General features: G+C 45.6%; 1 protein-coding gene and 3 non-coding genes across 4 annotated transcripts; 1 reads left to right on the top strand and 3 right to left on the bottom strand.

The window, feature by feature from the left end:
• The first annotated feature begins 10,096 nt into the window (after positions 1 to 10,096).
• On the top strand, positions 10,097 to 10,169 carry TRNAR-CCG (transfer RNA arginine (anticodon CCG)). Its single transcript has one exon. It is a non-coding gene; the product is annotated as a tRNA-Arg (tRNA).
• Positions 10,170 to 24,454: 14,285 nt separating this feature from the next.
• Positions 24,455 to 24,559, bottom strand: TRNAL-CAA (transfer RNA leucine (anticodon CAA)). The gene is made up of 2 exons: positions 24,522 to 24,559; positions 24,455 to 24,499 (listed from the first exon to the last, which is right to left on the bottom strand). It is a non-coding gene; the product is annotated as a tRNA-Leu (tRNA).
• Positions 24,560 to 26,337: 1,778 nt separating this feature from the next.
• On the bottom strand, positions 26,338 to 51,406 carry TRIM27 (tripartite motif containing 27). The gene is made up of 8 exons (XM_012440374.3): positions 50,674 to 51,406; positions 49,060 to 49,155; positions 46,062 to 46,292; positions 37,494 to 37,516; positions 35,106 to 35,221; positions 34,943 to 34,975; positions 33,407 to 33,433; positions 26,338 to 30,778 (listed from the first exon to the last, which is right to left on the bottom strand). Exons 1-8 carry the CDS (start codon positions 51,118 to 51,120, stop codon positions 30,183 to 30,185), a joined length of 1,569 nt encoding a protein of 522 aa, XP_012295797.1. The 5' UTR covers positions 51,121 to 51,406; the 3' UTR covers positions 26,338 to 30,182.
• LOC135269345 (small nucleolar RNA SNORA11) lies at positions 45,277 to 45,405 on the bottom strand. Its single transcript, XR_010337647.1, has one exon. It is a non-coding gene; the product is annotated as a small nucleolar RNA SNORA11 (small nucleolar RNA).
• Positions 51,407 to 62,066: the final 10,660 nt, after the last annotated feature.

The following is a 62,066-nucleotide window of genomic DNA, read 5'->3' on the forward strand; positions in this document are numbered from 1 at the left end:
AGCTATACATATAGTTAAGATTAATAAAAACAAATAATATAATTACCCAGTTTTTGGTGAATCAGTGACTCAGTTCTAGTGGTGATGGGTATATCAAGGAATAAATGTTTGCAAAACAACAATTGTAGGGAGCAATTCCTACCACCACACCGTTCAAAAACAAGAAGACAGCGGCTGAGTGCTTTAGAACCACATCATTGATTGTCGTGCATTTGTAGGATTATGGTATGCTTCCTGAATTTTGGTTTTACAGCAACTTATATTCATTCATGCATTTTTCAGCCTGCTTACTCTGGTTCAAGGTCCTGGGTGGCTGAAGCCTAATTCCACTGCTCAGAGTGTTAGGTGGGAACTCACCCTGGACAGGTGGCCATTCCGTCATAGGACTGATTCTCACTCACCCAACACACACGCACGCACACACACACACACACACATGCAGTCCCTCCCCTCCCACCTCAGACTGACTATGTAGATATGCCAAGGAACCTAATGTGAACATTTTTGATATGTGGGAGGAAACCCACACAGACAGCAGCTTCCAGGAGAAATAGATTTTTTTTCTCATCAACGTTATAACAAAATGATGTTAAATGAAACAACGTTATTTACGGATCTGGTGTACACAGATTTTCCTGTTTCTTTTGGTATTCATTTCCGAAGGCGCCTGTGTCACATAAAACTCAGTTTAATAGATGTGTACGCTTTTCTCCTGTTAATCTGTCTTCTGTTATGAGGACTCAGCCATGAACCTAGCACTGGGTGGGAAAAGAGGTTTTTCTCCCCTAGACCTTCCTGTATGTGCTTTTGGGACAACACTGCAGGAGTCCCCAAAGGTGAACTTTTACCTGGGGGAGTTGAATAAAAACACGTATTCCCAGGCCTTACCCAAGAGACTGAGATGCTGAGTGCTCTCAGAGTCTCCAGAAAAGGGCCCAGGAATCTTCATGGGGTGACAGATGTCGCAGCAAGATGGTCCTCACATCCGTGCAATCTTGTGTTATTTAATCTTTCCCAGTTGAATTTGATAATCAGGCAAGTGTGAGAACCACTGGGCCTGAAAATCTAGCCACAGCAACAGAAACTGAAACTAGGATCTGGGGAAAGTTAACTAGGAGAGGAGAAAGATTAGAAAGTACTAAAAGAAAAACTTGGGACTGTAACATTCCCTGCAAACTGGGATGGTCCTGGAAGACCAAAGGCGGTCCAGCTTTAATAAGCAGGTGAGCTTAGTAGCACTTAGAGACAGGGTGCTCCTGGGTGCAGCAGGACAGCTCTAGAGATCCATGCCACCTCCTCTCTTTAAACTGTTTTTAAGTTAATTTTCTGGATTTTTGCCTTCTGTGTTCGAGCAATGAGACTGTTTTTCTTCGTAGGTTCTCAGATGCTCTCTGAGATGTGTGCGTTCTTAAGGACACCTGCTCCTCTGCTGGGCATCCTGGCCTTGGCTGACCACTGGGCCTTGAGGGTTTAGGCACTAGACATACACTCTTAAGTAAGCTGGTGGAGGATGTATCACACTGCAATCCACCCTGTTCTCCAGCTCTCACATTCTTTCTGCCGATCCTGTACAGGAGTCCCTGAGTAGGGTGCCGGGAAAGAACGACATGCGCCTGTAACGTACAGCCGTGGCTTGTGCGTACAGACCACATCTACTGTATACGTAGCAGCGCAGAAAGCAGAAGCTAACTACAGTTATAATGTCTATAAGCAAAACATAATTGCCATGACTAGGGAAGCTGTGTAACCAATTTGAGAATGAGTAAAAGAAACCTAATTAGGTTGTATCATGGATCTGAGTTGACAAATGGTTTAAAGTATCTGTGACATGACTCTCATCATCAGGGAAATAGGCGCAACAGGTGGCACCTTGAAAGGCACATTTTGGGTCTTTGACACGTTGGTGATTGAGCCTCGAGGTGGAGGCTATGCCTAGTGAGCCCGGGTTGCATCATCTGTGCTGTTGTAGGAGTCACTCCAGTTCTGTCAGGAGAAAGGCAGAGGATTTCAAGGCATATCATTATTATCCGATAGGGAGAGGCATCTGATGGTTGTTGACTGCTTCTGGAGTTGCGGCTCAGTCTAGAAAGACATTACCAGCTACCATGAGTGGCAGGAACAACCTTTGAGCATCAACAGTGGTGTTTAGCAGGAAACCTCTGGGCATACTCACGCCCTGTAACGTTATTATCATTGTGTTTTCTCCCACTGGCACTGGCACTGTTAGGGATGCCACTGTGGGCTTGAGGCCAGAGTAACATGGCTTCTGCTCCCAGGAGCAGCTGTAATAGTCAACTGATAAGTTTCCAGCCTTGCCCATGCTCCCCACACTATAATTACTCCAGCAGGTACGGGTGCTGCCGTGTGTGGATATAGTAAGTCTCTCGGAACTCTACCAAGGAGCACAGCTGGCAGCACTGCCTCTATGGCAGTTATCATGGCACCCTCCAGTGTGTAAGACTGCTCCAGTACGGAGGCGGATTCCAGCTCAGCTTCAGGTCCCTGTAGCCATCGCTGCTTGGCAGATCCACTGGTGTGCTCAGGAGCCTGTCTCACCGCCTGCCTCAGGAGCAAGGCTCAGTGTCTTAGAGGTGACCCTGAGACTTTGTGGAACGTGTCATACAGGCCTTGCCAACCATTTATAGGGAGTGATGCCATGTGTGCTAGTGGGTGACTTGTTTAAAGTCCGTATGGCTTTAGGGAGATTCTTAGTCCGGGAACTTAAATAGTCATCTGGAAACTCTGCACACATCTGGGTCTTTAACAGCCATTCTTTCTATAGCAGTCTGATTTTTAAAACCTTCTTTTATCCCCATCCCCTTTTTTCTCTGTTTCAAAAGAGTTTCATTGTTTACATTTTAGTAAGAACTGGCTGTATTGCATAAGAAAAGTAAAGTCTCCAAGTGGCTTTGAATTAGCAAGTTTTATTTCAACACCAGTAGCTTAATAATGGCATATTCAAAATAAGCAGAAACAAAAAAATAAGAGAGAAATTGAGAGCTTTAGGAGAGTCTACTTAACTCTATAGTCGCAGTTTAACCATTAGAGATCTGAATTTCTTTGTTGTAATTTGCCCATCCGTTTAAAAATGTGCACAAGGAAGACCATAATGGGTAACCAGCTGGAGTCCTAGAAAAGCCGACACGCCTTTGAACTTCTGCAGCGTTTCTCCCCTTTCTCCCTTTCCTGCTCTAAGGATTTCTCAGGGGCCAGCCTTATTGCAACAAAGGCACATTTGCTATCCTGGTCCTACTTTCGTATCTTAGCTTCTTGCAATATGCGCTTAGCCCTCACCACGTTTTCTGAGCATGCTTATTTGCGCAGCAGTCCACGAAGGTTGAGCGGTCCGGCAATTCCATCGCACCTGCGTGTTGCCGGCCGCCCCAGGATTCCCCATGCAGATGCCCTTTCCTGACTCATCGTTTGGTCCCTCGGATTCTGTTCGTGATGCCACTTGTTATAAGCCAAACTTGGGACTGTAGCGTCCTCTAAATTGGGAAGGAGCCAAGAGACCAAAGAACGACTCAGAGAAGTCCAGCTTGACAGGTAGAGGAGGTTATTAGGACTTACACGCAGGGTACTCCTGGGTAGCAGCAGGACAGCTCTAGGGAGAAGTCCAGCTTGACAGGTAGAGGAGGTTATTAGGACTTACACGCAGGGTACTCCTGGATAGCAGCAGGACAGCTCTAGGGAGAAGTCCAGCTTGACAGATAGATGAGGTTATTAGGACTTACACGCAGGGTACTCCTGGGTAGCAGCAGGACAGCTCTAGGGAGAAGTCCAGCTTGACAGGTAGACGAGGTTATTAGGACTTACACGCAGGGTACTCCTGGATAGCAGCAGGACAGCTCTAGGGAGAAGTCCAGCTTGACAGGTAGACGAGGTTATTAGGACTTACACACAGGGTACTCCTGGGTAGCAGCAGGACAGCTCTAGAGGTTCATGCTGCCTCCTGTCTTTAAACGGCTTATTTATTTATTTATTTATTTGGCCAAGTCTCACTCTGTGTCCCAGGTTGGAGTATAGTGCTGCCATCTTGGCTCACTGCAACCTCTGCCTCCCAGTTCAAGTGATTCTCGTGCCTCAGCCCCCCAAGTACGTGGGATTACAGGCACGTGCCACCCCGTCCTGCTAATTTTTTGTATTTTTAGTAGAGATGGGATTTCACCATGTTGGCCAGGCTGGTCGAACTCCTGGGCTCAAGCGATCCACCCACCTTGGCCTCTCAGAGTGCTGGGATTACAAGCGTGTGTCACCGCACCCAGGCTCTAAACTGCTAAGTGTTAAGTTTATTTTCTGGCTGTTTGTCTACAGTGTTTGAGTGATGTTTTTCTTGGTATGTTTGCAGATACTCTCCCAGATGTTTGGGTTCTCAGGGACACGTGCTCCTTATCTGGGCACCATGCCTTTGGCTCACCACCTGGCTTTCAGGATTCAGGCAGTGGATATACTTCCTTAAGTAATCTGGTGGGAGATCCATCACACTACAGAAGAAAAAGAGGAAACTAGTGAGCAGCAGACAGAAGAAGTGAGAGGCAGTGTGCTGGGGAGTGGAGCCTCAAGGATGCTTAGGATTTGGATGCTCTGATATGGGTGCATCCCAGATCCCTGCTGCATCTGTGCCTCCTCCAGGTGCTTCAGAAGAACGAAGGCTCCCGGCCGGGTGCGGTGGCTCACGCCTGTAATCCCAGCACTTGGGGAGGCCGAGGTGGTGGATCGTGAGGTTAGGAGATAGAGACCATCCTGGCCAACATGGTGAAACTGTCTCTACTAAAAGTACAAAAAAAAAAAGCTGGGCCTGGTGGTGTGCGCTTGTAATCCCAGCTACTCCAGAGGCTGAGGCAGGAGAATCGCTTGAACCCAGGAGGCGGAGGTTGCTGTGAGCTGAGATTGCACCACTGCACTCCAGCCTGGGCAGCAAAGTGAGACTCCATCTCAAAAAAAAAAAAAAAAAATAAGAAGAAAAGAAAATAACAAAGGCCCCTTCCTCTAAAGAAGTGAGGAGACAGATGGTGCCAGTCCTTCGAGTTCAGTTGTTCACAAAGCTTAGGTGCATCAGAATCATCTGGATGGCCTGTTGAAACATATTTTGGGAACATCCATTGGGAATTTCCGATTCAGTGGGACTGAGGTAGGGCCCATGAATTTGCAGTTCTAACAGGTTTCCAGATCATACTGATGGTGATCCATGGGCCAAATTCCAGAACCTCTCACAAGAGACCCGGCTTGTCTTGCCTGAGACTTTTGTGACCCACTGAGTCTCTGGATGGGCTCAGCATGTGCTCAGAAGTATCTCCTAAATGGTATGTTTGAAGTTCGTTAGTCACATGCAGCTGCTCTTTGAAACTGTCACAAGGAAGCCATCCCATCTGGTTGTCAGGGAGCCGTGTTAGTGCTCACAGAAGAGGCAGCCCTGCTTAGGCCTGGGCAGCTCCAGTTGCAATAGGAAACACCAACTTAGCTTGCTGGCTTGTTTTGCCTGCTCATTTTTAGCATGTCTAGTTGAGAATTCAAAACAACAACAAAAAAAATGGAAAGTTTATTTTCACAGACAGACCACAGACAGATGTGTATACTTCACAACGTTCTCAAAGCAGCAGCAAAAACAACAGCGAAGTTTCTGAGTTTAGGCATCGAAGGAGCCTTTTGCTCCCAAGAGCTGAAGTTCAAGTTCTGATCCCTGTGCACCCAAACTCATCTTTTTCCTCCGAGTAGAAAGCTATCAAAACCCAGCTTTTTCCTGAGCACGCTCTTTATAGCATCTGCAACTGGCTCTTCTTACTCACACACTGCTACTGGATAAAAAGGAGTCCTGGCTGGGCGCGGTGGCTCACACCTGTAATCCCAGCTCTTTGGGAGGCTGAGGCAGGTGGATCACGAGGTCAGGAGTTGGAGACCAGCCTGGCCAACATGGTGAAACCCCATCTCCACTAAAATTACGAAAATTAGCTGGGCATGGTGTGGCAGGTGCCTGTAATCACAACTACTAGGGAGGCTGAGGCAGGAGAACCTGGGAGGCGGAGGTTGCAGTGAACTGAGATTGCACCACTGCACTCCAGCCTCAGAGACAAGAGGGAAACTCCCATCTCAAAAAAAAAGTCTCAAGAGCAGACCTGTGAAAAAGCTAAAGTTTTCATACAATTGGAGAGCTAATGATTCAACATTTTGTTAATCATTGACCTTGTTCTCTGTTCTATTCTAACGAAGGCATAACAAATGTCTCCTGCAATTGGTCATAGGAACAATGCTTAAGGTCTAAACTAGCAGAGACTTCAGTGATTACAAAAAAAAAAAGAAAGAAAGAACCTATTTGAACTGGAGAAAGAAGGTGGATGCCACAGGATTCTGATTAAAAGCAAGAAAGGTGGAGAGTGTCCTCAGGAGACACACACACACTCTCACACACACTCGTGCACACACATACACACTCACACTTACACACACACACACAGGTAGTGTGAGTGATGTGGATGTTGCCTTTCACCAAACTATTAAGTACAGGAGAAGAAGCAGGAATTATGCTTATTTGTTTGTTTTTATTTGTGGGAAGTAGGATGGTATCCAGAAGAGGATGAAGCTGTATGGTTTTGGACAAGAATTTAAAATACCCCGGGGTGCCAGGCGGGGTGGCTCACGTCTGTAATCCCAGCACTTGGGGAGGCCGAGGTGGGCGGATCACCTGAGGTCAGGAGTTCAAGATCTGCCTGACCAACATGGAGTAAACCCCATCTCTACTAAAAATACAAAATTAGCCAGATGTGGTGGTGCATTCCTGTAATCCCATCTACTCAGGAGGCTGAAGCAGAAGAATCACTTGAACCTGGGAGGTGGAGGTTGCAGTGAGCCAAGATTGTGCCACTGCACACCAGCCTGGCAACAAGAGGAAAACTCTGTTAAAAAAAAAAAAAAAAAAAAAAAGGCAAAACCCTAATACACCAATCTTCTGAAATTTCATTATTTTCATTTTTTTCCCTTTAAAGACAGACCAGATTCTGCAGAAGACACAGGGTCCAAAGCACAAGTGGAAAAGAGTGGGGATGGAGCCAAAGTTGGGACAAAAAAGGGGGCAGAAATAACAGAAGGAAAATGGAGCCAGTCAGAAATTGCCCTTCTCGAAGCAGAGGAAACTGTAGAGAATAGTTCTGAATGACAGCCCGGTAAAAGAGACAGAAATAGAGTGAGAAGCAGGTTAGGAGGCTTAGCATTTTCAGCTTAGCAAGGTGAGATTTAAAAGGAGAGAGAGAAAAAAAACAAATCTCCACAAACTAAGTCCTTATTTTTATTTTAGAATTAGAGCCCTATGAGAAAGCTGACAATTGTATTTTAACTCACAAAGATCTCAAACCCTGGCCGGGCGTGGTGGCTCACGCCTATAATCCTAGCACTTTGGGAGGCCAAGACGGGTGGATCCCGAGGTCAAGAGTTCGAGACCATCCTGGTCAACATGGTGAAACCCTGTCTCTACCAAAAATACAAAAATTAGCTGGGCATGGTGGCGCACGCCTGTGGTCCCAGCTACTCGGGAGGCTGAGGCAGGAGAATTGCTTGAACCCAGGAGACAGAGGTTGCGGTGAGCCGAGATCGTGCCATTGCACTCCAGCCTGGGTAACAAAAGTGAAACTCCGTCTCAAAAAAAAAAAAAAAAAAACAATCTCAAACCCTAATGTTGTCACTATGCAGGATCTAAACCTTTGAGCTCTCTGTGGCCTCTCTGGAGGAAGGATTAGGACCATGAGGCACGGTGTCGGCCACATCTGTCCTTGTGCAGTTTCAGAAGAGGTCCCAAGTCCCAGGTGACCTTATTCCCATTCATTAAAAAGCTGAGCTGCATATATTCTTTCAACAGCAACTGTTCCAAGGCTGATGATGAAGATGAGAAAATATCTTCCAGTAGCTCAATTCTTTTTCAGTTTCAATACTTTCAATATATCTAGTTTCGATAATTGTATATAACTTCAGATACTGTGCTTTAATTGAAAATGTTCACCAAACTTTGAAAATGGGGACGGGGAGTTCAATTTATTGGAGTTCCATGTATGTTTATTGCATTAAACACATTTAGAATGTGTCTTGTACAGGTTCCAATTTCCAGTTATTTGAAAGGATTGAGAACTTTAGGACAATCTGAGTGGAGAATCTGCCATGAAAATATAGACTTACACAGTTGGGATCATATTGCATATCGTTTTGTTGTTTGCTTTATTCTCAACATTGTATTCTGAGCATCTTCCCATGTTATTAAAAATTCTTTTAGCAAAGAGAATCCTCTTCAGTTTCTACATTTGCCCTTGTACTTGTTCATCATGGTGATGTTACGTTTTGTTAATCGTTGCTGCATAGACAGGGCATGGTGGCTCACTCTTGTAATCCCAGCACTTTGAAGGGCCAAGACAGATGGGTCGCTTGAGTCCAAGAGTTTGAGACCAGCCTGGGCAAAATGGCTAGACCTCTGGCTCTACAAATACAAAAAAAAATTAACTGGGCGTGGTGGCGAGTGCCTGTAGTCCCAGCTACTCTAGAGCCTGAGGTGGGAGAATCCCTTAAACCTGGGAGGTCGAGGCTGCAGTGAGCTGTTATAGTGTCACTGCACTCCAGCCTGGGTGACAGAGTGAGACTCTGTCTCAAAAATAATAATAATAATAGGTTGGGCATGGTGGCTCACACCGGTAAGCCCAGCACTTTGGGAGGCCAAGGCAGGTGGATCACTTGAGGTCAGGAGTTTGAGACCAGCCTGGCCAACATGGTGAAACTCCGTCTTTACTAAAAATACAAAAATTAGCTGGGCATGGTGGCGCACGCCTGTAATTCCAGCTACTTGGGAGGTTGAGGCAGAAGAATCTCTTGAACCCGGGAGGCGGAGGTTCTAGTGAGCCGAGATCGCGCCACTGCATTCCACCCTGGGTAGCAGAGGGAGACTCTCTCTCACAAACAAAACAACAACAACAAAATAATAATAATAGCTGCATCTTTAGGCAATGTTCGCAGCTTTTACAGTAAACCTTAAGCTACCTTTCTAAAATGCAGTGGGACATTCTGTTGCTTTTATGCTCTACAACAGTTTATGTAATCCTGTATTGGAATGACAAGAAGCACGCAATATGATTCCAAATCTTGTCCTTGTGCTAGCTCATTTCCCTGCCTCTCTGTGGTCTCTTCCTCATCAACGTCCCTGGGCTCCTGAGCAAAGCCTAAAGTAGACACTCGAATATTCAGAGATAATTTGAGCTTGGTCTTAACCCGAAAGAAAATACTACAGAAGAAAACAATAGGAAATCAACAGAAGTTGATGGGAAAGATTCTCTTTGTTGAAAAGAGTGTAGGGTTCAGGAGGGGAGAAATTTTGCTTTGATTTCCTTGTGTTAGAATAAGGTCATTTTCAAGGAACCAGAATCATGCCGTGTAATGGACAGATCGGTCTTTCTGCTCTTTTCAGGGCTGGACGTTTCACATCTTTCCTACCCCATCCACACTTTTGGTGACTGCGGGTTTCCCCAACACCCTATTGCTCTGTGGATTAGCCCACAGTCAGCTAGTGACATGTTCTTTTCAAGACCAAATCAAACTTGAGAAGTCTCCAAGTCAAGCATGGACGTCACCAAGCGCCATGAAAATAAACAGCATATGTGAACTGCATAACCCGCTTTGTTCTGGCCAACCCTGCACTCCCAGCAGAACCTTCTTCCACGCTTCCAGGGCTCACTGCCCGCCTCCAGCGTCGCCATCACCCCTTTCACAGCCCCCACTCCCCGAAAGCAGCTTCTGTGCGCTCTCAGCCCCCTCTTGTTTTCCCTGTGGGCTGCAGTATCCGTTCAGGGCTGAAAATCTCCGCATCCCACTTCTCCGAGTCAGTCATCGTCCATTTCTCACATTGATGACCCATCTAACTGTTCGTCCTCTCTCAGTTTCTGACAACTGTGTATTCGTTTTTGCAAGTTTTCGAGGGTACTGTAAATAGTTTTTAGCTGTTAGTGATTTTTAACTTCAAACGAGGAACTTTTTACTAAGCTGCACCTTTGAAGTCAGCGCTTAAAAAGCCCCCTTCCCCACCATGTTACATTCTCTTTGTGTATTATGTAATAAGCCCTCTCTCGCAGTCGGCCGCGTGGCCTAATGGATAAGGCGTCTGATTCCGGATCAGAAGATTGAGGGTTCGAGTCCCTTCGTGGTCGTCGATTTTCATTCTGCTGTGAAAGATGTTTATTGATCCGAAGCGTTTTCCCTCTTCTTGCTGCAGTCCGGCTGCCAATTAACTACTAAAGGTAGAAGTCTTAGTTAACGAGTATATATGGCGTGCCTGCCATGTGACAAGCGCTTTATAAAATAACAAAGCAGAAACAGCACTTGGCCTCAAGGAGCTTATTTTCTGTTGGACCTGACAGTTGAAATCAAGCAAACGCTGGGGAAGAAAACAAAATAAAAAAAAACCTCAAAACTTGTTTCAACCCCTGTGAAAGAAGTAGGAGGCTAAAATAAAAAATAAGGATTGGGGATTCTTTAGGAAGCATTCATCTTCCTGGAGGTTCTGAAGAAATGCTATTTAGCAGAAGAATGGGTATTTTTCAGGCAGAAGGAATAGCATTTGTTAATTCACTGAGAATCTGAAATCACTTAGTATTTTTCAAAGTTCAGGTTGCTGAACTCTTGTGTGTATGTGTTTGGAGCTGGGGATGGGTGGGGGGGGAAGGAGCGGAAATCACTACAGGAAAAAAACAACGAAAAGGGATAAAGTGAGTTAAATTTCTGGGAACAAGATCTCTCACAGATATTCTCTATGGCTGAGACTCTGAACACGGTTTAAAATCAGTGTTCTCCAGATTTCCACTAGTTACCAAAAAAGGTAACTGTCATCACCTCACAACTCGTCATCACTTAAAGAAGCCTAAAGGCAGAAAACACCAAAAGCTTTAATCCCAACGGAGCCGCCCTCTAGTGCAGCCTCTATTAGGGCAGTCATGATAGGTTCAGTTTTTGCAAGAGGGTCAATAAATGGATCTGAACGTTACTACAGAGAAAGCACAGTGAGAGCAGGATAAAGCAAATTACATCATTGTTAAGTGCGCTCCAGTCCCCTCTTGAGGAAAAAGAAGCTAAAACCGATTCTCAAGAACATTTGTTTCTGTGAGAATATGTGGTAACTGAATAAGGATTCTTTAAAAAGAAACAATGCAATTCCCAGCTTTAACATCAATGCCAGTTAACATTTACTGAACGCATACACTGTGGGTGCACTATTCCAACTATAAGAAATGTATTAACAGTCTTGTTTTACAGATGAAAAACCGACCCCTCAAAGGGTGTAATGCATTGCACCACACAACTAATAAGGAGTAAAGCTGGAAACTTAACCAAAATATGTTATTTCTGGAGCACAAGTCTTAATGTTTAAAACAAATTTTTGTTGTTTAATGGCTTGATACCGTGTGGTAAAACATATGTAACATAAAATGTCACTTTAACCATTTTTAAGTGTCAAATTTCGTGACATTCATTACTTTCATAGGATTGCACAACCATCACCACAATCTACTTCCAAATTTTTTCATCATCTCAAACAAGAACTCTGTAATCATTAAGCAATAATTCCCAGTTTTCCCCATTCCCTAGCCATTGATCACCTCTAATCTACCATCTGTCTCTTTGGGGTTTTTGGTTGGTCTGTTTGGTTTTTTGCGTTTTATTTTACAGATGTTTCTGTTGTGCAGCTTGGAGTACAGTGGCACTATCTTGACTCATTGCAACCTCCACCTCCCGGGTTCAAGCGATTCTACTGCCTCAGCCTCCCGAGTAGCTGGGATTACAGGCACATGTCACCATGCACAGCTAATTTTTTGTAGTTTTAGTAGAGATGGGGTTTCACCATGTTAGCCAGGTTAGTCTCGATCTCCTGACCTTGTGATCTGGGCCCCCTTAGACTCCCAAAGTGCTGGTATTACAAGGGTGAGCCACCGGCCACTGTTTTTGTATTTTAAAGAGACAGGATATCATTCTCACTGCAGTCTAGAACTCCTGGGCTCTAAGAATCCTCCTGCCCCAGCCTGCCAGGTATCTAACATTATAGTCATGTGTGACGACAGATGGCTAATTTTCAATTTTTTGTTGAGATTTGAGGGTCAGCGTGGTCTCACCATGTTACCCAAGCTGGTTTTGAACTCCTGGTCTCAGGCAATCCTCCTGCCTTGACCTCCCAAAGTGCTTGTGTTATAGGCATGAGCCACAGCACCTCACTTTTTCTGTCTTTTTGAAATCACCTATTCTAGATACTTCACATAAGTGGAGTTAAACAGTCCTTGTCCCTTTGTATCTGGCCTATTTCATCACCAAGCAAAATGTTTTCAAGATTCATCCACCTCACAGCATATATCAGCATATATCCTATATTGTATGTATAGTCATTTTGTTTATTTTTGTAGTTTTTATTTTTTTCTGTTTTGATACCTATTCTGCTTATGTATTTTTGTTTGTTTTATTTGTTATTTTGCTTATCTGCTCATCTGTTGATGGCTGGATTCCCCTTTTAGCTATTATCAATAATGCTGCAATGAACATTGGATTACAAGTATCTGTTTGAGTCTCTGCTTTCAATTCTTTATACACCTATGAGTAGAGTTGCTGAGTCATATGCTAAATCCGTGTTTAGCTTTTTGAGGAACCACCAGACTGGTTTCCACAGCGGCTTTATCATTTTACATTCTCACCAACAATGCAGGAAAAGTTCCAACTGATCCACATCCTCACCAGCACTTTGCATTTGCCATTTTCCTAATTTTGCCATCCAAGAAAGTACGAAACAGTACCCCATGTTGGTTTTGATTTGCATTTCCCTAGTGAATAAAGATACTGAGTATTTTCTGTGTGCTTCTTGGCTATTTATGTATTTTCTTTGGAGAGGTGTCCATTGGAGTTCTTTGTGCATTTTTTAAATTGGGTTGTCTTTTTGTTTGTGAGTTGTATTAAGGTTTCGTTTGTGTGTGTGTGTGTGCGTGCGCGTTTTGGCATATTCTGGATGTTAGACCCTCATCAAATATGTGATTTGTAAATATTTTCACCAATTCTATATACTCTCTTTTCACTGTCTGGATAATATCCTTTGATGAACAAAACTTTTTAATTTTGATGAAATACCATTTATCATCTATTTCTTTGTGTGTGTTTTTTTTTGAGATGAAACTCACTCTCGCCCAAGCTGGAATGCAGTAGCAGGATCTGAGCTCACTGCAACCTCCGCCTCCAGGTTCAAGCGATTCTCCTGCCTCAGCCTTCTGAGTAGCTGGGACCGCAGCTGTGCACCACCGCGCTGCCTGAAGCGCTGGGATTACAAGCGTGAGCCACTGCACCTGGCCTAATTCTTTGTTCCATTGCCTGGGCTTTTGGTGTCATATAAAATAACCAACTGCCAAAGTCAAGGATATGAGGATTTATCTCTACGTTCCTTCTAAGAGTTTTCTTCTAATGGTGGTAGCTCTTATATTTATATTGTATACTATACTGTTTATAATGTCTGAACCCCACCCATAATAATAAAAGTGCCATACACTGCTCATTGTGAGAACCATAAATGTCCCCAAATTAGATACCAGTAGGCAGCAATGCGCTGGCTAAAGGCTACTGCATATCAGTACGGATAAAGAATTAGCACAGATAAAGTTTATTCAGTGCCCAAATAAAGTCTCTTAAGGCTCAAGTGTTTTACTCCACAGTTTCCGTTTAATTAAAAGCTGATTCCTTTTGTGAAGACAGCTTCATATTTTATATCTCAGAGTTCCCTTTTAAAAGAAGAAGCGTGTGTTAGTTTCCACAGTAAGTGAAGCTAGGCCACGTCACAAATAAACTGGGAACAATACTTGACTGTATCTCACAGGCAAAGGAAACCTTGAGAAGTTTCACAATGCATCATAGTTTTAGACAGAACACAATAATTACATTGTTAGTACACTGTACTTAAATAATTGACGTTACTTTTCTTCTTCATTTAAGAGCCTAACTTAGCAATAGTCCCACTTGGTCAGGCCTGTGTTCCCCCCAGTCTATTACTGTATGATTCTAAAACTGTCGGAGGAAGCGATGCCTTCCTACATATCAACTCATGAATTACATATACACCTTCAAAACATCAGAGACTGCCATTTTAACCATCTCATCATTATTTCTACATAAGTTTAAAATAGCTCTATTTTCACTTTATGCCACTTCTTATAACTGAATTTCAGTAAATATACTATATAAGTCCAGGATTTCTAATCCTATTTATTTTAACTCATTTCAATACACATTATGGAATACAAGTGCTGACCACAATGCCAGCTGCATGCATACAGAGACGAGGAAGAACCATCTGGTTGCCTTTCTCTCAATTCACGCTAACTTCACTAGATCTTCATGACAGTCTGGGAATACAACTACACATAGTGGTACAGGCTTTAAACAAGAACAAGAAAATAATTTCTTTCTTTCTTTCTTTTTTTTTTTGAGGCGGACTTTCGCTCTTGTTACCCAGGCTGGAGTGCAATGGCAGGATCTCGGCTCACCGCAATCTCCGCCTCCTGGGTTCAAGTAATTCTCCTGCCTCAGCCTCCCGAGTAGCTGGGACCACAGGCGTGCGCCACCATGCCCAGCTAATTTTTGTATTTTTTAGTAGAGACGGGGTTTCACCTTGTTGACCAGGATGGTCTCGATCTCTTGACCTCGTGATCCACCCGCCTTGGCCTCCCAAAGCGCTGGGATTATAGGCGTGAGCCACCGTGACCGGCCCGAAAACAATTTATTTCTTTATTCATTTTTATTTTAGTTTTAGTTTTAGTTTTTTTTTTGAGGCAGGGTCTCACTGTCTTACCCAGGCTGGAGTGCAATGGTATGAACATGGCTCACTGCAACCTCTACCTTCTGGGTTCAAGTGATCCTCCCACCTCAGCCTTCCAATCAGGTGCCACCACGCCTGGGTAATTTATTTTTTGCAGAGAAAACGTTGCCCAGGCTGGTCTCAAACTCTTGCACTCAAGGGATCCTCTTGCCTCAGCCTCCCTATGAGCCACTGCACCCGGCCGACAACTGATTTCTTAATACCTTTCAACTGATACCCAGTATTTTATAAGTCTTTTTGGATATAGTGAGCATCTTTTCTTGAAACAGAGAACAGGGAATCACAAATATTACAAAGCTCTATTTTCAGAAAGTCTCAGGAGTGAGTGACCATTTTGCCTGCCTTCTGAATATCAAAGTTTTCAAATATCTACAGGCTCAGACAAAACACTCTTCATTTCCCACCTAAGAGTCGGGAACTTAGAACTGGTCACTGGGTGAGACTGACTCCTTCCTTAAGGAGGATGATGACTGAAAACACATTTATTTCTGCCAAATCAACGCTACTTTTTCAGTACGTTTTGGAACTCTGAAGTCATGCTTACATTTCCAAACCCATACTCAGGCCAGGAATGGTGGCTCATACCTGTAATCGCAGCATTTTGGGAGCATTATCTGAGCCCAGGAGTTTGAGATCAAGCTAGGCAACATCATGAGATCCCATTTCTTAAAAAAGAAAAATACAAAAAATTAGCCGGGCATGGTGTGTGACTGTAGTCATAGCTACTCAGGAGGCTGAGGTGGGAGGACTGCTTGAGCCCAAGACTTTAAGGCTGCAGTGACTGTGCTACTGCACTCCAGCCTGGGTAACAGAGCAAGATTCCGTCTCACAAATAATAAATAAACCTACACTCAGCTTCCGAAACGAAACAACAAAAAATTATTCAAATTTCACTGCTGAAGGAGCAACATAATTATCTAAATAAGAGCAGTAAGTTCTATTTCCCTTTCCTTCAACAGATTTGTAAATTTAGCTGTAAATGAAAGATTTGAACACATACAAATTCACACTAAACTCTATAGTTTCAGTTCTTCCTATCTTGTTGGCTGTGTGACCTTAGGCAAGTCACATAACTTTGTGCTTTTGTGTCTTTGCCTACAAAACATGGACAACAGTTGCAAGCTCAAAGGGTTATGAAAGCACACAAAACTGTGCCTGACACACTGCAAGCATTATTTAGTGTTAGCTGCTATTGTTACCATTCTCACATGTCAGTAGCCCAACATGTTGCTTATCTTAAACTGAAAAAGATTAAGAAATATGACTTGCTATTTCTACAAATTCTCTCTTGGTTATCAGAATGTCATGTAAGTGGCTTTGTAGCAGGTCTTGTGTATAGTAGTTTCTTGCTATATACCTGGTATAAAGATGACTAAGCTGCCTCTTGAAAGTTACAACCTAGAGATATCCTTCAGTTACAAGGCAGTGTGGTAATACTATAAGCATGAAGCATAAGAGCTGTGGGAGTGCAAAGAAGGAAATTATCTAACTGCCTAAGAGAATCAAACAGAAAGCTTTGTGGAGGACAGGTACAGAATATAGAATACATGACTTCTGTAGATAAAACTTTCCAGTATTGGAATATAAAAAAAAATTTTGGTTCAGAAAACTTATTTAGAATACATTGAGTAAGTGGGTAGTGCTATGTCCCCTATGCTCCTTAAAACCCAGGATCACTACTTTGGGAGGCTGTTGGGCCAATCACTCGAGGTCAGGAGTTCGAGACCAGCCTTGTCAACATGGTGAAACCCTGTCTCTACCAAAAAATACAAAAATTAGCTGGGTATGGTGGTGCACACCTATAGTCCCAGGTACTTGGGTGTGGAGATCCCCCACCAGCGTAGAGACCCCTCTGTGTCTCCGCCATGACGGGGTATGAGCCCAGACACATTCTCCCTCCACTGGGTGCAGTCGAGTGAGGTGGCTACAGGAGGACGTGGGAAATGTTAAGCTTGCAGAGAGTCACTCTCAGTTCACTGCTCCTAAGGCATGACTGAGGTAATGCCAGATTATTGTTTTTCTCTTGAAGCCACTGTTCTGGGCTAGTTCTATGACTCTGTTTACCCGTAATCACTGTTCTATGACTCTGTTTACCCGTAGTCATAGAAGCTTGAGATCATTCACGTCACTAGAAAATTGCTACCTTCCTGATTTATTGCTTGCCCTACCTGTCTTGACGTTATTTTCTGTAACAATGGATAAGAGGATAATAATATTTTCTGACCTTTAGGTAAACCTGCATGTTGCCCCTTCCCTTGGTTACTTTGTACCTCCCTTGGTTACTTTGTAACTTTCTGTTTTCCCCTGATAATGATTCTGTAAGAATGTAAGAAGACTGACTTCAGTCACTGTATGTAAAACCATATATAAACTCTTGGGCACAAGAATAAATCGCTGATCTGAGCACAACTCATTTCAGACCTCCAGACCCATTTCTCTATCTCTCTTTTCTTCCGCGCACTCTCTCTTCCAGGTATTAGGACCCTCTTGCTGGTCAAGAGATCCCTGGCAGACGTGCCAATCTCATGGCCAATGACACTTGGGAGGCTGAGGCAGGAGAATCTCTTGAATCTTTTAGGCAGTGGTTGCAGTGAGCCAAGATCGCACCACTGCACTCCAGCCTGGGCGATAGAGTGAGAATCTGTCAAAAGAAAAAAAAAAGAGGCCGGGCGCGGTGGCTCATGCCTGTAATCCCAGCACTTTGGGAGGCCGAGGCGGGTGGATCATGAGGTCAAGAGATCGAGACCATCCTGGTTAACACGGTGAAACCCCGTCTCTACTAAAAATACAAAAAAATAAAAAAATTAGCTGGGCATGGTGGTGCGTGTCTGTAATCCCAGCTACTAGGGAGGCTGAGGCAGGAGAATTGCCTGAACCCAGGAGGCGGAGGTTGCGGTGAGCCGAGATCGCGCCATTGCACTCCAGCCTGGGTAACAAGAGTGGAAAAAAAAAAGAAAGAAAAAAAGAAGAAAAGAGAAAAGAAAGAAAGAAGAAACGCAATTGAATTCATTAAACTGCAGTTGAGCATTGCTGGTGAGGGGCTAGAGACCAGCCCAAGCTGGTCTTAAACTTCTGACCGCATGTAATCCTCCCTCCTCAGCCTCACCGAGGGGCTGGAGACCAGCCCGAGCTGGTCTTGAACTTCTGACCGCATGTAATCCTCCCTCCTCAGCCTCACCCAAATGCTTGGATTATGGTTGTAAACCACCGTGCCTAGCAGGACAGTCAAGAAAATTGAAACTGGAAAGCACCTTGGTCTTTTACCCCAAATCTACCCAATTTTATACAGCGGCAGTGCTGTTTCTCCTCTAGCCCTATAATAGAATTCTGCAGGAGAATTATTTCAGGAAGTTTGCCTTTTGTTGTATTAGAGAGCTAAGTAACATTGGGAGGTTGGGATGGCTTTGGAAGCTTCTGGAAATACAGAGGGGCTTAACAGACATTAACTCCATCTCACCTCACAGATAAATGCCATTTTACTTTGAAAAGCAGCAAGTGGCGGCGGGGGGTCAAAAAATAAGAAATTCCATCAGTTTTGTGAAAGCTTTTAGAGAATAATAAACTCTGTTCCATGAAAGAATTAGAAATGTGAGCAATGCAGGGAGAAGGGTAAATCCAGACACGCAGGATGGATTCCAGATGAGAAACCGTATCTTCCATAGTGAATTTTGAAAGGAATTTATAATCTCCTGTTACATAATTTGCAGTTTACTTTGTTTTCTTGTTAGAGAAAGTGGTTTTGTGGAGGCAAAGTGTGCAGAGAGCACGTAGGATTCCAGAGTTCTGCTGACACCGCTCCAAAGCCACATACTCGAGGGCAGGTTTGGTGGGAGGAAAAGCGACTATTAATCCGAAAGCCAGCAAACTGAGAAGACGGCAAACTAGCGTTCTCAAGTACCACCTTACATTTTAAAATGTACCATAGGATTTTAAACTTGACATTTGGTATGGGAGGCATGAGGGAGTGGTGCAGGATGCCAGGTCTGTGTTTCTTGTTCCCGTGGCTGTCTTGGATGGCTGCCTGTCCAGAGGCCTGGTTGTCTGAATCTTGACTTTGGCCAGATGCTGTGGATAACTGCTGGAGACTCTGGCTAAGTGGGAGTATTCCACAACGTGGGCTTGAGGAAGGAGACCCAGGCATCTGGGATTCCCTCCCTCCTCTGTCATCCACAGCGCATCTCAATAGAAGAGAGAGCAGGCCAGCTGGCGCCTCCTGAATCTCCTTCCTGTAGGTGGCAGGCTTGGTCTTGGGGAAACTCTCCGGAAGACACTGTTTGTACTTAAAACAAGGTCAAACCCGAAACCTTTTCACATGTGAGTCCTAAAACTGTAAACCGGAACCCTTTCATATGTGATTCCTGAAACTGTAAACAGAGACCTTTTCACATGTGAGTCCTAAAGCTGTAAACCAGAACCTTTTCATATGTGATTCCTGAAGCTATAAACCTAAGATTCTTCCACGTGTAACATCTAAAGTATAAGCCTATATAAAGGCAGAACCCTCCTTTGTTGGACGAGCTGAATTTGGACAGAAGATTTCGTCAGCTCTGGGCTGCAATAAACTATTTCCTTCTGTATTCGATGTTCCGGAGATCCATTTCCCGGGGCCTTTCCTGCTACAGCCTAAAGTGCCTGCTTTGTTTCAAGATTAGCTTCTGGGGTTTCTTAAACTGAAACATAATTAGATAAGCATGCATTGTTGAAGGGCAGTGTCTAGAAAGGGAAAGAATGGAGAGGTGAGGGGGAGAAAAGTAAGAAAAAAGAAGTGGGTGATTTTTAAAACTGAGAAATCTGGTTGTAAGAGGAGAGAGAATAAAGAGGAAGCAAAGTGAGAAACGAACAGGAAGCTCTCACAGAAAACATTACAAGGGTCATTAATTTTGAGGCTACCATAAACGATTAACTCAAATAACCATAAATGATTAAATGAAATAAAAATTCTATTCATTTCCCCTCTTTTCTCTCGTTTTCTTTCTTGTCATCATTACCTTGAAGTTAATGAAAATAATAATACCCAGGCCAGGCGCAGTGGCTCACGCCTGTAATCCCAGCACTTTGGGAGGCCGAGGTGGGCGGATCATGAGGTCAAGTAATCGAGCCCATCCTGACCAACATGGTGAAACCTGGTATCTACTAAAAATACAAAAAAATTAGCTGGGCATGGTGGCGCGCGCCCGTAATCCCAGCTACTCAGGAGGCTGAGGCAGGAGAATTGCTTGAACCCAGGAGGTGGAGGTTGCAGTGAGCCGAGGTCGCATCACTGCACTCCAGCCTGGCGCCTGGCGCGTGGTGCCGAAGTGAGGCTGCCTCAAAAAAAAAAAAAAAAAAGAATACTTGAAAAACTTATATAAAAGCACTTGTATATAACAATGTAAATGTCATAGAATTTCTCAATAAATGACCATTACTATTTCAAACCAAAAAAGGACGCTGATTGGCTAAAGAATTAGTTCATATTGGAGGGTACTTGCTGAGATGCAGTGAGATTGATGTCTACAGTCTCCACTTTTTGACAGACTTGTCAAAAGATATAATGACAACAAATTCAGTTAAAAATCGAACTGGCTTTTGTTTGAGATTTATGAATGGGGCATGAATCCATTATACAGAAGAGAATGAAGGTTGCCACTGGGCAGTAGCAGAACAGGAGGTTTTGTAAGGTGGGAAAGGAAGCAGAACAATAGTGAGGGAAAGCTGATTCGTGAACATCCGTTTGCTTTTCTGGTGAGAGTTGTATGCGAAGCCCCGGTACACCACACCAAACCAATAGAATCACTCATGGTAAATGCCACATAATCAAACTTTGAGGAAGCAGATAGATCCCCTAACAGACCAACGTTCCCTGAAAACAAGAGATGCCTGTCAACCTGAGTGAGGTTAACAAGAAAGTCCCCTCTGCTTTAACTGTTATAAGAAAAGGAACTTGAAGTGACTTGATGTTAACCAGTCAGCATTCCCCACCCCCGCCCGCCCTTGTTCTGTCTCCTTGTTCCCACCTGACAAAATCCATTGTTCTGCTATTGCCCAGTGGGAGCTTTCATTCGGTTTTGTAGAATGGAGGCTGACTGAATTCATGAATCACAAATAAAGGCCAGTTAGATCTGTAACTCAATTTGTTTTAATTTTGTGTGTTGACAGGCACTACACCAAACATAGCTTGAGCAAGTAGAAATGTATAGCCAGGGGTCAGTGTGGGAGTCGCGGATGGAAAATCACTAAGAGGAAACACCAGGAGTTAAGGGGAGTTCTGGCTAAACCAGCCTAACAGGCTTCTTGCTGAAGACCCACCAGGGTGATCAGACATCACCTGGCAATGGTGGAGGATGAGGAACCTCATCAGAGATGAGGATGATCAGATCTCAAGGATATGGGTTCTTGCTAAACTGACTTAGCAGGGTTCTTCACTAAATGGATTTTACGAGGCAGTGCACAGCTGGGTCTAGGAGAAGGTTCAGAAGCCTGACTAAAGTTTGGCCAAGCAAATAATTTATCAGTTAAAACAGACGGGACTTTGTTAATCTGACTCAGGTTGACTGGAATCTCCTCTTTTTAGAAAAAACTGGTCTGTTTGGGGAATCTGTTTCCCTAAAGTGTCAGTTTGATTTTATGGCATTTGGCATGAGTGACTATTTTGGTTTGGTTTGCTGTGTTGGGGCAAAAGTCCGTCTCAAAAAAAAAAAAATTCTATGAAATTGTATTGGTGAACAGTGGGAGGATGGGTTCAGTTTTGAAGGTAATAATCACATCAATCTCTCATAGGAATTGTGTCAGGAAAAAGTGTAAACAAGTTTCAAATAGGGGAAAAAAAGATTCCTGGGTACTTTGTCAAGGGCATTTTTCATTGATTTTGTGTTATCTTACAACTCTTCAAATTACAGAAAATTGAGAATAGTCCAAATGATTTTCATCCATAGAAATACAAATGGACTATGTTCAGTGGAATGCAATTGATCATTGCTCTGAATATTGACAAGTTTTTAAAAAATCTATTGGGTTGGGTGTGGTGGCTCACATAATCGCAGCACTTTGGGAGGTTGAAGCGGATGGCTCACTTTAGGCCAGAAGTTCGAGACCAGCCTAGCCAACATGGGGAAACCCTGTCTCTACTAAAAATACAAATAAATAAATAAATAAATAATCTGGGCATGGTGGCACACCCCTGTAATCGTAGCTACTCAGGAGGCTGAGGCAAGAGAATTGCTTGAAACTGGGAGGCGGAGGTTGCGGCTAGCTGGGATCGTGCCCTGAATTCCAGCCTGGGCAAAAGAGCATGACTCTGTCTCAAAAATAATAATAAACAGAATAGACTCTTTAAGTCTAATAAGAAAAATTTCCAATCTATTTTCTCTGAAGCCTGCTACCTGGAGGTTTTATGGGTGTGATAAAAGCTTGGTCTTCACAACCCTTTATCACACTACTTTCTGTTGATAAAAACTGTTTCAACCAATTGCCAATCAGAAAGTCGTAATCTATCAGTGCTTGGAAGCACCCCCCCTTTCAGTTGTTTTGCATTTCCAGACCAACCCAATGTACATCTTACATGTATTGACTGATGTCTCATGTCTCCTTGAAATGTATAAAGCCAAGTTGTAGCCAAAACGCCGTGGGCACATATTCTCAGGATTTCCTGAGGGCTGTGTCACAGGCCATTGTTCATTTACATTTGGCTCAGAATAAGTCTTTTCAAATATTTTACAGAGTTTGACTCTTTTCATTGACAACATTAACACCACCCAAAAGAGAAATGTGAGCCAAAGAAGGTAAAAACTCTTATTAACACTTACTTGATCATTCCTCTTCCTATGGGGAAAAGCAAAGGATAGGTGGGAAACATGCTGAAGTATCTTCTTGATTATTCCAAGAGGCATCTGTAAAATGGGAAGGATAAAGTTCCTCTTAAAGAGTAGTTTTGTAAAATTCTGCAACTTTTTTTTTTTTTTTAATAATAGAGACAGGTTTCACCGTCTTGGCCAGGCTGCTCTTGAACTCCTGACCTCATGATCCACCCTCCTCGGCCTCCCAAAGTGCTGGGATTACAGGCATGACCCACCAAGCCCAGCCTCTGTAACTATTTTTTAACAAAAATTAATTTTTTTTTTTTTTTTTTGAGACAGGTTTTTGCTCTGTCTGTCTAGGCTGGAATACAATGATGTGATCACGGCTCACTGCAGCCTCCACCTCCAGGGCTCAAGTGATTCTCCCACCTCAGCTTCCCAAGTAACTGGGACTACAGACATGCACCACCACTCCTGGCTAATTTTTTATTTTTCTTTCTTTCTTCTTCTTCTTCTTTTTTTTTGTAGAGATGGAGTCTTACTATGTTGCCCAGGCTGGCCAACGATCCTCCCACGTGGGCCTACCAAAGTGGTGGGATTACAGGCATAAACCACTATTCTCAGCCTAAAATTAACCTTTTAAAATCGAATATAACAGTCTCAGAAAGTCATTTATGGCAGCATCCTTGCTTTTTCTCCTCTATAAATTAACAGGAGAAGCAGCTGCTATCTCTTCCTCTTCCTCCTCATACTATCTTCCTTTTTCAAACTCACCTGAGTCTCCAAAAGGAAATGTAATTTTTTATAGGGTCATCAAAGGTACACTTAACTGCTCATTTGAACAAATCCTCCTTAGGGCAGTGGCTGTACATGAACATGTTATATTATGCCCTGTACTTTTATATATTTAATAATAATAATAGAAATGTCATGACAATTAGTTTCATTTCTCTGACACAAGCTTTTTTAAATTTCATTTCATACCTCACCCTCCCACAGTTAAGTATGACAGGAATCTGGGACACTTTGGAAGTACTGTACTTAAAACTATTTGGTTCAGGGGCTGGGCGCGGTGGCTCACCCCTGTAATCCCAGCACTTTGCAAGGCTGAGGCGGTGGATCACTTCAGGTCAGGAACTCGAGACCAGCCTGGGCAACATATGCCAGATTCCTGCCAATAAATTTTTGACGGTGATTATGTTTGGGAGAGGAAGGTACAGCTTTCCTATTTCATTCAGTGGTTAAATGGTACTCAATTTTGACTGAAAAGACAACACGGTAATGATGAGATGTCAAAACGAGTGTGAATGTGCATAATTTACGAAAGGCATTTTTGAGAACTAGTTACATGAGTTTTGAAAATAGGAGAGCAGAGAGAACCTGTGTAAGATTTTTAAGCAGACTGCACTGTCATGAGCCACAGGGTTGTGAGGCTGGGAGGAAAGTGCTTCCGGAAGTATCCAAGGGGAGGGCGTGGATTTGGCCCACAGCGTGTCAGCCTGGTCGAGAATAGCCCCTTCTCTCCATTCCCTCGGTCAGGCCGGAAGCTACCTGGGTCCCGAATCTCGCTACTTCCGGATCATCTCGCCTTACAGCGCAGAGACCAACCGCTACTCATCTCTGCCTTTTATTGCTGTGTTTTGCCCCAAATCTCGCGACTTCGTAAAAATATCGCGATACTTCCGCTTTTAATGTCTTCAGTTTGGACAATCACTTTGAGAAAAATTTAAAAGCCGATTCCTAAAAATATACCTTGGTGGTTGTTGATGCCTACTGCTGAGATCAAGATATCTTAAAGGGGGAGGAAGAGGAAAAAAGGATGTGTCAGAAGTGGGATTCGAACCCACGCCTCCATCGGAGACCAGAATCCCCAGCACCGGGAAGCTAAGCTTGAGTCTGGCGCCTTAGACCACTCGGCCATCCTGACACCCTGTGAGGCCTTGGCGATTTTTTCGGTAATATAGAGATCAACGAGCACTGCGTCTGTGACGCACACGCAGAAACGCGATGACGTCAGGTTGCTTGGTAACGGAAGAAAAACAAAGCCACCTGTGGATTGAAACCGGAAGAAACTATGCAGCAGCAGAAAATGTTTATGAGTAAAACTGGGTCAAGTCTCTTAATGTGTTTTTTTGCGCCCAGCCTGCCAGGTTTCGGGAAGGAAAGGCCCTCTTGTGCCAGGTCGCTGGGTCGGCTCTCCAGCGCCTGCTGTTGACTCAAATCTTAACGGTACTCAGCGTCCCCCAGGACTTAATTCTTGGGAAGACCGTGAGGAACAAAACAAAACCCTGACGACAGACTCCGCTCTTTGCAGGGTTCCCTTTTATCTCCTGGATCCCTTTTATCTCCTGGATTCTGGCCACATGTCACCGCCTTGCCATTGGTCTGTGTGTCTTGGGCTCTGAAAATGGCGGCCGGGAAAGTCCAAGCAGGGGCCGCCGGGGTAAGGCCGGTGTCCGCGCCGAGGATCTGCATCCCAGGTTCGGGAAGCTCCGGGAGCCACGCGCTCTCCCGCGGCCCTCCTGCTCGCTCTCGGAAGTTCCCGATTCACGGGCTCCAACGTGTCCACTGCCTGGCACATTTTAATAGGTAAAAAATAATAAGGCCCCCCCCCTTTTTTTTTTGGTAGAGACGGGGTTTCACCATATTAACCAGGATTGTCTCGATCTCTCGACCTGGTGATCCACCCGCCTCGGCTTCCCAAAATGCTGGGATTATAGGCGTGAGCCACCGCGCCCGGCCAAGGCCTTTTTTTTTTTTTTTTCCGAGATGGAGTCTCGCTCTGTAGCTCAGGCTGGAGTGTAGTGGCGCGATCTCGGCTCACTGCAACCTCCGCCTCCCGGGTCCTGGTTCAAGCAGTTCTCCTACCTCAGCCTCCCAAGTAGCTGGGATGACGGGCACGAGCCATCATGCCCAGCTAATTTTTGTATTTTTTAGTAGAGACGGGATTTCACCATGTTGGCCAGTCTGGTCTTGGACTCCTTACTTTGTGATCCACCCGCCTCGACCTCCCAAAGTGCTAGGATTACAGGCGTGAACCACCACGCCCGGCCCAATATGGCCTTTTTTAAAAATTAAATTAAAATTATCCACTATCTCACTAGTCAGAGGTAACTATTAACATTTTTAGATAGTCTTTGATATGGCATACACTTTTTCCAAAAAAGGGTCATGTGTGGTACATAATTTGCTAATTTGTTTTTTAAACGAATATATTATGAACATATATATTTGCTAAGTACTATAGATATTTTGTATAAATCTTAGTAACTGCTCCCGGCACATTTTAATAGGTGAAAAATAAGGACTTTTTTTTAAAAAAATTAAAATTATCCACTATCTCACTAGTCAGTTCCCGATTCAAGGGCTCCATCGTGTCCACTGCCAGGTCGGGGACACGGCGGCAGTTTTTAAGCGCCTGACCCACTTTTCCAGCTGTTCCTCAGCCTTCGCCAAGCAATCCGAGCTCCAAGCCAGGAAGCCCCGAGGTCGCAAACTTTAGTGGAGGCCTGAAACTAAACAGAAATGACTCCTTCAAGTAGAACAGAGTCCCAGAGGCCGGGGACACTGCTAAAATAACGTGTGCAGACCAACGCCGCCCAGGTGGCAGAGCCTGGCAAACACGGTACAGGTGCAATACACGTATTTTAACTCGACCGTCATAACTCTTGTATTTGGGGCTGTGAAATTCAGATAGAGGAGATACAAAGTTGGATGTTTTAATTAGATTTTGTCCCAATAGGTTACGTTCTGTATTTATTAACATACAACATTTTCCTTTTCCTTTTTGTAAGGCAAAGCTTAGGTCTCTTTTCTGCATGGAAAACAGCCTGAGTTTCAGTAGGCTCTACCTTAATTTCCACAGACTTCCTTGGTTTCGTATCTTATTTTTGATAAAGACAAAGTTAGTCGTGAGAAGTACAGTGAAGACTGTTTCCCCAGTCTCCCTCCAACAACATGAAATTTCTATATTTTCTTTCGATTGGAAGGAAGTTGTCCAGGAAGTGATTCCCAACATGGCAACTGTAATCCCCTAACTATTTATACTACTTTTTTCTAATTGCAAAGTGTACACAAACTGTAGAACATACAAACATGCCAAGATTAAAATTATCCACTATCTCACTAGTCAGAGGTAACTATTAACATTTTTATATAGTCTTTCATATGGCATACATTTTTTCCAAAAAAATGGTCATGTGTAGTACATAATTTGCTAACTTGCTTTTTAAACGAATATATGATGAACATATATATTTGCTAAGTACTATAGATATTTTGTATAAATCTAAACTGCAGATATTCCATATCAAACTGGTGTTCTTAAACATTGGATTCCTTCTAATTTCTTATTTTCATTTACCATCTGATAGCTATTTGCTCTTAATTTCATAGTGCCTTAAGTGTGAGGCACTTACATTACATGCATTCTCTCATCTTCTCAATTATACATGGTGGAGGGTAGAGGCCATGCTCAGTTTCCCTTTGTTCTTTGAACCTATCTCTTCTAGGCCTTGTCTGCTCTTGGGGAAGATGGTCTTCTTTGCATGTTGGCCTGTATCGAAAAAACAAGAGCACCTACCTAAAAACACACAGGCATGTGCACATGCATGCACACACACACACACTTCCTGGAACAGCAAAAGAATTAAGGAGAAGTTATTGAAACCGTAATGTATAATTAACAATTGCAGATGTTCTGAGGAAAGAGAGGAACTAGAAGAATGGGGGTGGGCCTCCATCTGCCTTTAGTGATTCAATTCATTGACTTATGAACTCAAAAGTGGCTTACCCTTCTGCAGATGAGTAAACTTAAAATCACAAGTTCATTTAACCCCATTCAAAATGGCAGGCTTTTAAAACTAAAAATAAATACCTATTAACACACCACCCACATGAACTAGAAGATAACCAGTAACACCTATCAACCTATGTCGTCTCCTCTATCCCATCTCCCCTCTCACTCCATAGGTAACCGTGCTATTCTTCATATTATAAAGGGCATTATAAGGTATATAGTCTTCTGAGACTTTTTTCACTAGGCACTATTAGTGAAATTCTTTGTCCTCATAGATACATCCCCATTCAAATTGCAAGAAACTTTCTTGAATCCAAGAAGATTGTTTATCACTGGTCCAGCTGATGCTGTCAATAAAAGTGCAGTAAGATGCTGCTCCTAAAGCACTAGGTCTCCTGGGAATAAAATAGACCCAGTGTGGGATTCTCTAAGTAGCTCGAAGGGAGCTCTATCACTGGGCAGCAAGAACCAAAGGTCCATCCCAAGAGCATGTTTCCTTGGACTGATGCACAGTGCCCTCTTTGTGAGCCTTTATTCTTGCTCCCTGCCCCAACCGACTAAATTAAGATTTTGAATAGGAGTCTCCACCCCACTTTCCAGTTGCAGATCCTCGAGTTTAGAGTAGACACTGTTATAAGGTAGACTTCCTGGGCCAATGGACTGGTACTCCAAGGCTTCCGGTCTCTGCCTCTTCTATGCAGAAAGCATCATCTATAAAGTGTGGTCATGTGTGCTACCTCAGCTTGAATCCTGGCTCTGCTGCTTGGATAAGTCAGTTACCCTCTCTGCTGCATTTTATCTGTGAAGGCAATAGTACACACTTGATTATCATGAGCATTAAATAAGTTGCTGTGCATAAAGCTCTTCACATGGTGTGCCAAGCACTGCTCTGTTTGTTAATAGTATTTATGTACCTGTATATATATTACCATATTCATGTAGATCTCAGAGTAGTCAGCAAAAGCTAACCTAGCCTCATGGAAGCTGCTTTCTTTTTTTTTTTTTTTTTTTTGAGACGGAGTTTCGCTCTTGTTACCCAGGCTGGAGCGCAATGGCGCGATCTCGGCTCACCGCAGTCTCCGCCTCCTGGGTTCAGGCAATTCTCCTGCCTCAGCCTCCTGAGTAGCTGGGATTACAGGCACGCGCCACCGTGCCCAGCTAATTTTTTGTATTAGTAGAGACGGGGTTTCACCATGTTGACCAGGATGGTCTCGATCTCTTGACCTCGTGATCCACCCGCCTCGGCCTCCCAAAGTGCTGGGATTACAGACTTGAGCCACCGCGCCCGGCCGGAAGCTGCTTTCTATAGCCCTGGTTCTATTATTTCCCTTAAAACCTGACGAATAAATGAAGAAATAGGATACGCTATCATCAATTCATGAACCTCGGCCATGGAAATCCAATGCCTGGCACAGTATTTACAAAAAGGGCTTGAGAAAATACTTTCCTAGTGAAACTACAGGATTAACCAGTGTAAGAACTGTGGCCTATGGATGTCCAACACTACTTTCTTAGCACCACTAGAACGCAGTGACACAGTACCGAGAAAGTAGTTTTATTTTGCAGTTTGAAGTAAACTGTTGGCCAGAATGGAGTTTTTGGACCCATCTGGGAAAGCGACAGCATTAACCATTTCCTCCCCACACCCATTCCAACATCTGAACCCCATCCTACCAATACCCAGAAATCAACAACATAAACATCCATATTCATTTTATTTTTAAACAGAGGAGCATGTACCCAAAGAGAAGCAGGACTGAGAACCATCACGCGGGCTTGCTGGAAGTGATCCGCCCCAGTCTTCTGACTTAAGAGTGTCTCAAGCTCCAATGGCCATGGGGATGGAGCTGCCCCTTGATACGCACTTTAGAAAGGTCAATTTCCCCATCCCCCAAAAGAAATGGAGAAAAAGAGGTAAGAGGTCAATGAATCCCTGGAAGACTGTCCCAGCATCCTTTCAGGGACAGTGTATGACCGACCACCAGTCCACACATGTGACTGGTAAGGGATCTAGTCACAGCAAATGGAGCTGGGCAGAGTATCAGCCTGGATGACATGCACCCAGCACTAGAATACACCTTTCATTAGAACAAAGGGAGCAAAGCCCTCAGAAAAGATACAAAGGCAGAGACATTGATTAGAACATTATCTTATAACAGAGGTGGGGCCATTACCCACCGTTATTGTAAAAGAACTGTAACTAACCAAAACACATATAGGCTTCTTTAATGGAGTTAGTAAAACTATGGCGAGTTGGGAATAGGGGCAAAAGTACTGTTCCCAGGTGGAAAAACTGGGAGAAAGGGAGCCGTGCGGATAGGGTCTTGTTCCAGTCTAGGCTGTCAGAGAGGAGCCCTAGCCCAGAATGACAGTGAATAGCCATGATCATTATATGGGGCTGAACCACAGAAAACCAGGCTGAGCCAAGAAGGTGTGAGTATCTTGAACGGCTCTCCAAATCCAAAGATTATCCATATGCTTTATCCCGTCCATCAAGTGTAAAACCAGAAAGTGTGACACACTGGAGGCAGACATCTGGTTTTTATTTCTAGGACATCTGGATACGTCTCATGGCATCTCACAATCTGCATGGAGGGAAGAGGGTGGTGGAGAACATGGACATCCTGCCTCCCACTGCAAGGGTGGGGAACATGGTAAGGAGACCCATCTGTGACGGGATGTGGCAAGGCAACAGGATGCCTCGTGCCTGGCGTAGGATTTCAGCCAACAGCCCTTTTGGCCTGAATTCACCTCAAGGGGAGGTCTCCATGGAATGACTGTGATTCCCAACATGGCCAGAAAACCCATCTATCCCACTCATGGGGCAGATGATCAGAGGAGCTGCGCTTTTCCCTCCCGAGTAACTCAGGCTGAAGTAGGGCCGCACAGGCCCACAAAAGGTAGCATGAGAGAAAGTGAAGGTGTGACATCTCTCTGTCACGTTGTAGAAGGAGACCTCACCAGCATCATAGTCCAAGAAAATCCCCACCCGCTGGAGAGGGGTCCGCAGGGGCAGGGCAGTCATTGGGGAGGTAAGAGCCCAGTATTCTTTCCCATACCACAAGGACACTGCCCAGAATCCGTTCTGGGGGGCTGAGGTTACTCCGCCTTTTCTGCACACTGAGTCTTCACAGACACCTATGGTCCACTTGGCTTTATCTCCCACCTCTACCTCCCAATAATGTCTCCCAGCGATGAAGCATGGAGAGCCCAAGACACAGGGAAACAGATTGAACCGCTCAGGGTTGTCAGGCAGGTCCTGCTGGAGGTAACTGTACCGGACTTGCCGCAGATTGTCAGAGAGGATCAGGCTGGGGTAGGCCGTGTCTGGGTCCAGAGTCACGTCCACTGTGGAGACACACAGAGGAGTCAGCTGCAGGCCAGGAGAGCCTACTCTACTACAACACCCAGCCTTCTTCTACCTCCCCAAGAACAAGAGCTTCCCACAAGAGGTTGCGCTCATTTTATTTAAAATATATTCTAAACTTCACATTTCAAAAATGACTGCTTGGATTAGCTGGTTACCAGGATACACTGAAAGTACTGAATTTTAGCCCCACAGCTTTCTGTCACATCTGAAGCCACGACATCCATTATGAACTGAGTTTAAGAGATAGGGTCTTGCTCTGATGCCCAGGCTGGAGTGCAGTGGTGTGGTCATAGTTCATTGTAACCCCAAATTCCTGGGCTCAGAGGATCCTCCCGCCTAAGACTCCCAAGTACCTGGGACCAAAGGTGTGCACTACCACCCTGGCTAATTTTTGAAAACTTTTTGTAGAGATGGGGGATCTCATTCTGTTGTCCAGGATGGTCTTGAACTCTTGGCCCCAAGCAATCCTCCTACCTCAACCTCCCAAAGCAATGGGATTACAGACATCAGCCACTGTGCCTGGCAGATACACTGAATTGAGGTTTTCTTACATGCTCACCATCCCTTATTCTGAAAACTTCCAGGGCTCGAAGTTTCACAGAATTCAGAATATTACAGGTTTTAGACAGGCAGAGTCTGGCACATTATTCTATAATGAAATATTAATAGATCTGCTGTGAGATCCATGAATGTTTACATCATGAAGGAGAAAGACTCTAAATAGTGCCACATAATTTCAGGTTTTGATACTATAATTTCCTACAAAATAATGAAAACGCTTTCAGAGATTTGGGATTTTAGAACTGTGGGCAAGGGACTGGGAACCTGTATCAGCATGCTCACCTTTCAAATCACTCTTTTTTTCTATTTCTTTTACTTTTTATTTTTTGAGATGAAGTCTCACTCTGTCACCCAGACTGTAGTGCAGTGGCACAATCATGGCTCACTAGACTTGATCTCCTGGGCTCATGCAATTCTCTCATTTCGGCCGCCCAAAGTGTTAGGAATACAGGTGTGAGCCACTACACCCAGCCCAAATCACTCTTTTATCCATTCTAGAAGATTTTTACTCTGCATATCCAAGCCCTATTCATCTTCTTCTAATGTCCAGTGCAAGACACACATCCTCCAAGTTTTTTTCCATCTCCCCAGGCCATTACATCCTTCCTGTTCTGAAATCTAAAACTGTGTATGACCCACGTCATCTCCTCTGGCATTTAGTATCACAGCATCTTGCTATCAAGTTTTTTCTCGCGTCAGAAGCACTGATACGGGCTGGGTGTGTGGCTCATGCCTGTAATCTCAGCACTTTGGGAAGCTGAGGCCAGAGGATCGCTTGCGTACGGGAGTTTGAGACCAGCCTGGGCAGCACAGTGAGACCTTGTCTCTACAAAAAATAAAAGTAAATTAGGCAAGCATGGTGGTGCATGCTTATAATCCCAGCTACTCAGGAGGCTAAGGCAGGAGGATCACTTGAACCCAGGAATCTGAGGCAGCAGTGAGCTATGACCACGCCACTGCATACCAGCCTGGGCAACAGAGAACCCGCCTCTAAACTGAATAATAAAAATGTTAAAAATTAAAATACTCAATAAATAAATAAATAAATGAAGACAATGACATGTATTCTCTCATTTGCACTCTGCATCTTGTTCAGGAGGAAGATTACCTCTCAGAAATTTAAGCCCACAAATTTTGACTCCCACATAATATTACCTCTCAGAAATTTAAGCCCACAAATTTTGACTCCCACAGAAGACGGGCAACTGGTAGAGGTAACCAAGAACCCCAGAACCCTTAGTTCCTGGTTCAATAATCTGTCTACAACAGCTGCCTACCTCGTTCTCGTGCCGTGCGCACACCTCCAAACAGACAATGTAAACCCCAAAAGGAGGATGTCATAGGCTCTTCTGCTCCTCTAAAATACCCTGCACAATGTTAGGCAGTGCAGGACACAAGCGAGGTACTCGGAAAATACTCGCTGAAAGAATTAAATAAGGATCAGAGCCAGTGTGCACCAAGGACGGCAGATCCACTGTATGTAGAGTCCTTCTCTTCATGAAGAGGACACTTCGTTAACAGAAGGCAGTTCTGTGACCGTGGGAGGAATACGCCTTTGATCTGAGGACTTCCACAATGGTAAATTTTCCCAGGCTCTACCGTAGGGTGAAAATGGCTGAGGGGGAAGGGCAGGTTCAAACTCCGCCCGGAGGCATAGTGATGGGAGGACACAAGACTCCTAGACTCTCTAGCACTCAGAGTAACAGTGGAGCTCAGTCAGTCCTGCTTGTCACACACCGTGGTTCGACCCTGAAGCTGGGCGGGCAGCGCGGTGCAGTTGTGCACCAGCTCTGTTCTGCTTCTGGGGAACTGCAGTGTCCACCCTGTAATCCTTCTTTAACACCTGAGGTTGATTTTACCCTATGGCTTCAGCTCTGACAAAGTTACCATAAACACATAGAAACAACTGTGGAATTCTGTGGATCTTTATACATGTAACCTAAAAAATCCAATTTAAGCCATTTCCAAAATCATTCGTAATGGCAGTTAGGTTCCCAAGGATTTTTACTCCTTACCCTAATTTGGTTTTGTCTCTCATCACCTACCTGAGTATAATTGAGCCTCTCTTAATTCTGAAAGAACAAACGAGAAAAGTTACAGAAGTCACGAGTGTTTCCAGGAAATACATGACTGAAGGAGCTCTGGTTAGTCATCATAAAGCAGCGGTCTCCACTAGAAACCCAGAACTCTGCTGTCAGTCATGCACTGGTTTTTTCATATAGTGTATGGCTCTACCATCCAACCAAATGGCTCTACCATTCTCCCAGCTTGAAGGGGAGAGACACTGGGAACCTTGAGTAGAGGGATAACCACATGCCTGAGACTGGTAGAACATGGGATCAAAGAGCCAAAATCAAGAATCCCACCCTCCAGTGAGTCAGCTGGCTCTGCAGAGGGAAACGCAGTCCCAACCTCACATCACACATTAACATTTCATAGGTCATCTGTGTTTGAGAGCTGAATGGCTCAAGTGACACTGACACTCCAGGGCAAACATGACCGTTCCTTTATAAGGCACTTTATAGGTGAAGCAGAATTTTTCAAACGTTATCCCACTAATCCTTTTAAGTGGCAAGAAAAGAAGTAAGAGCCAGATCAAGGAAAGTCATGCCTGAACTAACCACGTCTGGTATTACCTACTGTATCAAGTGCAGTTTCTCCCCATTTGTCTTGCTTGTAGAGGACATGTATCTGCTAAATCTATGTTACTAGATGCCCCAAAAGTATATATCTCAACAGGTGCAATGCAAATAAGAGCTCAGCATATATATTACAGAAAATTATCAAAGATCGTGGGGTTTGTAATTTGTAATAATTAAGAAAAGGGTTTACCTACATATAAGGATTTCAGAATCCACCAGACTGCCCAGGAATTTTAGAATTCAATATATGGCCAACTCTTTACTGAATGTGGATCATGAGCAGAAAAATTTAAATTTGGAAAAACTTCTCCAAATGCCTAGAACACTTTATTTAATAAACATACATATAGGACTTATTATGTGTCAGGTTGTATTCTAGAAGTGTTAGAAATGTAACCCTATTCTTGTATCTTAGGAGGTGAGAACTATTATTGTTCTTATGTTACGACGAGGAAACTACCTACAGAATCCTTACTAAGTGGTAGAGCCGGGCACAGACCCACGGCAGCCTGACTCCTAACTGCCCGCTCCTAACTGTGCCCCGGGCGGCGCTGCCTGTCAGCGCGGCTCGGTTCCTCCTGCTGGAGCTGGCACTTGTGCCCACAAGCAGTAGGAACTCAGTAAATTACAATGATAAATACTGGCTCAAGTGAAATGTAACCAGGATAGATTTTGTTCATACTGTTTCCTGAATAATCAAATTAATTGTGGATTAATTTTTGGATGGCTGATTTTTTTGCCTCCATCAATGCAGATTGAGAACAGACTAAATACACTTAACAGACTGTTAATTGAGAAAATTAAGGCCACAGGGAAGATGTGAAACATCCGGGAAGGCTGGCCAATGGGTAGCAGCCTTATCCCGTTTTTCCCACTTTCAGTGCAGATGTTCTTTCCAAGCAACGTTACATCAAAAGCCCAGGAGGTAGATAAATTTACCTTGGATTTTCTCCATGTCGGACTGCATTTTTTCTAGGAAAAGAAACCAAGAAAATATTCAGTTTGCATCCCACTGTCTGGCTGGAAAATATATCCTTTCATCAGGGAATATGCAGACATTCAGTATAAATCCATCTCCCTCACGAATCTCTCTGCACGTTACCTGTGAACTGCTTTAGCCCCTCTGTCAAGAACAGACATTTTTGGGCAAAAATGTGGATTTTCTCTTGCAAATCTGGAGGCGTGATCCAAGGTTCAGGAATCCTGATTCTTTCAGCCCTAAATTGAAAAAACATAAGTAAATAAATAATTTTCCCCAATTCCATAACCTTCCAAGAACCAGGACCACCTAAGCTAAACTGTCCAGCACAGATGGACAGTCTTTAAAACCAGCCCCGACAGCTTTTCCCACCGTCTCTTCCTGGGCTATGATCCTGGACTAAAATAAGGTAGATATTATACTCATTGTTGTATCCCCCAAAGCAGGTAGCTCACAGCTTTCCAAATATTGAGTACCCAAAACGATTTACTGAATTACATATGAGGCTGGCTTTGCCGGAAAGCACTAATCTTTGATATTTATGGTGGGCAATTACCCTGAATTCTCAGGTTCCCAAATATGGAGAGAATGACATGTTCAGACAGAAAGGCACTGTGGGGGACAATACCCAATTCCCTCGCCCTGCAAGGATGTCTATGGCAAAGACTACCAGTTGGCTACCCAATACCTCTTCTACCACTTTCCACCTTTAATGGCTCACAGCTGCCTAGTCCCTCATAGCTACATGTGACCTTGTGACTGAGTTCTGGCCTATGAGAGGTAAGATGTATCTCATGGTGTTTTGAGAAGTCTGCTTAAGAAAGTAACATGATCAGGAACAGTGGCTCATGCCTGCAATCCCAACACTTTGGGAGGCTGAGGTGGGAGAATGGCTTTGAGGCTAGGAGTTCAAGACCAGCCTGGGCAACATGATGAGACCTTGCCTCTACAAAAAAGAAAAATGAAAAAAAAAAAAAGAAAAAATGAAGAAAAAAAAGTAACATCATGTGACTTATCTCATTCCTCTTGGCTGGCATTCTACCGGCTACTGTGGACTCTACGAGAACCACACCTTAGGGATGGTAGGACAGTGAATGGGAAGAAACCTGAGTCTCTGAGCATCGCTGCAGTTACCATACTAGCCACAGGTCACCTACCCGCACATTTCTCTTTTTCTGAGACGGAGTCTGGCTCTGTCGCCCAGGCTGGAGTGCAGTAGTGCAATCTCAGCTCATTACAACCTCCGCCACCCAAGTTCAAGCAATTCTCCTGCCTCAGCCTCCCCAGTAGCTGGGATTACAGGCATGTGCCACCATGCCTGGCTAATTTTTGTATTTTTAGTAGAGACGGCGTTTCATCATAATGGCCAGGCTGGTCTCGAAGTCCTGACCTCAGGTGATCCACCAGCCTCCGCCTCCCAAAATGCTGGGATTACAGGTGTGAGCCACCGCGCCCAGCCTGCACATTTCTTTTATGGTAAGAAAAAATTTTATCATGTTTAAGCCTTAAGCCAATAAAATTTTGGGTTTTCTCTCTTACACAACCAAATTCAATCTTTAATATCATAAACTGCTATGGTCCGAAGGAGCTAATCGTGTATGTTAGGTCGGAGCTAGACTGGCATCATGAAGTAGCAGGTAACAGGAGTATTTGCTTGGGTCATGTGGCTCAGACTAGTATGAACTCCACCTCTCCATCTTAGGGTCTCTCAGGAACCTCAATTCCATCAACGTGATTCTATCAAGACAGGCCTCCCAGCCCCATCTATAAGGCCCTCCCCCATATCTTTAAATGCTCCCACATAGTCAAGCTCTATTTTGCTTTAGGGGGTTTCACCATTCAGGGTCTTAATCACCTTCAAAGTACAGCTCCCTCAAAGTCAGTCTCCACCTGGAAGGCACTCCTGCACTAGACATTAGCTTCCCAGGGCGCATCCTACTGGCCTAGTCACCCGTCCTGCAAATACAACTCTGCCCTGGCTTACTGCCCCCTTCAGGCTCTCCGTCTGGTCATGTCCAGCTGCCAGGGGGCTCTTCCTCATTTTCTTTTTGATGGAACATAGAGAAAAGCAAGAATAAGAGCCAGAATCTAGGTGGCTCATCAGTAATTATGTAAATCTAGGTCAGTCACACCTTTCTTAGGCCTTATTTAGAAAAAAAAAAGAGAGAGACAATGAAGGGGAAAGGACTGTGAAACGTGTAGGAAGCAACAATCATAAACTACCCTGATACTCAGCCCAGGTCCCGGTAAGGCCACACTCTCTCCATGGAAGTGTCCTCATACCCCTATAATCCACAAGCAGCCACCCACGTGAACCCCCCACTCCCTGAATTTTACTGAGAAGAGCTGTGGTTCATGTAATTCTTTGTATACCAGTGACTCTCTTCAGGGATACGTCAATTTGATAAGATGCCCATTCTCAGGCTCAGGGCTCTGTTCAGGATTTACAAATGTGAAGGAGATAGTCTTCTCATATTTGATTTTTAACACTAGGGAAACAGAAAACCGTACCTGCTCAATGTGTCCCCGATGTCCTGTAAGACAAAGGAAAAACAGAACCATGAGAAGTCATTTCACAGATGTTTGTTGAAAACCCAGCTACAGGCTGGCTCTCCTGGGAGAGATCAAGGAGGCAAGGATCGCTGGAGCAAAACTCAGTCCTGAGGAGCTGAAAAGCAGGCAGAGGAAAATGAGCTGTGTGCTATTTGCTATGCCAGCATTTCCCACACCCTCCTTCCATACCCACCAGCCACTGGTCAAGGACCTCAGGATTTAAATTTACTAACTCAGGCATCCTTTCCTTGGACCTCAACTTGCCTACCTGTCCAGCTTGCTTTCTTTTCATTATGAAATAAGGTCAAATACACAGAAAAGCTGTTAGTACAAAGAGAAGAACTCCTGTACACTTATATTTTTGAGGCAAAGTTTTGCTCTGTGTCACCCAGGCTGGAGTGCAATGGCGTGATCTCAGCTCACTGTAACCTCTGCCTTCCCGGGTTCAAGTGATTCTCCTGCCTTAGCCCCGAGTAGCTGGGAATACATGTGCACACCACCACACCCGACTAATTTTTGTATTTTTAGTAGAGATGGGGTTTCACCACGTTAGCCAGGCTGATCTTGTACTCCTGACCTCATGATCCACCCACCTTGGCCTCCCAAAGTGCTGGCATTACAGGAGTGAGCCACCACACCCCACCTCAATAATGCTGTTTACAGCTGTCCCACCCCACCCCCTTGGGTAAACCAGGATCATTCATTTCATGTAGTTATAATGTGTACTTTATTTTTAATTATTGTTATTTTACTAACTCAACCATAAAAACAAGAATATTATTTTATTATATATATTAATTTATAATATTTATATTTTATATATTTCTATAGAGATGAGCCCTGCTCTGTTGCCCAGGCTGGAGTACAGTGGCATGATCACAGTTCACTGCAGCCTCAACCTCCTGGGCTCAAGTGATCCTCTGCTTTGGCCTCTCAATTAGCTAGGACTACAGAGGCACATCTCAACACCTAGCTATTTTTAAATTTTTCTGTAAAGGTGAGGTCTCACTATGTTGTCCAGGCTGGTCTAAAACTCCTGGGTTCAAGCAATTCTGCCACCAAGCATCTAGAACCAGAGGCACACGCCATCATGCTTGACAGGACACGTGTCTTCAACTGGAGCAGATCCTCAGCACTGCTCCGTCTTCGTGACACCGCGCCCATTACTGTATAGAATGTCCCTCCCTTTAAGTTTTTCAGATATCTGCCTCATGACTAGTATATGTTGTGTCTTTCTAAAGGTACACAGTATTTGCTCGGCCCTTACTGGTAATACTAATTTTAATTACTGTACAGTCACTATTTTATCTTTTGTAATCAGTAAGTAATCTGTGATACTTCCAGTCCTCATCAAACTTCCCCCTTAGATGTAGCAAGCATTGATCATTTTGTGTGAGTTAACTGTTACCAAGATAACTGCCAAGTGGTCATTTTTCTAACTTCAAAATTCTTATTTAGTTGACATTCTAACAGAAGAATTTTGCTTTTTTATTATTAGCATGAACTCAGAGTATTATATTCAATGAGTTATAATCCATTGCTGTTCTTATTTCGGTGCCCCCAAATGTCTTAGACTTGGCTAGTGTCCTTGTCACTCCCTCCTCTATCCCTTCTCATCTCATTCTCCCCACTCCCATTTTTTCCCAGTTTATACTTCGTCTCCATTGTAAAAATAAGCAGATACCTGTATTTTCTAATTCTACCTTCTTTTTTTTTTATTTGAGATGGAGTCTCACTCTGTTGCCCAGGCTAGAGTACAGTGACGCAATCTCACCTAACCGCAACCTCTGCCTCCGGGGTTCAAGCGATTCTCCTGCCTCAGCCTCCCAAGTAGCTGGGACTACAGGCGCATGCCACCATGCCCAGCTAATTTTTGTATTTTTAGTAGAGATGCAGTTTCACCATCTTGGCCAGGCTGGTCTCGAACTCCTGACCTCAGGTGATCCACCCACCTTGGCCTCCCAAAGTGCTGGGATTATAGGCGTGAGCCACCGCGCCTGGCTTCTCCCTTCTTTCATATACAAAAAGTAGCATACTCTCTACTTTACATTTTTATTTTCCACATAGCAATACATACTGGAAAACACTCCGTGTCAGTTCGTAGGTATCATTCTTTTCCTATTTAAAACTTGCATAATATTCCATCATGTATATGTACATAATTAACTAAAACAATCTCGTAGGTTTCAAAGTTAGATTATTTCCAATATTTTGCAATTACAAAACGTTGCAGCAAGTAAATCTTGTGCATATGTATTCTCAAACATTTTCATGCTTAGTTATATCTTCAAAGTAAATTCTTAGATTTTTAAAATTTTTATTGATACAAAGCAGACATACATATTTTGGGAGTACATGTGATAATTTAACACACTCATAATTTATAAAGAAATCAGTGTAACTGGGGTATCCATCACATCTTAAGTATTTGCCTTTTCTTTACGCAAGAAGCCCTGCAATTACTCTCCTCTAGTCATTTTGAAATATAAAATAGATTTGTAAACTACAGCCACCCTGCTGATCTATCAAACACTAGGTCTTATTTCTTCTATCAAGCTGTATATTTGTACCCATTAATCAATCTCCCCTCATCTCTCCTCCCCCTACACTTCCTAGAAAAGTGCTTTGTTAATTCCGTGTGTGTATGTATGTATACACACAGACACACACAGAGTTTTGTTAAACATTGCAAAATTCTCCTCCAAAAGGGTCCTAGGATCTGCATTCCCCCGCAGCCCACTGGTGTATGAGTGTCCCTCCCACACTTCGTCAACAGTGTATTCAGTTTAACATTTTTGATATTCTAATGGGTAAGAAATTGTATCTTAGTGTGGTTTTAGTTTGCATTTCTCTTATTGTAATAACAGCTGAGCATTTTTTCACCTGTTCACAGACCAACTTAAGTCTTTTGCAACTTGGCTCTTTCTTTTATCCATTTTTCTCTAGAATTTCGGTCTTTTCTTTCTCAATTTTGAAAAGGTCTTTGTATGTTAGAAGGATCATTTGTATTTATGATATTTGTGGCAAGTAGTTTCTTTCAGTTTAATATCATCTTTTGACTGGTTGCAACGTGTGTGTGCTTTTCTTCTTGTACTAATACCAACTGCTTTAATTATATGGGCTTTAAAATACGGTGGAATAATCTAGTAGGCCCAGTTCTCCCTCAGAGCTCCTTTTTCTCAGTGTAGTCCAGCTATCAGCTATTTTATTTTTTTTAAAAAAACAGAGTCAGGCTGGGCGCAGTGGCTCATATCTGTAATCCTAGCACTTTGGGAAGCCAAGACAGGCGGGCAGATCACCTGAGGTCGAGTTTGAGACCAGCCTGATCAACATGCAGAAAACCCCTCTCTACTAAAAATACAAAATTAGCCAGGCTTGGTGGCGCATGCCTGTAATCCCACCTACTCAGGAGGCTAAGGCACGAGAATCGCTTGAACCTGGGAGGCGGAGGTTGCAGTGAGCCGAGATAGGGCCATTGCACTCCAGCCTGGGCAAAAAGAGTGAAACTCCGTCTCAAGGAAAAAACAAAACAACAAAAACAAAAACAAAAACAAAAAAACAGTCTTGTTCCGTTGCCCAGGCTGGAGTGCAGTGCTGCAATCATAGCTCATTGCAGGCTCAACCTCTTGGGCTCAAGTGATCTATCCCAGCTTTTTTTTTTTTTTTTTTTTTTTGAGACTGAGTCTTGTTCTGTCACCCAGGCTGGAGTGCAATGGCGTGATCTCGGCTCACTGCAACCTCTGCCTCCTGGGTTCAAGTGATTCTCCTGCCTCAGCCTCCCAAGTAGCTGGGACTACAGGCACGTGCCACCACATCCGGCTAATTTTTGTATTTTTAGTAGAGATGAGGTTCTGCCACGTTGCCCAGGCTGTTCTCAAACTCCTGACCTCAGGAGATCCACCTGCCTCGGCCTCCCAAAATGCTGGGATTACAGGTGTGAGCCACCGTGCCCAGCCTATCCCAGCTATTATTATGTGCTTATTTTTTCTAACTGAAGTGGACTATCAATTTGTCTAGATCCAGAAAAAAAGCTTGTTGTTATTTTTATTGAAATTGTAAGGGTGGGAAAGGGGATAAGGGATGAGAAACTATTTAAAACACTACATGGGTGATGGTTACACTGAAAGCCCAGACTTCACTATACAATATATCCATGTAACATGAAAAAAAGAAAGAAACTGCATTTATGAATTTGAAGGACAACTTGCTTTCATGATGTCTTATCAAAGAATAAGTGATACCTATTTGTTCAAGTTTATTTTGTGTCTTTCAGGAATGTTTGAATGTTTTGTAATTTTCTCCACATAGATTTTTGTACATTTCTTATAGATTTGTTCCCAGGTAGTTTATCACTTTTGGCTTTTTTGCAAGTGGAAATTGCATATTCTCTTCTGTCTTCTAATGGCTGTTATCTGGCATATGAAGGCTGCTGATTTCTCTATATTAACTTCTTTCCCAAATTTTTTTTTTTTTTTTTGCCTCGAATAGCTTTATTTCCATTTGGTTCCTTTCCCAATTTTTATGCCTGTAATTCTTTTATCTAACTGAACTGGTTACAACCTGTGATGCAGTGTTAGAGAGAAATGATACTGGGCATCTTGGCTGTTTCTGACCTCAATGGGAGTGCCTCCAGTACTGCCCCATTAATTAGTATTTAGCTTGCTTTTCCACTGACTTCCAACATAAGCACTTTTTGAAGTGCTCATGGAGACCCTCTTCCCTTACCGAGTACGTGACTTGTCTTTCTCCACCTTCCTCATCATCCATCTTCAGTTTCATGCTATTTGTTTAAAAAATATTCTTAAAAAAAAAAAAAAAGCTTTAGCCTGGCATGGTGGCTCACTCTATAATACCAGCACTTTCAGAGGTTGAGAGGCAGGTGGATCACCTGAGGTCAGGAGTTTGAGACCAGCCTGGCTAACATGGTGAAACTGAATCTCTACTAATATAAAAATTAGCTGGGTGTGGTGGCGCGTGCCTGTAATCCCAGCTACTCGGGAGACTGAGGCAGGAGAATCACTTGAACTTGGGAGGTGGAAGATGCAGTGAGCCGAGATCGTGCCACTGCCCGACTCTGCATGGGCAAAAGAATGAGGCCTCATCTCAAAAAAAAACCACCAAAGTTTCAAAGCCTTAATTATGATGCTTGCTTCAGTAGCAGATATCCTCAAATGGCACGCAGAAAGACTAATGGCTCCTGCACGAGGGTAACACACAAATTTGTGAACTGTTTTCTACTTTTAATGTTCGCAGCAGCACTATTCATAATAGCCAAAAGGTGTGAACAACCAAAATGCCCATCGACTAATGAATAAACAAAACATAGTATACATCCATTAATGGACTATTATTCAGCCATAACAAGAAATAAAATACTGAAACATATTACAGTATGAATGAACGTTTAAAGAAGTATGTGAAGTGAAAGGAAAAGGCCATGTATTGCATGATTTCAATCATCTCTAATATGTAGAATAGATGAATCCACAGAGCCAGGAGTTAGGGGTGGAAGGAAATGAGGAGTGATTGCTTAATAGTGTGGGGCTTCCTTTTGGGTGGTGAAAGCATTTTGGATCCAGACGGTTGATAATTGTACAACTTTACTAAATGCTACTTTTGTGCTAGATTTTACACTGTAAGATGGTGAAATTTAGGTTACATATATTTTACAATAAAAAAAAACGAAGAAGCCTGGATGTGGTGGCTGACGCCTGTAATCTCAGCACTTTGGGAGGCTGAGGCGAGTGGACTGCTTGAGCCCAGGAGTTTAAGACCAGCCTAGGCAACATGGCAAAACTACATCTCTACAAAAACTGCAAAAATTAGCCAGGCATGGTGGTGGACACCTGCAGTCCCAGCTACTCGGGAGGCTGAGGTGGGAGGATCATAAGCCTGGGAGGTTGAGGCTGCGGTGAGCCATGATCATGTCACTGCACTCCAACCTGGGTTTCAGAGTGAGACCCTGTCTCAAACAGCAACAATAAAAACTAAGAAAAAAACCCTCAAATCCATCTTGCAAAACCCAATCCTGGATGAGACTATCTGCTTTCTCACTGCCTGCGCCACAGCAGTCAAGATTTAAGAAAGCAAAGCTGATAAGAAAGTTACACAACAGGGCAGAATGGTTACACTATAAATAGATGTTCACTGACCAAACACTCCTCCTGGTTCTCGCTGGCCAAGTGACTTTCCCATATTCTGAAACAGTAACTTCTTCTCATGTAACAGAAGACCCTCTGAAACTAATTCCTGGCACATAGACTTCAGTTCTCATTTCCACCTGCCTCCTCAGGAACCACGCATTGTTCATCAGTGTATCGTTTCTGGCGACTTCAGTGTTCCCTCTCTCTCACCTGGAAACCCTACAACATAGACTCCTTTCCCACTCCAGATAAAACTCCATCATCCCGCCTCATCTCTAGATATTTTATTACACCCCCTTCTCTTCAAACAGTCATCTACTTGTGCGGTCTCCGGTTCGGGTCCCTGCTCAACTCCCTCTAATATGGCTCCTGCCCCAATTATTCCATCGTGGCAGTTCTACGTAAGGTCTACATAATAATGGTCACGCTATTAAATCAAATTTGCATCAGCTTTGCAATTCACAGTAATGCAATTTCACCTCAATTGCATTACTATGGTGTCCACTCCCTCCTTCCTGAAACAGGCCTGGTCACATTCTACCTCCCTGGCCAACTGTCCTCCTTGCAAATTGTTCCTTTTCTCCCGGTCAAACACTGATGTTCATTACAGTTCAAGCTGTCTTTTATTATTCTAAACCAAGCGTTGGTAATCTTTCTTAAAGGCCAAGCAGTAAATATTTTAGACTTTGTGGGCCATATAATCTCTGTTACAACTCAACGCTGCTGGTGTAGCAGAAAAGCAATGATAGATAATACATAACAAACAAATGAGCATGGCTGAGTTCCAATAAAAATGTATAAGTACTAAATTTAAATTTAATATAATTTCACATATGATAAAATACATTTGCACTTTGGGAGGCAGAGGCAGATAGATCACGAGGTCAAGAGATCGAGACCATCCTGGTCAACATGGTGAAACCCCATCTCTACTAAAAATACAAAAAAAATTAGCTGGGCATGGTGGCGCACGCCTGTAATCCCAGCTACTCAGGAGGCTGAGGCAGGAGAATTGCCTGAACCCAGGAGGCGGAGGTTGCGGTGAGCCGAGATCATGCCATTGCACTCCAGCCTGGGTAACAAGAGCAAAACTCCGTCTAAAAAAAAAAAAAAATACATTTGGCTGGGCGCAGTGGTTCACGCCTGTAATCCCAGCACACTGGGAGGCCAAGGCAGGTGGATCACTTGAGGTCAAGAGTTCAATACCAGCCTGGGTAACATGGTGAAACCCCATCTATAATAAAAATACGAAAATTAGCCAGGCGTGGTAAAGGGCACCTGTAATCCCAGCTACCCGGAGGCTGAGGCAGGAGAACTGACTGAGCCCGGGAGGTGGAGGTTGCAGTGAGCTGAGATCGTGTCACTGTGCTCCCTCCTGGGAGACAGAGTGAGACTTCATCTCAAAAAAGGAAAAAAAAAAAAAAGAAAAGAAAAGAAAAAGAAGGAAAAAAAAAGAAATACATTTCTATGATTTTTCCCATTTAAAGATGTAAAAACCATACTTATCTAAGCCCAGGACACACAAACACAGGTGATGGACCATAATCTGCTGACCCTTGCCTTATGCCATCATCAAATTTTTTTTTTTAAATATTTTTACATGTAGAGCATTTGTTTGTAGGGAGGCCACAAGCTTCATGCCTCTCATCACAATGACTCCAGATTCCTGTTGGGTGTGTTATAAACAGAGGAGCCATTCTTCAGGCCCCCTGCTCTGAGCACACCTCGCCATCATAAATTTTTAATGGCTTTTATCAACACCTATAAAAACCGTCTGATCGCCACACTAAAATATAATTCAGGAAAGTTTATTCAGCTCTTAATCCCAGGGCCTAGAATGGTGCCTGATGCAGAGCAAGTAATATGCACGGAATGAGCGAACGACAGCCGAGCATTAGCTCGTTCCCTGTGGCTTTGCTGGGGCAGGTCTGTGCAGCTTCATCACCAGCTCTCCAGGTTAGAGCACAGGACCGCTCAGTGAACCTAACCACTCCTGCTCAGGCGCTCACTGTTTTGTGGCCATAGTCCTATGTTAAAACTATAAGATACCGGAGTGAAGAGAGTGTTTGAATGACATGTGGTCTAAGCCCCTCGTTATTAACCCATGAGGTCACTGAGGCCCAGAAACGTGGAGAGCCTTGCCTGTGATCCGACCACTTGTCAGTGCTGAGCAGGCCCAAGCACCAGGTCTTCTTTTTGCCATTGTCATGAGACAACGCAATTGTGCCAACCAGAACTTCTAGTTTACAGTTTCCTTCCACGGTGCACCATGCAGAGTGTGGCAAAGTCTTGCTATTCAGGGGATCCTGTATACTACTTGGCAGAGGAAGAAGGGAGGCTATGCTCGGCAGATGCAGCTCTGGCAGAGCTCTGTAAGCCTTACCTGCAGGAGTTCCCTGGTGGGCTGCTGCTGCTTCTCTTCCAGCTGAGCGATCAGGCCACTGAGGTGGGAGATGTTGCAGGAGAACTGGGTGATGGCACCATTGATGCTATTGTAGATGGCCAAGTCCAGCTCCTCAAGGCGGGCTAGGAGGCGATACTCATGCTCCTTTAAGGAGTGATACAGCTGCTCAAACTCCCAAACAATCTTCTCCCTTTCCATCTGGGTAAGGCTCTGTGCAGACGACAGGAAAAGGCAGTAAAGAGAAAAATGGCTTATTCCCAGGGCCTTCACATTTCTCCCCTGGCCACCCACCCCAAGACCTCATCATGGATGAAACAAGCACAGTGTACCTGAGTTGAACCTCAGAAAGACTGAAAAAAACAAACAAACAAACAAAAGAAACAAGCACAGTGCTAACTCATTCTGGCCAGTCTTTACTGACTGGACATATAATGGCCAGGAACTGAGTTACCCCAGTGACTATTAAGACAAAATCCCTATTCTCAAGTAACTCAGAGAAGTGAGTCAGGTTCATGTGATATACGTAGTCATGGGAAGGTAATTAAAGACAGGGTGACAGCCTGCAATGAAAGAAACTGGCACCATCTTCATGAAAGCAATTTCAGTGTTTATGGGATGAACCAGAGTCCACCATACAGGCAACAAGCAGGAAGCCTTTCCAGGCAGAAGAAACGGCACAGGCAAAATCGTGGGGAGAGAAAGCTAACGGTGCTCTCTGGCTGGAGCACAGGAGTGTTGAGGGAAAAGATCAGAAAAACTGAGACTTTGTCACACCTTGCCTGGCAGCCTCTATTGCAACTGGGAGGCATGAAATATTGTCACACGGGAAAGGGACAGGGTCAGATATGTGCCCTACAGAGGATGGAACAACCAAGCGCAGCTTCCTTGCCCGATTTCCCTTCAAATATAATCCATACCCTCTATCTGTCTTTCAGGGGTGTTCACCAAACACTGTCTCTAGCTTCGGGTGGAAGAGAGGTGGTTTCCCCATGGTTTCCTCTTGGTGCTCATTTGTTTGCCATAACTTACTGTCTTTCTTTCTTCAGCTGCCCCCACCACCATCAGGTCTCTATTAAAAAGTTTTGTTCTAAACAAGGAGCCAGCAACAAGCTCCAAAGAAATCAAGTGAAGTCGTACTGGACATAGCCATGCCCTGCAATTATGTACTGACAATGGCTGCTTTTGAGCTGAGCTACAACAGAGCTAATGAGCTACGGGGAGTCCATATAGCCTACAAAGCTAGAAACATTCACTACCTGACCATTTTTAGAAAAGTTGGCAACATCTGTTCTAAACCCAGCTTCTCCCAACAGCCTTCCCTGACTGACCATCCCTCTAGTCACCCACATTAGACACGCATTATGCACACGTCTTTCTTTATAAATCCTTTTCAAAAGTCATACTTCATGTAAGCTGGGTAATTCTTTCAAAGACATAAACTATACAAAATAATCTTAGAAACAAAAAAGGCTGAAACAATCCTTAAATATCAACTAATTCAGTGTTTCTCAAAGTGGGTGCTACTGGCACCTTGGCAGGACAATCCTGCCTGGCATGGGACTGTCTCTTGCATTGTAAGACACTTAGCATGCCTGCCCCAACCTCTCCAATCGCCTGAGTCTTCTGAAGACAGCTAAAGAAATACCCACACACCAATGCAGAGGACAGAAAGACAGCACTAGCCTTACGAATCTAGTCCAACGTACTCATTTCACAGATGAGCAACTGAGGTCCAGAGAGGCTGTATGACTCCATCTTTGCAACTGAGCCTAGAAGCATGTCCAGGTGCCCAGATGCTCAGAGAAGGGCTGTTCTGCCCTTTGATAATCCTCCCACAGAGGATACCATCATGTGGACAATGACCTGAGTCCACTCAGGCTCACTGAGAAGATTCTCCATCCATCAGACCTGTTTTCAAGGAGAGCTGAAGTCTCAGTGCACTGTGTGGGCAGACCAAGTGGTGGGATCTCAGGACTCCATGGGAATGAGTTCCTTGTCCAAAAGTTCTTTACTGCACCCTGCCAGGACTGACAAAAGGATGCTAGACTCTACTAGTCTGGGACTTTACTTTTCAGATAGAAATACCTCTACTCAATGGAGATTTGTCATGTTTTATTTATTGTTCAAAAAACATTTATAAACTCCTAGGTGGTATTCAAAAATGTTATAATATAAAAATGCATTTTACAAATGTCTGTGTACTTTTTGTTTATTTTCTTTTCAAAACAAAATTCCTGGCTGGGTGCAGTGGCTCACACCAGGTTAGCAGTTCAAGACCAGCCTGGTCAACATGGTGAAACCCCATCTCTACTAGAAATACAAAAATTAGCTGGGTGTGTTGGCGCACGCCTGTAGCCCCCGCTACCTGGGAGGCTGAGGTGGGAGAATTGCTTGAACTGGGAGGCAGAGGTTGCAGTGAGCCGAAACCTCATCATTGCATTGGTGACAGTGTGAGGCCCTGTCTCAAAAAAATAAAAAAATAAAAAATCCCAAATACCTCTATCATGAATTAACACATCAGCCACTTGTCAAGGCCTTGAGACTGGAAGAAGAGAACAGAGTAAAAACTCCACAATTAAGGCACTGTCAAGGAGAATAACCCAGAGAGAAGCAACAGTGGGCCTCATATAAACCCTCTACTAGCACTTGTCTGCACGATGGTACCAAAGGAAGCTAACTGTACCCAATAACTTTATCTATCTCAGTTTTGCCAAGAATCAACCGTGGTCTATGTAGTTAGCAGGTTAAACTTTATTGACAGGTCTGGTTTCCAGGGGTTCCAAACTAGGCTCCTCCATCCTTTCCCCAAAAGAGAATCTCTCAGTTCTCAGGGTGAGTTCCCCCTGCCATGTGCGGTTGATCCACCTCTACCTACAAGTTCTGGATGACTTGCTGGAGAAGTTTAAGGGAAGAAACATCAGCTCTACAGAAGTGGGGAGCACCAGCAGAAGCTACTGTGAATTGCAACAACCCTTACCAAAAGTTCCGCTCGTGCCTGTTCCCCCTGGGCCCGACGTCTCTTCTTTAAATCTTTCACTCTTTTAAGATGGTCCAGCTGGTTCTGGATCTGCTCCTGAGAAAAGCAAAAACAGATGGGCAGTTCAAAATTAAGTAGACCTTAGCATCAGCATGGTCATCCTTTTTTTTTCGAGACGGAGTCTCACTCTGTCATCCAGGCTGGAGTGCAGTGGCGCAATCTCAGTTCACTGCAACCTCCACCTCCGGGGTTCAAGCGATTCTCCTGCCTCAGCCTCCTGAGTAGCTGGGACTACAGGCACGTGTCACCACACCCAGCTAATATCTATACTTTGAGTAGAGATGGTTTTCACCAAGTTAGTCAGACAAGTCTCAAATTCCCGACCTTGTGATCTGTCTGCCTCGGCCTCTCAAAGTGCTGGGATTACAGGCGTGAGCCACCTCACCCAACAGCATGGTCATTCTTATCACAGATGGAGTCCACACACCTGATGCCAAGTCCCTAGCTAGTGCTTGTCCTCAGGCCACAGTGTCACCCACAAGATTAAGACCCAGGGCACAGGGGCCATCAAGCCTCGCCTCTGGCACTTTGTGTCTATCTGAGCAGCCTGTCGCTTCAACCACTCAGCTACTGCGTCAGGACTATTTGTGTCTATCTTAAACGATGAGTCATCTACCTGTCCCTGGTCGGATATTGCATGACTTAGCGGAAATGTGACTGGAGCAGGAGGCTGAGAGTTGTGTGGTACTGGAGCTTTTCCTCACAGGCATACTGCGAAAGTGACTTATTTTCCTCATGTGTGACATGGGCAAACACCATCTTCCCAACCTGCTCAAGATGTATCAGCAGTGAGCGAAATAATATAGCTGAAAGGTCCATTAATGTTAAGTGATTACGCATGTATGTACTCACATTTAAACACGGACATAATCGTGTATGCATTTCTGAAGCCCTCAAGATACAAAAAATACACAGTATCATGGACTCCTTGAAGGTCGCCTTACAAGTGTTTTATATGTAACACTTTGTCTCCACGTTACTGTTTAGCTGCGCCGGTTAGCAGAGGGCTCTGTCATCCTATGATTCCACATTCTTCCTCATAACTGTGTTATCTCCTGGGTCCCAGGGTGGTTAAACGACTTACTCAAGCAGCAAAGAGCTGTTATTTTCTGTGAGCTTCTAGAGCAGGGCAGACTGCACGAAAGTGCTAGAGAAACGCTTATAGACTAAGGAATGGCCGTGAGTCAGTTAACGTCTGAGCGCGTTTTTGTCTGCGAGCCGGTGGGAGCGGAGCGTGTCCCCAGCTTGCGGATGTGCGCGGGTTGTATGCGCTTCTTTCATTCTGTCGAAAGGTTTCCGTGTACAACGCGCCCGCGAGGCAGGAAACTCGGGGGCACACGGAGCGAGGAGAGTGGGCGGGGGGGGACTTGTGGCTTCTTCGCCAGCCACAGGTTCTCCTCCAGATCCGAGCGCGGAGGCTCCGGGGCGCACGGGGAGGAAATGACGGCTGCGAACCAGCCCCACGTCCGGCTCAGCCATTTTCTGGGCGGAAAAGGGACGCCCCGGGCTGGGCTCTCCCCCTCCCTTTGTCCGCCGCCCGCGCCCCCAGCTCACCTTGAAGCCCTCCACGGCCTCCTCGAGCGGCAGCACGCTGTGTCCGCGGTGCTCGCGGGAGCGGTCGCACACCACGCAGATGGGCGTCTGGTCCTGCTCGCAGTACAGCTTCAGCGGCTCGCGGTGCTTCTCGCACGCGCCCATCTCCCCGCCCGGGCCCGCTGGCCGCTCGGAGCGCAGCTGCTTCACCAGCTGGGTGACGTTGGCCAGGTGGCGGTTGGGCCGCAGGTGCCGCTGCGGGAAGGTCTCCCGGCACTGCGGGCACGACACGTTGGTCTCCGCCGCGCCCCAGCAGCGCGCCAGGCACGCGCCGCAGATGTTGTGTCCGCAGTCGAGCATCATGGGCTCGGAGAAGTACTGCAGGCACACGGGGCAGGTGGTCTCCTGCTGCAGGCACTCGGCCACGCTCGCGGACGCCATGGCGGGGCCTGCGGGGCGCACGGGCATGGGCCCCGGCCGAGCTCCGCGCCGCGCCCAACTCTCCCGCGCTCTCCGGTCGCCGCTCCCGGGAGGCGCGGGGCGGGCGGAGGGCGGCACCTCCCGGGCCCGGATCCAGACGCGCCCGCGCCGCGAACGCTCGAGGTGGCCGCGCCGCTCCCTGCGCCGGGACCTCGATGAAGGCGCGAACACGCTCCGGGGCAGCGCCGGGTCGCCGAGGGGCAGAAGCCCAGGGCCAGGCGCGGCAAGCGCGCAAGACAACGTGGCCGCGTCCGAGCGGGTCCCGGCGGCCGCGCAGACCCCACCCCGGCGCGAGCGGAAGAGGCGGCTCGGCGGGCGGGGCTTCGCCCGCGCTTCCAGCGAGAGACTAGATTTCGTGGCCTCGGGGCCTGGGCTTTTCCTCTCGGAGAGGCCGGAGAGGCCGGAGAGGCTCCGCCGCGATCCCTGGGCGGGTCGCGCGGAAGCTCTAGCCTAGTGGACGGGGCCCGAGAGCAGGTGCTGTCTCCGGGCGCGGCGCTGACCAGGTCTCCTGGCCACGCGCTCCGGGCCTACAGGCTTCCGCGGCTGCCGGGCCGGCCCCGAGTCTTTGTTCGGTTTCCTTTTGGTGCCTGGGTCTCAGCCCTGCGGAAGAAAGCTGGCTTTGTATGGGTGCCGAGGAGCGGAGGCATCTGTCCTCCCCCGCGAGTCTGGAGGATGAGGGTTGCCGACTGAGCCCACCTGATACGTGAGGCCTTTTATTAAACAGCCCCATTTGTAGGCACCTGCAGTTTCGTTTAGAAAAAGAAAGGTTTAGTTATCAGACGGTAACGTTTCTGTGTTGCAATAACAAGCTCAGTTCTACTTCTGTCCTGTGCTCAGGGAAGTTGGTTTACCATTCATTTACCTGTTTCTCCCGTGTGAAATGGGGATGATTGTACCGCAGTAAGAAGTACATTTCCTCTCATCTTTTACTTTTTGTACCATAGGGTTGTTTATCCATTAAAATAGTAATAAAATGCCCACTGCATAGGGTTATTGTGCTGAGTAGGAACTACAGATTGCTTGCTCCTTTATAGACTAAGAATGCTGCGGCGACCCAGGGTCTTGGAGGCCCGCAATTCTCATTCTCTTACCATCAGTAGACCGCTAGCATTTTTATGTTGCTTTCTTATCCCTTACTTGGCGTTTCCTAGTTTTCTTTGAGATTTTTCTTAAAATTATCCTGCTGTCTGAGCAAGACAGACTTCTGCTTCCAGATGATCCCTTTATTTTTATTTTTTTCAAAGTGAAAGTAAGTTTATTTTTTAAAAAAGTAACGGAATAAAGAATGGCAACTCCGTAGGTGGAGCAGCCCACATTATCGCTTTAGAGAGTTCTACTACTCTGGTCCTCTTCCGCAGGGGACAAGAAGTCTGAGGGCCTAAGTAGACTTGCCAACCCCAAACCCACATCCACCTTCTCAACCATACTCTGAGTATCCGGTCGTTCAGATTCCGGTCCCAAATAGCCCTAACCCATTTCCAGAATGATGCAGAGTACCTGGGCCAGGCCACACCACAGTCTGGTCTTGGTTTGAGATTGGGTCAACATTGAAATTTGTAAGAATTAGAGAGTAAGTACGTCAGTTCTGATTTACTCCAAAAAGGACTAGTAAGCATTGCAATACATTCCGAAATACAAGAGATACAGATAGGTAGATAAAGCTGCCCTTCATCTGCCTCCTGATTTGGGGGATGCAAGTCTAGAGTTTGGCTTTGTTGTTCAGAATTGATTGTTTTTATCTTACCAACCCTTTATGACCTCTGGAGACAGGTGACCTGGGGTAAAGAAAGAACAGGTAGGGTGTGGTGGTTTATGCCTGTAATCCCAGCGCTTTGGGAGGCTGAGGTGGGCGGATTGTGTAAGCCCGGGAGTCTGAGACCAGCCTGACCAACATGGTGAAACCCTGTCTCTACCAAAAATATAAAAACTAGCTGGGCGCAGTGGTGCACACCTGTAATCTCAACTATGGAGGCTGAGGCTGGAGAATCAGTTGAGCCCAGGAGGCAGAGGTTGCAGTGAGCTGAGATCGAATCACCGCACTTCAGCCTGGGTGACAAAGCGAGACTCCACCTCAAGAAAAGGGAAAAAGAAATTTTAAAAGGTAGAACAAAATCGATGAGTTGGGTACAACAGGGTGGGAGTAGGGGGAAGGGAGTATTTACATTTAGCAATCCCTAACAGCTCCTTTCCTTCTATTTTTATTTTTAAAAGTTACACCTATCTTTTTATTGATTTTTTAAAGAAAAAATATATCTGTATATCGTGCAAGAAAAAAAATATTTCTTAGAGATGGGGTCTCACTATGTTGCCTAGGCTGGTCAAGAACCCCTGGGCTTGGCCAGGCTCAGTGGCTCACGCCTGTAATCCCAGCATTTTGGGAGACCAAGGCGGGTGGATCACGACGAGGTCAGGAGATAGAGGCCATCCCAACCCAACATGGTGAAACCCCATTTCTACCAAAAATACAAATAAATAATCTGGGCGCAGTGGTGCACACCTGTAGTCCCAGCTACTCGGGAGGCTGAGGCAGGAGAATTGCTAGAACCTGGGAGGTGGAGATTGCAGGGAGCTGAGATCGAGCCACTGCACTACAGCCGGGGTGACAGAGCAAGACTCTGTCTCAAGAAAAGAAAGAAAAAAAGGTAGCGCGAGGATCCTTGTGATGGAACAGTTCTGTATCTTGACTGTAGTGTTTTTTTCTCTGTGATATTTACATACGCAATAAAATTGTGTAGAACTAAACACACACAAACACATGAATGTATGTAAAAATGGTGAAATCTGAGTAAGATTGGTAACTTTTAACAATGATAATTTCCTGATGTGATACTGTACTGTATTTATGCAAGATGTTATCATAGGGAGGAACTGGATGAAGGGTATGGTGGATCTTTATTTTTATTTTAGTTTTTTGGAAACAGAGTCTTGCTCTGTCACCCAGGCTGGAGCGGTGGCACCATCTTGGCTCACTGCAACCTCCACCTCCTGAGTGCAAGCAATTATCACGCCTCAGCCTCCCAAGTAGCTGGGATTACAGGCATGTGCCACCATGCCTGGCTAATTTTTGTATTTTTAGTAGAGATGGGGTTTTGCCATGTTGGTCAGGCTGATCTTGAACTCCTGGCCTCAAGAAATCTGCTGGCCTCAGCCTCCCAAAGTGCAAGGATTACAGGAGTGAGCCACTACATCTGGCCACTAGATCTTTAGTAACTGTATGTGAATCTACAATTATGTCAAAATAAGTTAAAAAAAAAATCTGCAATCACAACATCAATTACTTCTTTTTCCCAGGTAGCACAGCTCTGTATTTTGCTCTTGATTGGACTAATGCCTGTGGATGCAAAAATTCATGTGCCGATTGGCCTAGGTGTAGTTTTACTACCTATTCCTGAACCAATTACTGTGGCAAGGTGACTGAGATCATGCTCATGGTCTGTGCATCAAGACCCATTCTTGAAGTCAAAACTCGGAAACCTCATGGGTACTGTGGAGTAGAGTGGAGAGTGGAGTTGAGTGGAGAGTAGAGTAGAGGAGTGGAGTGGAGTGGAGTGTGGCGTGGAATGGAGAGTGGAGTGGACTGTGGAGTGGAATAGAGAGTGCACTGGAGTGTGGACTGGAATGGACGGGAGTGGAGAGTGGAGTGGAGTGTGGAGTGCAATGGAGAGTGGAGTGGAGTGCGGAGTGGAGTGTGGAGTGGAATAGAGAGTGGAGTGGAATGGAGAGGGGAGTGGAGAGTGGAGCGGAGAGTGGAGTGGAGTGTGGAGTGGAATAGAGAGTGGAGTGGAGTGTGGAGTGGAATAGAGAGTGGAGTGGAGCATGGAATGGAGAGTGGAGTGGAGTGTGGAGTGGAATAGAGAGTGGAGTGGAGTGTGGAGTGGAATGGAGAGTGGAGTGTGGAGTGGAATGGAGAGTGGTGTGGAGTGTGGAGTGGAGTGGAGAGTGGAGTGGAGTGTAGAGTGGAGTGGAGAGTGGAGTGGAGTGTAGAGTGGAATGGAGAGTGGAGTGGAGTGTGGAGTGGAGTGGAGAGTGGAGTGAGGAGTGGAATGGAGAGTGGAGTGTGGAGTGGAATGGAGAGTGAAGTGGAGTGTGGAGTGGAGAGTGGAGTGTGGAGTGGAGAGTGGAGTGGAGAGTGGAGTGGAGTGTGGAGTGGAGTGGAGAGTGGAGTGGAGTGTGGAGTGGAATGGAGAGTGGAGTGGAGTGTGAAGTGGAATGGAGAGTGGATTGGAGTGTGGAGTAGAATGGAGAGTGCAGCAGAGAGTGGAGTGTGGAGTGGAATGGAGAATGGAGTGGAGAGTGGAGTGGAGTGTGGAGTGGAGTGGAGTTTGGAGTGGAGTGGAGAGTGGAGTGGAGTGTGGAGTGGAGTGGAGAGTGGAGTGGAGTGTGGAGTGGAATGGAGAGTGGAGTGGAGTGTGGAGTGGAGAGTGGAGTGGAGTGTGGAGTAGAGTGGAGAGTGGAGTGGAGTGTGGAGTGGAATGGAGAGTGGAGTGGAGAGCGGAGTGGAGTGTGGAGTGGAATAGAGAGTGGAGTGGAGTGTGGAGTGGAGTGGAGACTGGAGTGGAGTGTGGAGTGGAGTGTTGAGTGGTTGTGGAGAGTGGAGTGGAGTGTGGAGTAGAGTGGAGAGTGGAGTGGAGAGTGGAGTGGAGTGAAGAGTGGAGTGCAGTGTGGAGTGGAATGGAGAGTGGAGTGGAGTGTGGAGTGGAATGTGGAGTGGAATGGAGAGTGGAGTGGAGAGTGGAATGGAGTGTGGAGTGGAGTGGAGAGTGGAGTGGCGTGTGGAGTGGAATGGAGAGTGGAGTGGACTGTGGAGTGGAATGTGGAGTGGAATGGAGTGTGGAGTGGATTGTGGAGTGGAGAGTGGAGTGGAGTGTGGAGTGGAGTGGAGTGTGGAGTGGAATGGAGAGTGGAGTGGAGTGTGGAGTGGAGTGTGCAGTGGAATAGAGAGTGGAGTGGAGTGTGGAGTGGAATGGAAAGTGGAGTGGAGTGTGGAGTGGAATGGAGAGTGGAGTACAGTGTGGAGTGGAGAGCTGAGTGGAGTGTGGAGTGGAATGGAGAGTGGAGTGGAGTGCTGAGTGGAATGGAGAGTGGAGTGGAGTGTGGAGTGGAATGGAGAGTGGAGGGGAGTGTAGAGTGGAATGGAGAGTGGAGTGGAATGTGAAGTGGAATGGAGAGTGGAGTGCAGTGTGGAGTGGAGAGTGGAGTGGAGTGTGGAGTGGAGAGTGGGGTGGAGTGTGGAATGTAGTGGAGAGTGGATTGGAGTGTGGAGTGGAATGGAGAGTGGAGTGGAGTGTGGAGTGGAGTGGAGAGTGGAGTGGAGTGTGGAGTGGAGTGAAATGGAGAGTGGAATGTTGAGTGGAATGGAGAGTGAAGTGGAGTGTGGAGTGGAGTTGATAGTGGAGTGGAGTGTGGAGTGGAATGTAGAGTGGAGTGGAGTGTGGAGTGGAGTGGAGAGGAGTGGAGTGTGGAGTGGAGTGTTGAGTGGAGTGGAGAGTGGAGTGAAGTGTGGAGGAGAGTGGAGAGTGGAGTTGAGAGTGGAGTGGAGTGTGGAGTGGAGTGGAGAGTGGAGTGCAGTGTGGAGTGGAATGGAGAGTGGAGTGGAGTGTGGAGTGGAGTGGAGAGTGGAGTGGAGTGTGGAGTAGAGTGGAGAGTGGAGTGGAGTGGAGAGTGGAGTGTGGAGTGGAATGGAGAGTGGAGTGGAGTGTGGAGTGGAATGTGGAGTGGAGTGGAATGTGGAGTGGAATGTGGAGTGGAATGGAGAGTGGAATGGAGTGTGGAGTGGAGTGGAGAGTGGAGTGGAATGGAATGTGGAGTGGATTGTGGAGTGGAGAGTGGAGTTGAGTGTGGAGTGGAGTGTGGAGTGGAATAGAGAGTGGAGTGGAGTGTGGAGTGGAATAGAGAGTGGAGTGGAGTGTAGAGTTGAATGGACAGTGGAGTGGAGTGTGGAGTGGAATGGAGAGTGGAGTGGAGTGTGGAGTGGAGTGGAGAGTGGAGTGGAGTGTGGAGTGGAATGGAGAGTGGAGTGGAGTGTGGAGTGGAATGGAACGTGGAGTGGATTGTTGAGTGGAGAGTGGAGTTGAGTGTGGAGTAGAGTGTGGAGTGGAGTGGAGTGTGGAGTGGAATAGAGAGTGGAGTGGAGTGGAGTGTGGAGTGGAATAGAGAGTGGAGTGGAGTGTGGAGTGGAATGGAGAGTGGAGTGGAGTGTGGAATGGAATGGAGAGTGGAGTGGAGTGTGGAGAGTGGAGTGGAATGGAGAGTGGAGTGGAGTGTGGAGTGGAATGGAGAGTGAAGTGGAGTGTGGAGTGGAATGGAGAGTGGAGTGGAGTGTGGAGTGGAATGGAGAGTGGAGTGGAGTGTGTAGTGGAATGGAGAGTGGAGTGTGGAGTAGAATGGAGAGTGGAGTGGAGTGTGGAGTGGAATGGAGAATGGAGTGGAGAGTGGAGTGGAGAGTGGAGTGGAGAGTGGAGTGGAGTGTGGAGTGGAGTTGAGAGTGGAGTGGAGTGTGGAGTGGAATGGAGAGTGGAGTGGAATGTGGAGTGGAATCGAGAGTGGAATGTGGAGTGGAATTGAGAGTGGAGTGTGGAGTGGAATGGAGAGTGTAGTGGAGTGGAGAGTGGAGTGGAGTGTGGAGTGGAGTGTTGAGTGGAGTGGAGTGTGGAGTGGAATGGAGAGTGGAGTGGAGTGTGGAGTGGAATGGAGAGTGGAGTGGAGTGTGGAGTGGAGTGGAGAGTGGAGTGGAGTGTGGAGTGGAGTGGAGAGTGGAGTGGAGTGTGGAGTGGAGTGGAAAGTGGAGTGGAGTGTGGAGTGGAATGGAGAGTGGAGTGGAGTAGAGAATGGAGTGGAGTGTGGAATGGAGAGTGGAGTGGAGTGTGGAGTGGAATTGAGAGTTGAGTGGAGTGTGGAGTGGAATGGAGAGTGGAATGGAGTGTGGAGTGGAATGGAGAGTGGAGTGGAGTGTGGAGTGGAATGGAGAGTGGAGTGGAGTGTGGAGTGGAATGGAGAGTGGAGTGGAGTGGGGAGTGGAGTGGAGTGTGGAGTGGAATGGAGAGTGGTGTGGAGTGTGGAGTGGAGTGGAGAGTGGAGTGGAGTGTGAAGTGGAATGGCGAGTGGAGTGGAGTGTGGAGTGGAGTGGAGAGTGGAGTGGAGTGTGGAGTGGCGTGTGGAGTGGAATGGAGAATGGAGTGGAGTGTGGAGTGGAATGGAGAGTGGAGTATGGAGTGGAGTGGAGAGTGGAGTGGAGTGTGGAGTGGAGTGGAGAGTGGAGTGGATTGTGAAGTGGAATGGAGAGTGGAGTGTGGAGTGGAATGGAGAGTGGAGTGGAGTGTGGAGTGGAGTATGGAGTGGAATGGAGAGTGGAGTGGAGTGTGGAGTGGAATGGAGAGTGGAGTGGAATGGAGAGTGGAGTGGAGTGGAATGGAGAGTGGAGTATGGAGCGGAATGGAGAGTGGAGTGGAGTGTGGTGTGGAATTGAGAGTGGAATGGGGTGTGGAGTGGAATGGAGAGTGGATTGGAGTTTGGAGTGGAGTGGAGAGTGGAGTGGAGTGTGGAGTGGAGTGGAGAGTGGAGTGGAGTGTGGAGTGGAGTGTGGAGTGGAACGGAGAGTGGAGTGGAGTGTGGAATGGAATGGAGAGTGGAGTGTGGAGTCGAATGGAGAGTGGAGTGGAGTGTGTAGTGGAATGCAGAGTGGATTGGAGTGTGGAGTGGAGTGGAGAGTGGAGTGGATTGTCGAGTGGAATGGGGAGTGGAGTATGGAGTGGAATGGAGAGTGGAGTGGAGTGTGAAGTGGAATTGAGAGTGGAATGGGGTGTGGAGTGGAATGGAGAGTGGATTGGAGTGTGAAGTGGAGTGGAGAGTGGAGTGGAGTGTGGAGTGGAGTGGAGAGTGGAGTGGAGTGTGTAGTGGAGTGTGGAGTGGAACAGTGAGTGGAGTGGAGTGTGGAGTGGAATGGAGAGTGGAGTGTGGAGTCGAATGGAGAGTGGAGTGGAGTGTGTAGTGGAATGGAGAGTGGAGTGTGGAATGGAATGGAGAGTGGAGTGGAGTGTGGAGTGGAATGGAGAGTGGAGTGGAAAGTGGAGTGGAGTGTGGAGTGGAGTGGGGAGTGGAGTGGAGTGTGGAGTGGAATGGAGAGTGGAGTGGAGTGTGGAGTGTGAAGTGGAGTGCAGTGTGGAGTAGAGTGGAGAGTGGAGTAGAGTGGGGAGTGGAGTGGAGGGTGGAGTGGATTGGAGAGTGGAGTGGAGTGTGGAGTAGAGTGGAGAATGGAGTGGAGTGGAGTTTGGAGGGTGAAGTGGAGTGGAGAGTGGAATGGAGAGTGGAGTGGAGTGTGGGTTAGAGTGGAGAATGGAGTGGAGTGGAGTGTGGAGGGTGGAGTGGAGTGGAGAGTGGAGGGTAGAGTCGAGTGGAGAGTGGAGGGTGGAGTGGAGTGGAGAGTCGAGTGGAGAGTGGCGTGGAGTGTGGAGTGAAGTAGAGTGTGGAGTGGAGTGGAGTGTGGAGTGGAATGGAGAGTGGAGTGGAGTGGAGAGTGGAGAGTGGATTGAAATGGTGTACTTGTTTGCTCTGTCCCCTTCCCTATCACTCTGTGTAGTCACCTGGGCCTTATATCCATGGAAATTAGTTTTTTCTGGGTAAATCAAAATAAGGGGCTTAGGTATGACAAGAGTTTTTAACTACCTCAATAGAAAGACCAGAAGAAGGTGGTTGGGGGTCGTATGGTGGATTCGTTATCCTCAGGGCTCACTGTCCTATTTTCTGCTCCAACATTCTTGGGCATCACATCTACCCTCAATGTTATCTAATAGTCCAGGATGACTGCTGGAGTTTCGTAATCCAGATGGGAAAGAGAAAGCGCAAAATGTCATTCGTCCCAATTGAGTGAAGCTTCCCACTTGTTTTTTTTTTTTGAGACGGAGTCTCTCTCTGTCACCCAGGCTGGAGTGCAATGGCTCGATCTCGGATCACTGCAACCTCCGCCTTCCAGGTTCAAGTGAGTGTCTTGCCTCAGCTTCCCGAGTGTCTTGCCTCAGCTTCCCAAGTGGCTTGGATTACAAGTGCGCGCCACCACCCCCAGCTAATTTTTGTATTTTTATTAGAGACGGGGTTTCAACATGTTGACCAGGATGGTTTCGATCTCCTGACCTTGTGATCCACCCGCTTCAGCCTTTTTTTGTTTGTAAAGGTTGCCATTGAAAAAGGTGTTTTTTTTTTTTTTTTTTTTTTTTTTTTTTTTGAGACGGAGTTTCGCTCTTGTTACCCAGGCTGGAGTGCAATGGCGCGATCTCGGCTCACCACAACCTCTGCCTCCCGGGTTCAGGCAATTCTCCTGCCTCAGCCTCCTGAGTAGCTGGGATTACAGGCACATGCCACCATGCCCAGCTAATTTTTTGTAGTTTTAGTAGAGACGGGGTTTCACCATGTTGAGCAGGATGGTCTTGATCTCTTGACCTCGTGATCCACTCGCCTCAGCCTCCCAAAGTGCTGGGATTACAGGCGTGAGCCACCGCGCCCGGCCGAAAAAGGTGGTGTTTTAATTCATTGCACAAACTTGAGAACACCTTTGAGGGGGAAAAGGGGTGCCTTTAATAACCATATAAGAACAACAGGTAGAAGTAGGAAGCACTCCAGATAAACTGAGAAAAATTATCACCTTATCTTTGAAGACACTTCTCAAAAGTCTGTTCCCCACAGCAACTTGGGCAGTATGCGTTTTAGCTGAGCATACTGCTGTGCGGGGTAAAACTCTGCATTCTTTATGGAAGGAAGGAGGAATGTCCGAATGGCTGTTGGGTAGGCAATTCGCAGTTTCCGTAGCTAGTTCTGTAGCAGGCCCTGAATTAACATTATCTGTGACCTGAGTTTCGCAATGTCTTTTGAAACGACTCCTTTGACTTGGCCTTCACCCTTCTTTGCAAAGGCACTCCGAATGGATTGTGAATTGTGGCTGGGACCAAACCCTCTTTGGACCTCATCTCTTCCCTTTCATTTTGCAACATCTTCCCTCAGCCAAAAGTTAAAGGACCTCATGAAACAGACTAGAGAAATGTGTGTGTACCCCACACAAAGAATTAGGATTCTCGGAGCCATTCTCCTCAGCTACTTCTAAGGAGAATCAAGCTGAAATAGTCAAGAAAGAGAGAGATATCTTAGAAAAACAAAGAGGAAGGCTGGGCACAGTGGTTCATGCCTATAACCCCAGCCCTTTAGGAGGCCGAGGTGGACGGATTACCTGAAGTCGGGAGTTTGAGACCAGCCTGACCAACATGGAGAAACCCCGTCTCTACTAAAAATCCAAAATTAGCTGGGTGTGGTGGCACATGCCTGTAATCCCAGCTACTCAGGAGGCTGAGGCAGGAGAAACACTTGAACCTGGAAGGTGGAGGTTGTAGTGAGCTGAGATTGTGCCATTGTACTCCAGCGTGGGCGAAAAGAGCTAAATGCTGTCTCAAAACAAAGAAGAAACCAGAGTGCAATCTACTCCTCCACCCACTTGAATCTGGCCTGGCCTGTGAGTGCTCCAACATTGTAGAATCACTATGACAGAAGTGATTCAACACCAGTGCCAGGCCTGGGCTGCAAGAGGGCTGACAGCCGCTGTTGTGTGGCTCACTCTTAGTCCTGAGACAACATAGATATGTCTTTATTAGTCTCCTCAGGCTGCCATACAAATACTAGATGACGTAAAAAGCAGAAATTGGCCAAGCATGGTGGCTCACACCTGTAATCCTAGCATTTTGGGAGGCCGATGTGGGTGGCTTGCCTGAGCTCAGGTGTTCGAGATTAGCCTGGGCAACATGGTGAAACCGTGTCTCTACTAAATACAAAAAAAAGTAGCCAGGTGTGGTGGTGTGCACCTGCAATCCCAGCTACTTGGGAGGCCGAGGCAGGAGAATTGCTTGAACCCAGGAGGTGGAGGTTGCGGTGAGCCAAGATTGCGCCATTGCACTTGA

Source organism: Aotus nancymaae, unplaced genomic scaffold, assembly GCF_030222135.1.
Source record: "Aotus nancymaae isolate 86718 unplaced genomic scaffold, 86718_ANA_hifiasm-v0.15.2.pri h1tg000051l, whole genome shotgun sequence".
Classification (NCBI taxonomy): Eukaryota; Metazoa; Chordata; class Mammalia; order Primates; family Aotidae; genus Aotus; species Aotus nancymaae.

Coding starts and splice junctions, on each gene's coding strand:
- TRIM27 (XM_012440374.3), bottom strand. CDS start 51,120: ATGCCCGTGCGCCCCGCAGGCCCCGCCATGGCGTCCGCGAGCGTGGCC. Junction 46,293..49,059: donor AGGCACGAGCGGAACTTTTG/GTAAGGGTTGTT, acceptor TCGTCTGCACAG/AGCCTTACCCAGATGGAAAG. Junction 33,434..34,942: donor CGACATGGAGAAAATCCAAG/GTAAATTTATCT, acceptor TTGTTCTTTCAG/AATTAAGAGAGGCTCAATTA.